Source organism: Papio anubis, chromosome 7 (genome assembly GCF_008728515.1).
Source record: "Papio anubis isolate 15944 chromosome 7, Panubis1.0, whole genome shotgun sequence".
NCBI classification, from domain to species: Eukaryota; Metazoa; Chordata; class Mammalia; order Primates; family Cercopithecidae; genus Papio; species Papio anubis.
The window spans coordinates 116,704,139-116,770,586 of NC_044982.1; the positions used below are offsets into that span (position 1 = coordinate 116,704,139).

At 44.4% G+C, this 66,448-nt stretch overlaps 2 protein-coding genes across 3 annotated transcripts in view; one reads left to right on the forward strand and one right to left on the reverse strand.

Moving 5' to 3' along the window:
• TMEM202 (transmembrane protein 202) overlaps positions 1-7,204 on the reverse strand; it is a 12,107-nt gene extending 4,903 nt beyond the window's left edge. The window contains exons 1-2 of one of the 2 annotated variants that reach the window (XM_009210550.4): positions 6,709-7,204; positions 6,203-6,458 (exon numbers count right to left, since the gene is read on the reverse strand). In XM_009210550.4, the coding sequence (XP_009208814.1) occupies positions 6,203-6,458; positions 6,709-6,849 (397 nt within the window). In that variant the 5' untranslated portion in view covers positions 6,850-7,204. The remainder of the gene's footprint in view (positions 1-6,202; positions 6,459-6,708) is intronic. The other variant, XM_003901156.4, reaches the window with a different exon arrangement.
• A 17,642-nt stretch (positions 7,205-24,846) lies between these two features.
• HEXA (hexosaminidase subunit alpha) lies at positions 24,847-59,396 on the forward strand. The gene is made up of 14 exons (XM_003901154.5): positions 24,847-25,582; positions 45,319-45,411; positions 46,312-46,377; positions 48,479-48,525; positions 49,052-49,162; positions 50,987-51,088; positions 51,571-51,703; positions 52,960-53,140; positions 54,403-54,489; positions 54,780-54,852; positions 56,126-56,309; positions 56,510-56,600; positions 57,284-57,388; positions 58,703-59,396. The coding sequence occupies exons 1-14, from the start codon at positions 25,330-25,332 to the stop codon at positions 58,764-58,766; spliced, it is 1,590 nt and encodes a 529-aa protein (XP_003901203.1). The 5' UTR covers positions 24,847-25,329; the 3' UTR covers positions 58,767-59,396.
• The last annotated feature ends 7,052 nt before the right edge of the window (positions 59,397-66,448 follow it).

Consider the following 66,448-nt stretch of genomic DNA (forward strand, 5'->3'; position numbering starts at 1 on the left):
CAACTCCCAGACTCAAGCAATCCTCCCACCTCAGCCTCCTGAATAGCTGGGACCACAGATGCACACCATCGCATCCGGCTAATTTTTTGTATTTTTGGTGGAAGTGGGGTTTCACCATGCTGCCCGGGCTGGTCTCGAACTCCTAAGCTCAAGCGATCTGCCCACCTCAGCCTCCCAAAGTGCCGAGATTACAGGCTTGAGCCACCACACCTGGCCGATTCTTCTGAATCTTTACAAATAAGTTCACTGTTTAGCTTACACTAATTCAAATTATTTTAATATTCAGAACACCAAGGAGCACTGTCGAGGATATTTCCTGTCCAACTCCAGCCTAACATATAAAGTCCAGTTCCTCTTCTACCATGAGGAGAAGACTGCAACTTTATGTATTTCTTACAAATCTCTCTGTGTTATCTTCTTATCTCCTGAAAACTACCTAAAGAAGATCCTCACAACTCCAAAGGAACAATTTAAAGATTTACAGCATAGAAGAGTCTAACCTTCCCAAAGTAACTAAGTCTATTAGGAATAATCATATACAACAAATTATATAAACAAACTAAACACTTAGATTCAGAGTCTAAGACATCTGCATTTGGTTAACTTTATAGTTTTTTAATTCATATTACTATAAATAAATAAATGTCCAAAAGCTGATTTCAAGCCTCTATCTCCTGTAACACCAAAGCTGATTTCAGCTTTTAAACAACAGTTTTTACAACAGCTTACTCATCAAAGTTTCAAAAATCTTAGGATCTTAATTACAAAAGGCCCTGCTTGTATGTTTCAGTAAGAAGCCTTGATCCAGAAAAAGGGGTGCCTGAGATAAAATGAACACCCCTGTGTCACCTGTCTGGGTCAACTGTATCCAAACATTTCTGAAGTTTTCCTTACTGATATACTTTGATGCGGTTAAACTTAAGTTACAAGAACACCAAGGCACCTCTCCCAGCTTACTGAAGCTAATACTTTGGGAAGAGAAAGGATGTCACTTTCAATTTGAGGAGGAAGTACAAATCATCTGAAAAACTTGGTAAGATTTTTGTAGATGTTCTCAGGATCAGCCCAGCATCAGTCAGCAATGCTACACTTCAGAGTACCATCAGGTAAGATGTAAAACCCCTACCAAGATTGGAGGGGGCACCACCCAACCAGAAAGCAGTAGTGTTCTGTGGCATCCCCTCAGATCTCAGTGAAATGAGAACGTTCACCATTTGGCAGTTTGTAAATAATGGGTGGGATCTCCTTCTACTGTTGTGGAAGTAAAACTTGGCCAGGGAGCTTTTGGAAAGTGGTGCTGCTGGAGACAAGCTGGGGAATCAGCTCACTTATTTAGCCAAATCTGAACTTCCACGCTGCTGCCACTGTGACCGCTTTCAAGGCACAGAAGGCAATACACAACTTCTCCAGGCTCAGATGAGGTGCCCCAAGTGGGTGGTTTTGGAATGGAAACGATCCTGGGTGGAGACTTAGGACCCTGAAGAGGTATCTATGAAATCTGCTTAGTATTTAGGTCCCCTTGTAACCCGGCTGGAGTGCCAGAATAAAGCATCCCTACACAGCCTGGCAACGTGTACTGTATGGTGGTTCCTAGGTTCCTAACTCTAGGGTGCCCAGTGACTTGACAAAAAGGCTTATCCTTTCTTTCCCACGCTCTGCAAAACAGTTCAAACTACTCTCTGTGCAATATATCCTTTACATTTCAGCCTGATCTCACCAGTGCTAGGGGAAAATAACAGAAGGGTCTGTTCTACACTTGAGACTTGCAGTAAAAGTGAAGGATACTGTCCTTTCCTCCCCATCCCTTCTTCATCCCATTAGCAATAGCCACAACAGAGAGGCTATCAGTCATCTAGATCCGGGTGAAGTCAGAGACAGAAAGAAGCACAACACAATGAAGTGAGCCCAGGGAATAGGAATATGAGCATGCACATTCTTTTTTTTTTTTTTTTTTGAGACGGAGTCTCGCTCTGTCGCCCAGGCTGGAGTGCAGTGGCCAGATCTCAGCTCATTGCAAGCTCCTCCTCCCGGGTTTACGCCATTCTCCTGCCTCAGCCTCCCGAGTAGCTGGGACTACAGGCGCCTGCCACCACGCCCGGCTAGTTTTTTGTATTTTTAGTAGAGACGGGGTTTCACCGTGTCAGCCAGGATGGTCTCGATCTCCTGACCTCGTGATCCGCCCGTCTCGGCCTCCCAAAGTGCTGGGATTACAGGCTTGAGCCACCGCGCCCGGCGCATGCACATTCTTAAACACACCTGAGATAGCCCCTGTGAAACTTACGACAATGACTAAAGAAACTGTCAGGGAGGGGAATGAAATTCTTGCAATCCAGTAGGTAAAAGTTTGAAGTCATTGAATTGGAAAGTAATTATTAAACAATAATGTATTCAGAGGCCAGGTGCAGTGGCTCATGCCTGTAATCCAAGCACTTTGGGAGGCCGAGGCAGGCAGATCACCTGAGGTCAGGAGTTCAAGACCAGCCTAGTAGGCCAGGTGAGGTGGCTCATGCCTGTGATCCCAGCACTTGAGGAGGCTGAGGGGGGCAGATCACGAGGTCAGGAGATCAAGACCATCCTGGCTACCATGGTGAAACCCCGTCTCTACTAAAAATACAAAAAAAATTAGCTGGGTGTGGTGGCGGGCGCCTGTAGTCCCAGCTACTCAGGAGGCTGAGGCAGGAGAATGGCGTGAACCTGGGAGGCAGAGCTTGCAGTGAGCCGAGATGACGCCACTGCACTCCAGCCTGGGCAACAGAGCAAGACTCCATCTCAAAAAAAAAAAAGATCAGCCTAGCTAACATGGTGAAACCCCATCTCTACTAAAAACACAAAAATTAGCTGGGCACACTGATGCACACCTGTAATCCCAGCTACTTGGGAGGCTGAGGCAGGAGAATTGCTTGAACCCAGGAGGCAGAGATTGCAGTGAGCCAAGATCACGCCACTGCACTCCAGCCTGGGTGACAGAATGAGATTCCATCTCAAAAATAAATAAATAAATAAATAAATAATAATGTATTTGGGCAATAATAACATTATATTGTTGTCACAGGGAGATAAGGCCTGGAAATTTTGATTACATTTTGGGGAATTTCTTATGAGATCTGTATTGCAGCCTAATTACTGACTCTTGAATTAGAACTAGTTATAATAAATAAATAAAAAAAAAAATAAAATAAAATATAATAAAATAAAAAATAAAAAAAAATAATAAAAAATAAAAAAACAAATAAAAAAATAAATAAATAAATAAAAAAAAATAAAATAAAAATAAAAAAAATAAAAAAAAAGAACTAGTTATAATAACATGGAAAATAGGGTGGATACTTGATTTATACTTGTGTACCTTAAGGATTCAGTTGACTTTAAATAATCACAGTCTGTAGAGATAAAACAAAGCATAAAAAAAGATGAGTGACAAAGCGACTCTATAAAATCTGAGTGATTGGCTGGCTTGATTTCCTTGATTTTCTTTATCTGCATAAAGGTGAATCCAGGGCTTCAAGAAATAAACTATTCACTGCTTAAGTGACATAATTTCGGGATTCTAATGCATTAATTTTTTTTTTTTTTTTTTGAGACAGGGTCTCACTCTGTCATCCAGGCTGGAGTACAGTAGCTCAATCTCAGCTCACGACAACCTCTGCCTCCCAGGCTCAAGCAATTCTCCCACTTCGGCCTCCCAAGTAGCTGGGATTGCAGGTGCCCACTACCATGCCCAGCTAATTTTTGTATTTTTTGTAGAGACAGGGTTTCGCCTTGTTGCTCAGGCTGGTCTCAAACTCCTAAACTCAAGCGATCCCCCACCTCAGCCTTCCAAAGTGCTGATGTCAGAGGTCTTTGAATCGGAGCAACTTTATCTTGAATAGGGGCTGGTTAAAGTAAGGCTGAAACCTACTGGGCTGCATTCCCGGGAGGTTAAGGCATTCTTAGTCACTGAATGATAGGAGGTCAGCGCAAAATACAGGTCATAAAGACCTTGCTGATAAAACAGGCTGTGGTAAAGAAGCCAGCCAAAACCCACTAAAACCAAGATGGCAACAAAAGTGACTTCTGATCGTCCTCATTGCTTATTATATGTGAATTATAATGCATTAGCATACTAAAAGACACTCCCACCAGTGCCATGACAGTTTACAAATGCCATGGCAATGTCAGGAATTTACGCTATACGGTCTAAAAAGAGGAGGAACCCTTAGTTCCAGGAATTGCCCACCTCTTTCCCCGAAAACTTACGAATATAACTCACCCCTTTTTTAGCATATAATAAAGAAATGGCCATAAAAATGGGCAACCAGCAGCCCTGGTGGCTCCTTTTCCTATGGAGTAGCCATTCTTTCATTTCTTTACTTTCTTAAATTTGCTTTCACTTTACTGTATGGACTCATCTCGAATTCTTTCTTGCCCAAGATCCAAGAACCCTCTCCTGGGGTCTGGATCAGGACCCCTTTCTGGTAACACTGGGATTACAGGCTTGAGCCACCACACCCAGCCCTAATTTATTAAAGATTTAAATAATAATCTTAAGGCCGAAATTTTAACGTGGGCACCCAGTTACATAAATATAACTGCAGTTTTATCTTTTTGCCTAAATCTTTTAATCCATTTCTAGTTATTTCCTTGGAATTAATTTCTAGAAATGGAATTACTCAAAGGAGATGAACCTTTTTAAGTCTCTGGATGCACGTAATCATATTGCTTTGATTATACCAATTTGCATGGTATGTACAGGAACGCGTATGGGAGTGTATAGCAGTTGCATCATCATTTAAAAATCTGTTAATATGGTGGTTGAAAAGTTACATCTTGTTATTCATTTACCTTTCTTTAATGATTGATTGAGGTTAAATTATTTTTCCTATGTTTATTAGATAGTTATAGTTCTTCTTCTGTGCATGTCGATTGAAAAAGAACTTATTTGAGTTTGTGTCTTTAATACTTTGTGTATCCTTTTACTATATTAAGGCCATTAACCTTTATCTTCCATAATTGTTGCAAATATTTTCTCTAGTTTTCATTTTATGCAGTTGAATTGTCTGCCTGCCTTTGATTTTAGTTTCTTCTCAAGATCATGCAGGAAACTGTCCCTTAATTTCAAATGTCGCAGCCCATGGCCAAATAACTGATGCTCTACCTCAGAGTTGGGCACAGGTGCTCCCCTCCTGCTTATGTGAGGAGAATAGATGGGATCCCTGCTTATGTGAGAATAGATGCTTTACTCACACATGTTTTCTTTCACAATACCCCTTTCATTGTGTAAATTTATGTCTTGTGGGTGATGGGAAAACTGTCAGTGTAATGATATCTTTCCTCTAAGTTTTTGGTTTGATTGAAAAACTCATGCATATGATATTTTTAGCCCCTAAAACTTATATTAAAATATTTTGTGTTGCGCTTTCAGATTTATTTAAATTCACATAAAATTTGACATAAATAATATTATCTTCAGAGCTGGCATTTGTTATACCACATATCTAACGTACATTTAAATTCTATTCCACTGCTAGGAGAAGAACAAGCTGACCTTGAAAGTTAAATCTAATAGAGGTTAAGATATTTGCTTTATCTTCCAGCTATGATCAATCACTTCTCTTCTAATTCTGCAAGCCACATTAGAATACCAATCACATTGCTTAGCAGTAACACCTTGTAAATGAGTTATTCCTAGGGCAGGTATGGTAGCTCACATCTATAGTCCCAGTACTTTGGGAGGAACACTTGAGGCCAGGACTTTGAGACCAGCCCGGGCAATATAATGAGAACTTTCTCTCCAAAAAAAATTAAAAATTAGCCAGGAGTGGTGGCACACGTCTGTAGTTTCACCTACTCAGGAGGTTGAGCGGGAAGATTGCTTGAGCCCTGGAGGTGGAGGCTGTAGTGAGCAATGATAGTGCTATTGCGCTTCGGCTAGGTGATAGAGCAAGAGCCTGTCTCTAAAAACAAACAAACAAAACAAAACAAAATAAAACAAAACAGTTCTTCCCATCAAGTAAAAAGAGTATAACGCATTATTTAGGACAGAAAACGACCTGGAATAGAAGGGAGAAAGGGCACACTGAGGATACCAAAGAAAGATCCATCCTGCACTTGGAGAGGTGAAAGCCAAAAGATCTTGGAGGAAGAAAGATGAAGGGCCAATCTGTGTGAGCAGAAATCTCTGCAATTGTGTGGGGCCTGTGGCATTTAATTCAGTGGCACTCACAGGGTGGCTTGGGTGTGTGGTTCCAGCACAGCTCATGGTTGCATAAGGTCCAGAGTCCTGCGTAGAGCTCAAGGCCATTCTTGATCACCAGGAACTGTACCCAGTTCAGTGGGGACATGGCGATCAGCATTAGGAGGCTAAAACTACAGAGGCTGCCACAGAGTATTCGGATGTAGATGTGTGCCTGATCCATAAGCTGCTGCTGCCTTTGGGATGACATCGAGGCACTTGGATGTTTCTTGGCAGGGAGGGTAGGCTATAAGGATGAGGGAAATATTGCCTACCCGAAAGGATAACCCCTGATCCCCAGGGTCACCTGCTTTTCTCTACCTCAAGCATTCCCATGTGTCTTTGATTTAAGGATATCTTGCCCTACTCCTAAAAAAAAAAAAAAAAAACCCACAATTTTCAGGGTGATCTTTTCTGTCTTTAGGATGCTCTGTGTAGCCCCGCCTTTAAGTAAGTCCTCTTTTTCTCATCTGACTTCCAATTAGATACCTCCTCACCCTTTGGTATTTCCGGTTCCCCTTTATCTTGGGAACCTCAGGACTGTGGAAAGTCAAGGTTAAATGTTCCCTTCGCTCCATCTTGGCAGTCGGTTCTCTTTCTAACTGCCACGGAATTTGTCTCTGCATCTCCTCACACATGCTGGCAGAAGCAAAAAAGGGCCAGGACCCATGGCACAGATCCTGTTTCTGTTTTATTTATATTTTTGGTCTGGTCAGCTCAGGAAGAAATCATCATATTTTAAGCATGTGCATGTATGTGTGATGCTCCCCACCCTCCATTCTCCACCTACTCCCAACTCTTTTATTAAATAAATCCACAAAGATTTTGTTAGCAGTGGCTGTGTGTCAGGCTTTGTGCTAGCTTCTGGGACACAAAAATAAGTAAGACACAGTTCCCTCACGGCGTATAAAAAAAGGGGAACTCATATGCTTGTTGGCCACATGTATTTCTTCTTTTGAGGAAGTGTCTGTTCATGTCCTTTGCCCACTTTTTAATGGGGTTATTTGTCTTTTTCTTGTACATTTATTTAAGTTCCTTACAGATGCTGGATATTAGACCTTTGTCAGATGCATAGTTTGCAAAACAATTTTCCCTTTCTGTAGGTTTTCTGTTTACGCTATTGATAGTTTCTTTTGCTATGCATAAGCTCTTTAGTTTAATTAGATCCCATTTGTCAATTTTTGCTTTTGTTGCAACTGCTTTTGGCATCTTCATAATGAAATCTTTACTGGTTCCTATGTTCAGATCATTAGAGAAATTAAAACCACAATGAGATACCATCTCACACCAGTCAGAATGGCTATTACAAAAAGTCAAAATAATAACAGATTGTGGCGAGGTTGTGGAGAAAAAGGAACACATACACTGTTGATGGGAGGGTAAATTATTAATTCAAACATTGTGGAAAGCAGTGTGATGATTCCTCAAAGATGTAAAGACAGAAAGAACTACCATTTGACCCAGAAATTCCATTTTTGGGTATATGCCCAAAGGGACAGAAATCATTCTATTATAGAGACACATGCACATGTATGTTCACTGAAGCACTATTTGCAATAGCAAAGACATGGAATCAACATAAATGCCCATCAATCGTAGACTGGATAAAGAAAATGTGGTACACATCCACCATGGAATACTATGCAGCTATAAAAAAGAACAAGATCATGTGCTTTGCAAGAAGATGGATGGAGCTGGAGGCCATTATCCTTAGCAAACTAATGCAGCAACAGAAAACCAAATACTGCATGTTCCTGCTTATAAGTGGGAACATGGACACATAGAGGGGAACAACAGACATTGGGGCCTATTGGAGGGTGGGGGGTGGGAGGAGAGAGAGAGTCAGGACAAATAACTATTGAGTACTAGGCTTAATACCTGGGTGATGAAATAATCTGTACAACAAACCCCCATGACATGGGTTTATCTATATAACAAATCTGCACATGTACCCCTGAACTTAAAATAAAAATTTTAAAAGCGGGCAACTCAGATGTCTCCAGAACTCTATTGGTTGTGGCTATAATTTAAAATTATATCCCTATCAGTAGCCAGTAGCCTGGAGTTCATGCCAGGGTTGTCTCAATAGGCTCATGAACCAGTCTGTCAGTCATGGTCCTTCATACAGCGTCCATCTTTTTCTTCCTTTTTTGCTCTGGTTCCCTCTTTTCAATGTCCTCTACTCATGAAGCCATTTAAGGGCGCTGCTATACCACTGCCACTGCTGATAGGGCCCACTATGAATATGCCAGTATCTATAGCCCAGAACACTATAAGCCAATGTGCTAAAAGCCACTGGTCTTCAAGATACCCTAGCAGTGCTGGGTTCAAAATGTTCCATACAGCCCCCAAAGGACATGTATCAGCGTGCTCACAGCAGCACTCCATAATAGCCCCAAGTTCAAAACTACCCAAATGCCCATCAACAGAAGAATGGAAGATTGTGGTCTATTTATACAATGAAATACTATACAGCAATACGAGTAATCTACAACCACCTGAGCAAAGAGGGATGAATATTATCTACATAATGCTGAGCAAAAGAATCCAAACACAAAAGAGTACATACGTATGATTCTATTCATATGAAATGCAAAACAGGCAAAACTAATCTGTGTTGTTAGAAGTCAGAAACACTCTGGGGAGGAAGATGGCTAGGCATTGGAAGGAGACATGCGAAGGGCTCTTGGGGTGCTGTAAAGGTTCTTTCTTGATCTGTGCACTGATGACCAGCTTTCTGTATGCACAGTTTTTCTATACGCATGGTTTTTGTTTTGTTTTTCTTTTTTGAGGCAGAGTCTTGCTCTGTCACCTAGGCTGGAGAGTTGTGGTATGATCTCGGCTCACTGCAACCTCTGCCTCCCAGGTTGAAGCAATTCTCCTGCCTCAGTCTCCCAAGTAGCTGGAACTACAGGTGCCCGCCACCATGCCCGGCTAATTTTTGTATTTTTAGTAGAGATGAGAATTCACTCTGTTGGCCAGGCTGGGCTTGAACTCCTGACCTCAAGTGATCTGCCTGCCTCAGCCTCCCAAAGTATCTATATGCATGTTACACTTCAACTAAAAGTTAAAAGAGGCCGGGTGTGGTGGCTCATGCCTGTAATCCCAGCACTCTGGGAGGCCAAGGCAGGCAGATCACTTGAGGTCAGGAATTTGAGACCGGCCTGATCAACATGGCAAAACCCCGTCTCTACTAAAAATACAAAAATTAGCTGGGCGTAGTGGCAGATGCCTGTAATTCCAGCTACTTGGGAGGCTGAGGCAGGAGAATTGCTGGATCCGGAGGTTGCAGTGAGGCGGAGGTTGCAGTGAGCTGAGATCACGCCATTGCACTCCAGTCTGGGCAACAAAAGCGAAACTCTGTCTCAAAAAAAAAAAAAAAAAAAAAAAAAAGAATAATTTGAGTATATGAATCAAGAAGCTTAAACATGGTTGTATATTTTGTCTCAGTAATTGCATCCCTAAAATCTATAAAATCAATAACTAAGATTATTACAGCTTATTTCTATAACCTCCCATCTACCAGGAACTGTGCTAGGTGCTTTATATACATTAACCTACTTGCTTTCTGAATCACATTTTTTCACTTTATTTTCTGATTTGTTATTGCTAATGAATAAATTATTTTTTCAATGTATTTACCTTTTACCTGGTCATTTGACTGAATTATTTAAATTCTAATCATTCTGTTGGCCAATTTCTCTTAGATTTTCTAGGTAAACATCCTATCATCTCCAAATGATGATCATTCTGTTTCTCTCTTTACAAAATATGTCATATTGCACTGGCCTGGCATGGTGGCTCACGCCTGTAATCCAACACTTTGGGAGGCCGAGGCGGGTGGATCACTTGAGGTCAGGCATTTGAGACCAGCCTGGCCAACGTGGTGAAACCCCATCTCTACTAAAAATACAAAAAAATTAGCTGGGTGTGGTGGCACACACCTGCAATCCCAGCTACTCGGGAGGCCGAAGCAGGAGAAATGCTTGAACCTGGGAGGCAGAGGTTGTAGTGAGCCAAGACTACACCACTGCACTCCAGCCCAGGCAACAAAGAGGGACTCCATCTCAAAAAAAATAGTCATATTGCATTGATTAGACCCTTTAGAATAGTCTTCATGAAGTATTAAGAGTGATGGGCATCATTATCTTACTCTTGACTTTAATGGAACTGGCTTTACTGGTCTTTGTTTATTTGTATATTCATTTTTGTGTTAAAGAAGTTCCATTCCATTTCTATTTTATCAAGATTTTAAAATTAGAATGGCTGTATCAAATTCCCTCTTAGCCTCTAGAATATGGCTTTTCTTCTTTAATCTATTTAGTGTAAAAATTGCATTGATACATTTCTTAACATTTATCTAATTTTACATTCCTGTAATAAAGTATTTATGAACATAGTACATTATTCTTTAATATAGTGCTAGGAGTATTTGTTTATATACTCAAACCAAGAATTATCTAGAATTTTAAAAATCTATCCACATGTTTAGATTTTTTTTTTTTTTTTTAGTTTTAATATATTATGGTCAAATAACATGTCCTACTCTTTTCCTTTTGGAATTTAGTAACATTTGTCACTTAGCCAGTTTTCCTAAATGTCCTTTAGGCATTTAAAAACAATGTGTAAAGTACAAAGTTTTAAATATATTTGTGTAGAATGTAAGATTCTAAATCTATCACATTAAAATTATCAATAATAATATGCGGGTTGTTTCTATTCTTGTTAGTTTTTTCTCCACTTGATAAAATAAAAAATAGGCTGGGCACCGTGGCTCACGCCTATAATTCCAGCACTTTGGGAGGCTGGAGGGGGGCAAGAATTCTGGGCTTAAGCCCAGAATTTCGAGACCAGCCTGGGCAACATGGTGAAACCCCATCTCTACAAAAAAACACAAAAATTAGTCAGGTGTGGTGGCACATGTCTGAGGTCCTAGCTACTCGGGGGACTGAGGTGGGAAGATTGTTTGGGCCAGGGAGGTTGAGGATTCAGTAAGCCGTGTTTATGCCACTACACTCCAGCCTGGGTGACAGAGTGAGATCCTGTCTCAAAGAGATAAATAATAAAAATGGAATAAAAATAGACTATTAGCTCTTTATAGGTGCACATGAAAAGATGCCCCTAATATATTATCAATTGAAAAATTTATAAAATAGTGGTTACATCATGCCCTGATTTTTTTGTTTTGAAGGATTATAAATGTGTGTATATAGAAAATAGTCGGGCTGGGCTGGGCGCGGTGGCTCATGTTTGTAATCCCAGCAATTTGGGAGGCCAAGGTGGGCGGATCACCTAAGGTCGGGAGTTTGAGACCAGCCTGACCAACATGGAGAAACCCTCTCTCTACTAAAAATACAAAATTAGCTGGACATGGTGGTGCATGCCTGTAATTCCAGCTACTCAGGAGGCTGAAGCAGGAGAATCACTTGAACCCGGGAGGCGGAGTTTGCAGTTAGCCAAGATTGCGCCACTGCACTCCAGCCTGGGCAACAAGAGGGAAACTCTGTCTCAAAACACACACACACACACACACACACACACACACACACACACACAAAGAGAGAGAGAAAATAGGCTGGGCGCCATGGCTCATGTCTATAAGCCCAACACTTTGTGGGGCCAAGGCAAGCAGATCTCTTGAACACAGAAATTCAAGACCAGCCTGTGCAACATAGCGAAATCCTGTCTCTGCTAAAAATACAAAAATTAGCCAGGTACAGTCTCAGCTACTTGGGAGGCTGAGGCGGGAGGATCACTTGAGCCTGGGATGTCGAGGCTGCAGTGAGCAGTGATTGCGCCACTGCACTCCAGCCTGGGCGACAGAGCAAGACCCTGTCTCAAATAAAAAGAAAGAAAAGAAAATGATGGTCATATATAGAAATAACCAGCCAGGCGCGGTGGCTCACGCCTGTAATCCTACCGCTTCAGGAGGCCAAGGTGGGTGGATCACAAGGTCAGGAGTTCAAGACTAGCTTGTCCAACACGGTGAAACCCCCATCTCTACTAAAAATACAAAAATTAACCAGGCGTGGTGGCAGGTGCCTGTAATCCCAGCTATTCGGGAGGCTGAGGCTTGAATCCAGGAGGCGGAGGTTGCAGTGAGCCAAGATTGCGCCACTGCATGGGGGCCTAGTAGACAGAGCGAGACTCCATCTCAAAAGAAAAGAAAAAAGAAGGAAAGAAAGAACCATACATACTATATCATACATACATAAACAGAAATATGTGCTAAAGGCCGGCGCAGTGGCTCACGCCTGTAATCCCAGCACTTTGGGAGGCCAAGACGGGCGGATCACGAGGTCAGGAGATCGAGACCATCCTGGCTGACACGGTGAAACCTGTCTCTACTAAAAATACAAAAATTAGCTGGGCACGGTGGCAGGCGCCTGTAGTCCCAGCTACACGGGAGGCTGAGGCAGAAGAATGGCGTGAACCCAGGAGGTGGAGCTTGCAGTGAGTGATCGCGCCACTGCACTCCAGCCTGGGTGACAGAGCGAGACTCTGTCTCAAAAAAAAAAAAAAAAAAAGAAAGAAGTATATGCTAAAGTTATGGTAGTCTTTATCTCTCAGGCTTCTATATGGCCTCTTGGCACCATATAGGGCTCAAGAGTGTGAAATAAGCCCCGGGAAAGGCGTAAACATCAGGAAAGACTGTGGTGACATTTCCCTGGAGCCCAGCAGATTGGGGAATTGGGTCATGAAGTTAGAAATTAATTTGTTGTAGAAAACACTTATAATTTCTATATAGCTGAGTTGGTGAACTGAGAGTCATACTTTCTACACATAATATTTGGTGTTTAAATTTTTCAAAATAAGTGTGTGTTGCTTTTACAATAAAGAAATGACAGTCACTGCCTCTCCCATATCCTTTTCTAAGTGAATCTGTTCCCCTCCCTAGCACCTGCTCAAAGACAGAGCTTTGATCATCTGTGGCTTAGATGAAACTACCATCCGTATCTGTAGTATGTGTCTTTACCTTTTTTTTTTTTTTTTTTTTTTTTTTTGAGACAGAGCCTTGCTCTGTTGCCCAGGTTGGAATGCAGTGGTGTGATCTGGGCTCACTGCAACCTCTGCCTTTCTGGTTCAAGCAATTCTCCTGCCTCAGCCTCCAGAGTAGCTACAGGGGCTACAGGCACACACTACCATATCTGGTTAATTTTTGTATTTTTTTTAAGTACAGATGGGGTTTCACCATGTTGGCCAAGCCGGTTTCAAACTCCTGACCTCAAGTGATCCACCCGCCTCGGCCTCCCAAAGTGCTGGGATTATAGGCGTGAGCCACCACACCCGGACTATAGTATGCATCTTTAATGTTTGGCTTAAGAATGACATCTCTTCCTAGCTGGGCCAATCACATTTTCTCTTTTGGAACACTGGAACACTAAGAGAATGAATTGGAAATAACAGGAGAATGAAGCAGATGCAGGAAAAGGGATGAGAGAAGGGTGGGTCCTGAGAGACCAAGGGGTAGCTTTGGTTCCTAATAAGGCATTCTCGCCCATTTGACCATGGCTATACTTAGTTTACTTCTAGATGCTTGTAAAGATGATAAAGTCCTCACTCTTGAGCTAGTTGGAGTTCTCTTCCTTGCAACTAAAAGATCTCTGACAAGAACATCAAGTATTTAACCTTTTGCACCTAGAATGCAAAGAATCTTTTTCATTTTTGGAACATTCTTATATTACGTAACATCGTTTATCATAATGGGAAGAATCACTATTTCTTTGACCTTTGTCTTCATTGTTAGAGGTATAATTACTTCATAGTTACTTGTATGTTCACTTATCGGCTCTGAACAATGCTTTGTCCTTCCCCTGGCCTCCTGCCACTGTCTGGCTAATGTAAACTCAAGGAAGGTTAATGGATTTTTAATACTCTCCTAAGCAAACTTTCTTTAGGAAAATAAGTCAGTCAGCTACTATCAGGTAGGAATAGCACTGGCCAAACACAGTGACTCTTGGATTATTCGCATCATTGCCTCTTTCTAGTTCTAGGGTTAATTGAAAGTTGGCCATGCACATTCAAATCCAATTATCATTCCTTTCTAGGATAAGGCAGTGGGCTAAGAAAAGGATGTAGGCACAGAAATCTCCATTATTAAACTGCATTCAACGTCAAGGGGGCCAGCCTGGGCAACATAGTGAGACCTCATCTCTACTAAAAATTAAAAAAAAAAAAAATTAACTGGGTGTGGTGGTGTGCACCTTTGGTCCCAGTTATTTGGGAGGCCTAGATGGGAGGATCACTTGAGCCCAGGAGGTTGAGGCTGCAGTGAGCTGTGATTGTGCCACTGCACTGCAGCCTGGGCAACATGGCATTGCAGTGAGCCAAGATCACGCCACTACACTCCAGCCTGGGCGACAGAGCAAGACTCCACCAAAAAAAAAAAAAAAACAAACCCAAACTGAAGGGGCTAGATGATTGTAGGCATTTCCAAAGGCACAGGCACAGTTCCAGTGTGATAATGAGAGCCCTTTTCAGGATGGCCACACATCTGTGGTCTGTTTCCAGCCTTGCCACCCTTTGGCTGCATTCGACCTTGGTCAAATAATTTCAATTTAAAATTGTATTGGCATGCAAAGCAGTACACTATGTACAATAAGGAATGAATTTTTACATTTGACAAATATTTATTGAGCACCCACTAGGCACCTGGCACTGTGCTAGGTGCTGGAAGTATCACAATGAATAGGATTCTATCCTTACTCTTGAGGAACAGCACTTCACCTCGCTAGTTCTCAGTTTCCTCACCTGAGGTTGGGAGTTCGAGACCAGTCTGACCAACATGGCGAAACCCCATCTCTACTAAAAATACAAAAACTAGCCAGGCTTGGTGGCATGTGCCTGTAATTCCAGCTACTCGGGAGGTTGAGGCACAGGAATCACTTGAACCCAGGATGCGGAGGCTGCAATGACTCAAGATCATGTGCTCTAGCCTGGACAACAGAGTAAGACTCCAACTCCAAAAAAAAAAAAAAAAAGGAATCTAAGAGAAAGATCCAAAGGGCACTCCAAACAGAGGTAAGACATTTAGACTGAGCTCTTACCACCGAAGAGTCCACTCCTAGCATCAGCAAATTGTGTGTTTTGGAAACCTGTATCACAGTAATATGTCACTAACATTTTATGAAGCCAAATGTTAGTGGACGGCCACAGGACAGAAATGTCACAGGGAACTGTGCTCTGGGGTTCCTGGAGGGTATAGCCTGGCTATTAGTCAAGGAAGGAAAATAAGATATAGAGGACTCAAGCAGGAAGAGAATGGGAAGAAGGCAAGGAGTGAGCAAAGCCCACTGGGAAATTCCAGTGCAGAGTAACATAAGACCTGAATCGCTTTCTGTAAAGGATTTATACACTCCATTTCATCATTGTTCCACCTCCCTTCAGGGGATTTCGGATTATTTTTGTGGATTTGGTCAACATGAGCAGCTGTGCCATAAAATGTATCACCATCAACTCTTTAGGAATGAGGCCTAAGGGGCCAGGTTAGACTCAAGATAATCCTAGTCCGATGCAGCTCTCAGGATGCCTGGGGCAGGCAGATGTAGTCTAGGCAGAAGGAGTCCCCACTGAACGGGCCTTAAACCACATATAGCTGTCATATCCCTATAAATTTGTCCAATTTTGATCTAAAAATCCCAATATCAGAGGCCCTGGACTATTGGTCTAACCCTGGATAGGACTTCTGATGTTTTTTCATGAGTTTAACCAACCTTGATATAAGCTTAAAGTGGGAAGAGCCCTAATCAAACAGCTCCCATGGTAAAGGAGATATTAACAATACATTCCTCGTGGCATTATTGTAAGAATTAAAGGAAATGACACAGACTTTTTTAAAAAACTAAAAAATGTTATAGGGGGAACATATTTACATGGTACAAAATACAAAACACCCAAAAGGATATAAAGGGAATCTCCCTGCCATCCTATGCCTTACCCACCCAATATCCCTCTCCAGAGGCACCGGTTTCATACATTTGCTCTGAGACACAGTCTATGCTAATACAGATGAAAACACATACCACATATTTTCCTTCTTTTAGTAGCATTTCCTTCTTTATAACACCAGATAGAAATCTTGTAATTCCTTATTGTTATTGTTAGTGCCTTGCTCAGCACTGTGCCCAACCGATGCCTACTCAGTGCATTTTCACAAAGACGCTGAGGACAGCCAGTTGCAGCGGCTCATGTCTGTAATCCCAGCACTTTGAGAGGCCGAGGAAGAGGGATCACTTGAGGCCAGGAGTCTGAGACCAGCCTGACCAACATAGTGAAAGACTGTCTCTGTTAAAAATACAAAAATTAGCTGGGCATGGTGCTACACACCTATAGTCCCAGCTACCGGCAGGGTGAGATGGCAGGATTGCTTGAGTCCAGGAGGTGGAGGTCTCAGTGAGCCAAGATTGTCCCACTGCACTCCAACCTGGGCAAAAGAGCAAGACTCTGCCTCAAAAAAAAATTGCTGAGGACATCACCCAGTGTGGCCTAGCACTAGCAAGGTTTCCAAGGTATATCTTGAGTCACTTTCTATCTTGAGTGGAACTTTGTGTCCCTAAAATGGGTCCAATCCTGTTGTCCCTTATTTGTAAAAGGTCTAAAACCCTCAAATGTTAGGAGTTACATACAAGTCGTTAGTTTTGTTCTTCCTGTTCTACCGGCCTGTAATGGAGAGATGGATACAAATATCCCTAAAGTTTCATTGGGGGAAAAATATATTGAAGACAGAATGAAGGGCAGTTGCTATTTCATTTTATATCTGTAGATCTGTAAGGCTCTCAGTCTAGTACACTATAGAAAAATAATAGTTTAAATGTTATTTTTAAAATGTGACTGCTTGCCGGGCGCGGTGGCTCAAGCCTGTAATCCCAGCACTTTGGGAGGCCGAGGCGGGCGGATCACGAGGTCAGGAGATTGAGGCCATCCTGGCTAACACGGTGAAACCCCGTCTCTACTAAAAAATACAAAAAACTAGCCGGGCGAGGTGGCAGCGCCTGTAGTCCCAGCTACTCAGGAGGCTAAGGCAGGAGAATGGCGTAAACCCGGGAGGCGGAGCTTGCAGTGAGCTGAGATCCGGCCACCGCACTCCAGCCTGGGCGACAGAGCCAAACTCCGTCTCAAAAAAAAAAAAAAAAAAAAAAAAATGTGACTGCTGAAGGTGTGTTAATTTTTTCTAACAAAATAAAATCATGGAGTTGGAAGTTTTATATACGTTTTAATCAACACCATCATCACACAAATTAAAAAACAGCCTTTTAAGAGATCTGATGTGTAAATTCATGGGAATAGTTTATAATTAGCATACAAACTGCATATATATACACACATACACACACATATATGTGTGTGTATATACCATTACAGTGATATGATAAAGTCAGTTAAAAGAGCTAAGATATGGCCAGGTGCGGTGGCTCATGCCTATAATCCCAGCACTTTGGGAGGCCTAGGCAGGTGGATCACCTGAGGTCAGGAGTTCGAGGCCCGCCTAACTAACATGGTGAAATCCTGTCTCTATTAAAAATACAAAAATTAGCCTGGTGTAGTAGCGGGCACCTGTAATCTGAGCTACTTGGGAGGCTGAGGCAGGAGAATCGCTTGAACCCAGGAGGTGGAGGTTGCAGTAAGCCGATATGGTGCCATTGCACTCCAGCCTGGGTGACAGAGCAAGACTTCATCTCAAAAAACAAAAACAAAAGAGCTAAGATATGGCATGTGCCTTCCAAGATACATGTGAGTGTTGAACATGCATAAATAATCATAACATGAGTTTGGATGTGGTAAGAGCTGTACTTGTGGAACCCAGACTATGGAATTACAATGGAGGGGTTAACTCTGACTGGGAGAATCAGAACAATCTTGATTTGCATAGAGCTTTGGAGGACAGTAGGATCACCACTGGCATAGACGGGAGAATGAGAGGGTCCTAGAGCTCAAACATTAGATGGAGTAGGGCTGAGGTGGCCATTATGTGTCTTGTGCAACACTCCAGTCAGGAGGAAACAGGTTATAAGGCAGCTGAAGTAGCTGACAAACAAAGAGGAAAACTGATCAGACATTCTGAGAGGAGTAGAAGAACACTGAGAAAGAGAGGGAGATGAGAGAGTAGCCAGGCCCTTGATTTCTGCTCTTTTTGAAATTTGGTTTTGTGCTTTTCTGGGTTTGCTCTGTATATCCCTTTCATAGACTTTTGTTTTTCTGAAATAACATAAGTCTCTATCCCTTGCAAGCAAAAGGCCCTGATCATAACAGTGGATTTAATCCTGATAGCATTCCATAGCCATTAAAAGTTCCGGAGAAGGAAGATGACTTGATCAGAAATACAATTTAGACAAATAAAACTCTGACAGTAGTATAGAGCAGCAGTCCCCAACTTTCTTGGTACCAGAAACTGGTTTTGTGGAAGACAGTTTTTCGTGGAATGGGTGGCGGGGGGGTGGGGAGGGGGAGAATGAGTTGGGATGGTTTCGGGATGAAACCGTTCCACCTCAGATCATCAGGCATTAGATTTTCATAAGGAGTGTGCAACCTAGATCCCTCACATATGCAGTTCACAATAGGATTCCTACTCCCATGAGAATCTAATGCTGCTTCTGATCTGACAGGAGGTGGAGTTCACAATAGGATTCCTATTCCCATGAGAATCTTTTTTTTTTTTTTTCCGAGACGGAGTCTCGCTTTGTCGCCCAGGCTGGAGTGCAGTGGCACCATCTTGGCTCACTGCAAGCTCCGCCTCCTGGGTTCACGCTATTCTCCTGCCTCAGCCTCCGAGTAGCTGGGACTACAGGCACGCACTACCACGCCCGGCTAATTTTTTGTATTTTTAGTAGAGACAGGGTTTCACCGTGTTAGCCAGGATGGTCTCGATCTCCTGACCTCGTGATCCGCCCGTCTCGGCCTCTCAAAGTGCTGGGATTACAGGCTTGAGCCACCGCGCCTGGCCTCCAATGAGAATCTAATGCTGCTTCTGATCTGACAGGAGGTGGAGCTCAAGCAGTAATGCCCGCTGGTCCTCTGATCACCTCCTGCTGTGAGGCTCAGTTCCTAACAGACCACAGACCAGTACCAGTCTCTGGCCTGGGGACTGGGGACCCCTGATGTAGAGGCTGAATTGAGGAGACCTTGAAAAGGTCCTTTCTTGCCTTTCCCCTCATCAACATCACCTCTGATCTGAGTCTACTCTACTAGCCACTAGCAAATCAAGATTGTTCTGATTCTCCCACTCAGAGTTAATCCCTCCATTGTAATTCCATAGTCTGGGTTCCACAAGTAAAGACGAGACAAACCTCTCTCGTCTTTACGTCTAATTTTTAGCTATCTTTCCCTTTTCCCGTTTTCCCTTGACTGTATCATGCATTTTCAGGATTTCAATTGTTATCTCTGGGCAGATGACTCTTAAAGCTCTCTGGTGAGCCACCAGTCTCAGCTCTGCTGGACACCCTAATTGTCTGTTAAAATCCCTCAGAACAGGTTGGGGGCAGTGGCTCACGCCTGCAAGCCCAGCACCTTGGGAGGCCAAGGCAGGTGGATCACCTGAGATCAGGAGTTCGAGACCAGCTCAGCCAATGTGGTGAAACCCCACCTCTACTAAAAATACAAAAATTAGCCAGGCGTGGTGGTATGCACCTGTAATCCCGGCTACTTGGGAGGCTGAGACAGGAGAATCGCTTGAACCTGAGAGGTGGAGGTTGCAGTGAGCCAAGGTTGTGCCACTGCACTCCAGCTTGGGTGACAGAGCAAGACTCCATCTCAAAAAAAAAAAAAAAAAAATCCCTCAAAACCGCATGTCGCGGAGCTCATCCTCTTTTCCCAATATCTGCTCTTCCATTTGTACTGAGCCAGTGTATCATCATTCCCTGGGGAAATGTAGTGAGCTGTGATGGTGCCACTGCACACTCCAGTCAGGGCAACAAAGATCCTGTCTCAAAAAAAAAAAAAAAAAAGAAAGAAAGAAAGGAAAGAAAAAAGAAATACTCGTTAAGTGAATAACTAAAGTCATGCTCTTTTCCTTTCCAAGCTGGTACACCCTCACATCTTTTCCTCTCCCCTTTCCTTTGTCCGCATTCCCACAGCACCCAGTTAGCTGCTGAGTTCCATTATTCCGTGTCTGAAATATTATTGCATTTGTCCCACAGCTTCCTTTCCACTGTCACTCCTTTAGCTCAGATCCGTCAAAAGTTCCCCTGGGGCTCTAGTTTTTCTAGTTTTATGACACACAAAAAAAACCTTTGTAAAAAATTCAGGCCATAAATAAAAGTCTGGCTGGGTGTGGTGGCTCACAACTGTCATCCCAGCACTTTGGGAGGCCAAGAGGGAGGATTGCTTGAGGCTAGGAGTTCAAGACCAGTCTGGGCAATATAGCAAGATTTTTAAAAAGTACAGCAAGTCTCTACAAACAAGAAAAGAAAAGAAATGTCTATTTATAGCCTCGGATTGGATGGATATAGGACAAAGTCAGTTATTGCAAGGGGTGTATGTCTAGTTTTAGGAAAGTCAGCTAAGACTTAGTGAGTAAACCTGAATAACTGGGATAATTATAAGACTAGAAGACAGGAGGGGATTGGGCTAAAAAAGAAACTGGACACATTTTCTTTTGGGTAGAGGTAGAGATGGGGTCTTCCTGTGTTGCCCAGGTTGGTCTCAAACTCCTGGGCTCAAGTAATCCCCCTGCCTCGGCCTCCCAAAGTGCTGGGATTACAGGCATAAGCCACCACACTGGGCCCCGGACACATTTTTAGAAACCCTACATAAAATTGTATATGTTCAGTACTGATAAATTGCATCGAGTTTTGTAAATTTAGAGATAGGACAGGAAGAGCTTGGAGGCAACAGGGTAAAGCAGAGGCAGAGGCATGTGAAATGGAATGGGTTTAAAAAGTGTCAGGATGGCTGGGCCAGTGGCGCACCTATAATCGCAGCACTTTGGAAGCCTGAGGCAGGAGGGTCGCTTGAGCCCAGGAGTTTGAGACCAGCCTGGGCAACATAGGGAGACCCATCTCTACAAAAACTTTAAAAATTAGCTTGGCATGGTAGCATGTGCCTGTAGTCCCACCTACTTGGGAGGCTGATATGGGAGGACCCTTGAGCCCAGGAGTTTGAGATTGCAGGAGCTTTTACTGTAGTGGAACAGACAGACAAATGGACAAACAATAACAATAAAGCCATACCCCAATATACTCAAGGGATTGGTTCCAGGACCCGCCTCCCCCATGCCCCCAACCTTCCAAGAATACCAAAATCCGCATATACTCTGCACATACTCAAGTCCTGCAGATGGTCCTCCATACCCATGGGGTTTGCATCGCAAGAACACTGTGTTTTCCATCTGCCTTTGGCTACATAGTATCTGTGTATAGATGGACCAGGGCAGTTCAAACCCATGTTGTTCAAGGGTCAACTGTACTTTGAGATACATGAGATTAACTCAGAGTTATGGGATCACGGAGGGGGATCTTACCCAGATTTGAGAAGTCAGAGATTTCCAGGATGGTAAAATATAAGTTTAGACCTTGAAGTAGGCAGAGGGATTGGGAAGTGGGAAAGGCATTGCAGAAAGAAGAGAGTATGGTAGAGGACCAGGAAGTGAGGTAATCGTGGCACATTTTATTTTGCTAGCCCCATAAACCCTTTGTTCAATATGTTATCCTCTTTCATACCTCTGTGCTTTGCCTATGCTCCCCCCTTCCCTGCCTGGCTAACTCATGCTTTGGGAGTCAATTCAAAGTTCACCTCCATTGTAAAAGACTTACTGAGGCAAATTATTTATTTCCTGCTTTCTGATCCCCTAATTTATAAGCCAAAAACCTGGGCACATTGTCTGACAGTCAATTATTTTTCTGATATGTAAATTAATTTTATTAGAAGATATAGATATGAAAATTAAATCATGTTTTTATTCATTTAACAAGCTGCCTTTAATAAAGAAAAAATAAACAATCAAATATTATATACTTTATTATGTTATTTTCGATATTCATTTACTGTCAAAATTGATGGCAATGTTGTATATATACTAATTTAAATAGTTCATATTGTTAAAAACTGTTTATTCATTTTTTAAATTTAAATTTAATTTTTTTTTTGAGATAGAACCTCCACCCAGGCTGGAGTGCAGTAGCGTGATCTTGGCTCACTGCAACCTCCACCTCCCGGGTTCAAGTGACCCTCCTGCCTCAGCCTCCCAAGTAGCTGGGATTACAGGTGCCTGCCACCACGCTAATTTTTGTATTTTTAGTAGAGATGGAGTTTGACCGTGTTGGCCAGGCTGGTCTCAAACTTCTGACCTCAAGTGATTCACCCGCCTCAGCCTCCCAAAGTGCTGGGATTATAGGCATGAGCTACCATGCCCAGTCTAATTTTAATTTTAAGTTTCTGTGGTACATAGTAGGTGCATATATTTATGGGGTACATGAGATGTTTTGATATAGGCGTCCAATGTGAAATAAGCACATCATGGAGAATGGGGTTATCCATACTCTCAATCATTTATCCTTTGAGTTGTAAACAATCCAGTTACACTCTTTTAAGTTCTTTTAAAATATACAACTATTATTGACTATAGTCACCCTGTTGTGCTCTCGAATAGTACGTCTTATTCAGTCTACTTTTTTTGTACCCATTAACCACCCCCATCTCAAAAAAAAAAAAAAAAAAGAGAGAAGTGAAGTTTCCTTGTATTATCCATGCTGGTCTTGAACTCCTGGGCTCAAGTGATCCTCCCATCTTGGCCTCCCACAGTGCTGGAATTGCAGGTGTGAGCCACCATCCCCAGCCTGTGATCCATTTTTAATTAAGTTTGTGTATGCTGTGAGGTAGGGGATCATAGTTCATTTTCCCCACATAGGGGTATCTATTTTATCACCTTTTATTGAAAATAACTTGCTTTCCCCACTAAATTAAATTGGTGTCTTTGTTGAGATCAAGTAATAATCAAATGGCTCTTTTCCTGGACCCTCTATTCCATTCCATCTATTTGTCTGCCATTATGCCAAAACCCCACTCTAGTGTATAGTAAGGGGGGATATTTTGGAAGATCAACAAATTTATCTTGTGTAACTTACTTTTATGTATGCATAAGAATATTTGATTTAAAAATTTGATTAAGTCTAAAAGAGCTCTTTCAGTAATAATTAAATAACTGAATCCCTGTAATCCACCATGCTCGGCCCCATTAGTAATTTTTATAATGTCTTTATTTGGATCTAGCTCTTTCATCTTGCGTAACTCTTTTAAATGACTCCTCCCTTCTGGTACAGGTTGACTATCACATAAAAGGGTGCCTTGGCATATGCTCAGTCCTGAAATTCTACTTCGATCTACTGCTGTCATCCTCGAAACTGCTCTAAACACTCCCCCAAATTATTGATCCTGTGGGTCTGATTATGAACTTGGCTCTTCTGACAATACTTTTCAAATCCTTTTCCTTTGTACCTTTGGTAATATCTTTCCTGACTGGCAGAGTACCCAGACACTTACTAATGCTGATGAAAATTAAGATTTGAGCAAAGAAGAAATTAGTGTAAGAATGCATGCCTTAGAATCTGAACCTGATGACTGTGGGATCTAATTTCTGCTTTTTTTGCTACAAGCTCTGTTCTTGAATAATCAACCATCAAAGACAAATTGCTTGATGAATTTCTGTATTGTCAGAATGTTTAATTTCCCATCAAAGCCATGTATGTATAACTAGCAATTAGGTACCTACGAGCTGCATATAAATTATCATGATTTCAATTTCAGTAGCCCTTGGTTTTTGACAAAGGGTTTCACTATATTGCCCAGGCTAAATTTGAACTCCTTGGTTCAAGTGATCCTCCCGCCTTAGCCTCCTGAATAGCTGGGAGTAGCTGGGACTACAGGGATGTGTTATCATGCCCAGTGAAAGCCCTTAATTTTAAAAGTTCATTTTCCTGATCTTTACATGTATTTTAATACTAAAATTAAATTTAAACATTTTAAAAAGTACCTACTAACTAAATAATGCCACCCAATAACAATAGCATTATTTGTATTATGTTCTGGTAACATAGTGGTGAACAAGGAAGACAGGGTCTCTGATAACTGTGGAATTCTCCTTGATCACTTCTCAAGCCTCTCTTCTGGATACCCACTATTTCTTGGCTCTACAGCGCTTTTCCTTCCCTACTTCTGTAGTTCAGTCTCTCCTTATTCTCTACCTCCAATAAAAAGGGGCCTCCTAACTGGTTTTTTATGCAACTATTCAACATGGTATTTCTAAAATGCAGATCTTTCCGGATGATTTTCAATTGCTCAGAGAATAAATTCCTCGACTTCCTATGTAAGGCCCTGCAGGACCAGGCCCCTGTCCTTATCTCTGAGCACTCTCCATCTTGCACCCAAAGGCCCACAATATCTTACTGCTTTCAGTAAATACACACCGGGGTATGTGGGGTTTTGTCTGGGGAAAGGGGATGTGAGTTGCTAACTAAGAGATTTATAGTCAATCTTGAAGGGAAGAGCTCATATCGGAGGCAATGGAATGCCTCGAGCTGGCTCTGAGAGTACACATTTTTTCCAGTCATAAGTAGATCACATTTTTGTGATCTTGTGATCCCCTCTCTAGCAGAGCCGTGCAGACTACCCACTTCCGACCCTTTCTTGCCCCACGAAATTTCACATCACAACGACTTGTGGTTTTAATCCTCCGTTTTTCTGCTGCTGAACTTACTTCAGCCTGGGAAGTCCTTTACCTCCCAGTAGGCCTGGCGAGCTCCATCACAACATTCAAGATTCACCCTGGAGCCATCTGGGAAACTTTCTTTTCCAGCTCGCCCTGCGTCCTCGCCTCCCCACCCCGTGCTTCTCGAGTCGGGTGAGCTGTCTAGTTCCATCAGAGACCGCACGGCCGCAGGGGTGGCCGGTTATTTACGGTTCTACTGGGCCCGACAGGCGTCTGGGGAGCCGAGCAGTTGCCGACGCCCAGCACTACCCGCTGCATGCACGTCCAGGCCGGAAGTGAAAGGGCAGGGAGTGGGTCCTCCCGGGGTCGCAGGCGCAGAGCGGCCTCTGGTCACGTGATTCGCCGATAGTCACGCGGGCGCCGCTCACCTGACCAGGGTCTCACGTGGCCAGGCCTCTCCGAGAGGGGAGACCGGGGGGCCATGGCAAGCTCCAGGCTTTGGTTTTCGCTGCTGCTGGCGGCAGCGTTCGCAGGACGGGCGACCGCCCTCTGGCCCTGGCCTCAGAACATCCAAACCTCCGACCAGCGCTACGTCCTTTATCCGAACAACTTTCAATTCCAGTACGATGTCAGCTCCGCCGCGCAGCCTGGCTGCTCAGTCCTCGACGAGGCCTTCCAGCGCTATCGTGACCTGCTTTTCGGTTCCGGGTCTTGGCCCCGTCCTTACGGCACAGGTCAGTCGAACTTGTCCCGCCCTGTTCCCGGGCCCTGAGAGAGCCTGCCTGGGGACAGCTCCCCCAGGGCTACAGAGACGCCCTCTGGGCTTTTGCCCAGCCCTCTGATCACAAGCAATCCACTTCCTCCTCGAGCTGTATTAGGTTTACATCCAAAGGTAACTACTATAGGACTACGGTTCAATCAGGAGATTAATTTATGGAAAATACTGTGCCAGCAAAAATCTTAGGTGATCCTTCTGACCGTGTTCAAGCTGTCCAGGGTCCTAGTGAGGCTGTGGCCAAGGGCTGGGTAGAGGAGACCAGAGAAAACACTCAAAATTGGGGAGACATAATACAAGAACTATGCAAGGTTACATACAAGTGTCTGGCACAGAGAATGTTTGGTGGGCGGATCACGAGGTCAGGAGTTCGAGACCAGCCTGACCAACACCGTGAAACCACGTCTCTACCAAAAATACAAAAAATTAGCCGGGCGTGGTGGTGCGCGCCTGTAGTCCCAGCTACTCAGGGTGCTAAGGCGGGAGAATCGCTTGAACCCAGGAGGTGGAGGTTGTCATGAGCCGAGATCGCGCCACTGCACTCCAGCCTGGGCAGCAGAGCGAGACTCCGTCTCAAAAAAACAACCCCTCCCCCCAAAACAAAACAAGTATAAACTGTGAAAGAAGTCATAGAACATAAGGAAGTGAGTTTCCAGCGGCTACTTGGAATGGGGTGGTGGATGTAATTAGCCGGGACTGAAAAGAGGGTATTCCAGGCAGGAAGAAGGGCTTGAGCAGAGACACAAAGAGTTATGATTGAGCTCAAATTTCAGGTCTAGTGGATGTGATGAGTGGGTTCTGGGGATTGAGGAGGGATGAGGGTGGGGAAAATGTGGGGTTAAAGAGGTCAAGAGCACTTTAGACATTGGTTTGATATAAAATGGAAGGGGCTAACAGTTTTCTTTTAGGCAGCTATGTAATCAGTACTGAAAATTGCATTTGAGGATAATTATTCCACAGCACATGTATAAGTCGAGTCAACAATGTAAAGGAATACAATTCTGCTGCATGGGTTCAAAATTTAGAAGTTTCTTGATAATCTCTTGGAATCTAGCTCTTTGGTTATATTGTATAGATGTTATGGGGGTGGGAGCCACATTTACAGTTGAGTCATATAGTAATATTTTATATGATGTTTCAAGTGTGTTTAAATTACTTCACAAAAGTTATCATTTGATATCTAGAATTAAAAGCATTTAATTAAACACATGACATTTGATTTAGGGAAAGAAGTACAATCTCAGCATCAGAGTAGTCCTTAACTGGTAAAATGCATTAAGCTGGAGAGGATAAGAGGCCTGCTCTTGAGTGTGGTAGATCACATTTTCCTCTGAATCCTGCATGACAAATAATAGAGAGCCTTACACAAGATTGGCACTCAGAATATGTTGATTTGGGTTATAGAAGAGTTTGAGCCTGGTTTATGGGGGAAAAAAAAGATCCTTCTAACTGCTATGTGTCAATCCCAGTGCTGGGCACTCTGAAGGTTACGAGAAAAGTCTTAAGACCTAGCCCTAGACTCTATAGTTCAATTGCGGAAACATGAAAATATGAAACAGTGGTACACAGTGAATTATAAGATGCTCAAAAGCTTTGTAGGTTGTTTACTAATACTATATACATGAGAATAATTCCTTTCCTTTTTTTTTTTTTTTTTTTTTTTTTGAGATGGAGTCTTGCTTTATCACTCAGCATACACTGAGGCTGAGTGCAGTGATATGATCTCAGCTCACTGCAACCTCCGCCTCCTGGGTTCAAGCGATTCTCCTGCGCCAGCCTCCCGCGTAGCTGGGACTACAGGTGTTCGCCACCATGCCCAGCTAATTTTTATATTTTTAGTAGAGATGGGGTTTCACCATGTTGGCCAGGCTGGTCTCGAACTCCTGGCCTCAAGTGATCCACCCGCCTTGGCCTCCCAAAGTGCTGGGATTATGGGCATGAGCCACCGCGCCTTGCCTAATTCCTATACTACTAAATTAGGCCTTCACCTCCATTGCTATAGTACCATAGTTTAATCAAGTAGATAGAAATGGAGAGATTGTGAGACAATGAAATACTATAAATTCCCTAACGAAAGAGATTTAGAGCCAGATAAATTCAATAAGATGTTTATTTCCATATATTACCTTCCTGTAAGTTCATTTGCTTTATTAGTTGAGGGTTCTTGTCCTTTGAGAGAAAAAGAAGACTGGGTTGGGTGAACATTACTAAAGACTTAAAAGTAACTTCTTTCTCTATTGTTCTTCCCATGGAGTCTTCCCTTTGGAACATAGTTTCCTGTGGAGGCTTTTAGGTGACTTTAAGCTAAAATCCTAGTTCTGCAGAAACAAGGATGAAGCAATAGCATGGGAAGCAAATAGAGGGAAAGCAGTACCAACAAGGCTGAAGCCAGAATACATTCCTTTATGAGTCTGATTTTAGTAAAGAAGGCAACATATGCAGGTTAAATCTTAACTAACAGATTTCTGTCCTCTTCCTCCAAACAGCTTAATTGTAGGTTCTGGGCCAGTGGGTTTTGTTTGTTTGTTTTTGTTTTTTTTTGAGACAGTCTTGCTTAGTCACCCAGGCTAGAGTGCAGTGACACAGTCTTGGCTCACTGCAACCTCTGCCTCCCGGTCTCAAGCGATCCTCCCACCTCAGCCCCTTGAGTAGCTGGGACCACAGGAGCATGCCACCACACCTGGCTAATTTTTGTATTTTTTGTAGACAGGGTTTCACCATGTTGCCCAAGCTGGTCTCCAATTCCTGAGCTCAAGTGATCCCCTTGCCTTGGCCTACCAAAGTCCTGGGATTACAGGGTGGAATGAGCCCCCCTGGCCGACCCAGTGTTTTTCATTAAGCAATGCAACTTCTGGTTTTGATCTAAACCTGAAACTAAGAATTCATACTCCCTTTTCTGGAAAACAAGTCTGGTATTGAGGTTCAGTTCTATTTTGAATTCACCTTCAAGGGTTAGTCCCACCAGTTGCTAAATGTTCTGTGAGGGTGTTTAGTATTTGCCACCTTTCTTTGTCATTGAAAGGTGTTTCTACCAGTTGGAGGGTGTGTGTTGCATGTTGTTGAACCTGTTAAATAGACTTGTTTTAGGAACTAGATACTTGAATGAATCTAGTTCCCTGTGTGATTATTAAGCCACATCCTGTTTGCAAAGCAAAGATGTGATCATTTGGAATTGGGAATGGCACCCATCTAATGTTGCTCCAGACACTTAATAAGCATGGTGTGGAGCATGGTGATTGATGGAGCTGATAAAGCCCAGATTTTTCCAAGTAAAGTGGCTAAGTCTGTTTCTGCCATTTGACTGCATTTTTTTTTTCTTTTTCTTTTTTTTTTTTTTTTTTTTTTTTGAGATGGAGTCTTGCTCTGTTGCCCAGGCTGGAATGCAGTGGCGTGATTTTGACTCACTGCAACCTCCACCTCCTGGGTTCAAGCGATTGTCTTGCCTCAGCCTCCCAAGTAGCTGGGATTACAAGCGCCCACCACCATGCCTGGCTAATTTTTTATTTTTTAGTAGAGACGGGCTTTAGTAGCGACGGGGTTTCACCACGTTGGCCAGGCTGCTTTCGAACTTCTGGCCTCATGTGATCTGCCCACTTCAGGATTACAGGTGTGAGCCACTGTGACTGGCCATTCTTCTTTGCTTTTCCTGAAACTGATTGATAGAAGCCATAGTATATCATAGATATTATAAGGTTCCCATCCTGGTCTGATGTTCACCTGCACATCTCTATGAGTTGCTGAGGATGCCATTGTCCTTGAACAGAATAATCCTCCTTCCCTTCTCCAGCCCTTTTATTCTGGAATGGAAGATGATTATATGAGAATCTGTATCCTTCTACAGCTTTTATCAATATTTGATTTGCTCATCTTCAGATATGAAAGAAGTGACTGGGTTAATAAGTGGCATAGTTCAGTATAATCTGGCTCTCCTAAAATACCTTCTTTGGCCTTTTCTTCTATATCTGGAACGTTGTAGATATGTAGTTATTATTTGTAGAATATATTAACGTTAAAGAGCTACTTTGTGTAAATATTTGCAAGAAGTCTTTATGGGTTTGGGTTTTGTTTTCTTTCTTTTCTTTTTTTCTTTTAGAGACAGGATCTTGTTTTGTCACCCAGGCTGGAGTGCAGTGGCACAAACACAGCCTACTGCAGCCTTGACCTCTGAGGCTCAAGCTGTTCTCCCATCTCAGTCTCCTGAGTAGCTTGGACTCCAGGTGCACAGCTAATTTTTGTAGAGATGGAGTCCCACCGTGTTGCCCCAGCTGATCTCAAACCCCTGGGCTCACCCAGTCTGCCTGCTTCAGCCACCCAAAGTGTTGGGATTACAGGTCTGAGAAGATCATCAGAAAGATATGATTTGCAGTTTTTCATTGAGGATTGCCTTCCTTTCAGGTTTCCAATTTGGAGTGTAAGTGTGTGATTCTGGGCAAAGGATAATCACACTGTGCTGCTTATTGTGTGATCCCAACTTGTGCTGCTCTTAACTCAGCACACAGTGGGAGATGCATTGGGATTGCGTGTAGGAGGGAAACAGACAAGGTCAGGCAGCTGGGCTGGGGAGAAAGAATAATGCTGATTAGTTCTCTCCACTTTAATTAGGCTAGTGGCTAAGTATACTTTAACCTTTCCCACGGCAAAGACAAGGCATATTCCTGCCAAAGGCATGGTTGCCACTAAGTTTATTGTTTTGAAAGCAAAGAGGAAGAAAACAACATGGGAAGAAGGTTTTGTAGTAGAATTACTTTTCTTGTGAAGGAGTATGTGGAGAACAGAGGGATACATAGGAGAAATACAGTGATGAATAAATTCTCTTTAGAAAGAAGGTGAGAGCAGAAGCACAGTTTTTAGTTGAAGGGCAAAATAAGTGTCGTATTTGATTTTGAATCCCAGGGCCTAGATTAGCTTGGCCCGCAGTCTTCTCACAGCCCTGTTTTTTTCTTTTCTTTTCTTTCTTTCTTTCTTTTTTTTTTTTTTTTTAAAGAAACAGGTCTTTCTCTGTCATTCAGACTGGAGTGCAGTGGCGTGATCGTGGCTTACTGCAACCTCGAACTCCAGGACTCAAGCAATCTTCCCGCCTCACTCATGAGTAGCTAGGACTACAGGCGCGTGCCACTGCACCCAGCTAATTTTTTTTATTTTTTACATTTTGTAGAGATGGGGGTCTTAGTATATCGCCCAGGCTGGTCTTGAACCCCGCTGGCTTCAAGCGATCCTCTTGCCTCGGCCTCCCAGAGTGCTGAGATTACAGGTGTGAGCCACCATTTATTACCTGAAGCATGATACTTTTCCAGTATCCCTGGATAGTACTGAGTCCAAGAAGCTAAACTTGATCAAGGTGTATGTGGGTAGCCTAGCCCTGGTTTATAAAAAATTCGAGTTTTATTTCCATGAGCTGTAGGTATTCCCCTGCCTTGGATATTCTGTTTGAACACAGTATACGTGTAGCAGGGTCTGGAACATGATTTATTGAGGAGTCAGCCAAGAAAGTGTTTATTAACCCCTTAAGTATGTGCCTTCAGACTAATTGCCTAATTTCCAAGCTGTTGCTGCTACTTCTTTCTTTTTTTTTTTTAAACTCTGCCTACCTTCCAGACATTTCTAAGGATAACAAGAAAATAGTTATGTTTTTTCAGTCTTTGAAGGAGGCTATAATAGTGGGAAGAACTTGGCGATTTTAAAAATAAAACAAAAAAAATTAAAAGTCCGAGCCCCAGAGATGCCCTTCCTTCCATTTCCTTCTACCCCAGTTCCTTACCTCCAAACAGAAGCAAGAAGCATAGCATTGGAAGGTTTTTGACAATGGATACCTGTTGTTTTGTTGTTGGTTGTTTGTTTTTAACAATCTCATGCTAGAGCATGTTGTCTGTTTCTTAGCCTGTTAAAGGCATAAGCCTCAATCCCTTTCCTGTTGATTATATAGAGGGAAAGGAGTTTTACTGCCTTACCAGTACTTCTTTTAAGAAATAAAACTGGGCATGGTGTCTCATGCCTGTAGTCCCAGCTACTCCGGAGGCTGAGGTAGAAGGATGGCTTGAGCTCAGGAGGTGGAGGTTGCAGTTAGCCAAGATCGTGTCATTGCACTCCAGCCTGGACAACAGAGCCAGACCTTGTCTCAAAAAAAGCAAACAAACAAATAAACAAACAAAAACCCAGAAACAAAAACAAAAGAAAGGTCACTCTTATGTTTCTGCAGTTTCCTAAATTTCTTCTCCTGGCCCTGAAAATAAGTGATAAAATAGAATCAATTTGCATCATCCTCAGGAGGTTCCACAACCTTTGTGGAGCCAGTGACAACAAAGTCAGTGGAAGAAAGGAGGTTGGGTCCGTAGGGGTCAGAGAGGTGTATGTTTGAAGAGTTTTCTGTGGTGTGAGCTGTCTCAAGGTTTACATGTTCACAGTCTATTGTAATACCAAAATGAATTCTATTTTCTTCTCTATTCCTGGTTGTAATGAACAAAACCCATTACTGGGTCAGGAACTTCAGTCTTCTCTCTTCTTGTCCTTTGTTCCTGTTTTAAGCTTTGGCATTTGCTTAAGCTTCCTGGCCACACACTCAGCCCTGATCCCCAGCCAACTTTGGTATGCTATTGTTGTGTCCGCATCTTGAAGCTGGTTAGGCTTGGGTGTGGTGTGGAGCTCCTTCCTGTGGAAGTGTATACTCAAATGCAGGACGTATGGGTGCTTGTCAGCTTGTCACCTGTTAAGCAGCCTTCCCCTTCTTTTGTAAAACTCTTCGGATTGAGGGGGTAAGGGGGATGACTTACCAGATACACTGTGTTATACATGAACAGTTTAACTACTGTACTGTTTGTTCAACCTTGTCCTTGTTGTAACTAGGATTCCACATTAGTGGCTTTGTTGTTTTGCCTGGAGCTGCAGTCCTAGGTTGGGGGAGATTCAGAGTTCTAAGGCTATGTCGCTTTTGTATGTTGAAGTGTCACCTGTTCACATACAGAATGGGATCTCACAAGAGTGAAGCCTTCAGTCTCCTATAAGAGGCTCATGAAAAACCCTTCAGGGAAGCTGCTCCTAGAGTGTGGCTTTGCCATAGGAGACCCTACCCCAGGACTCCTCTGGCCAAATGAGAGAATCGAGGTTTGCTGGGGCAAAACTGTCTTATTGGGAAAAGGGTAGTAGAACATGGAAGGAAACTAGCATTTATTGTCTGGCACTTGATGTATGTTATTGCCCTTTCATCTTCATAACAGCTCTGTGAGGTCAGTGTTATCCGAATCTTTGAGAATGGAGACATAGAAGCTAAGTAACATGCCCAGGGTTACACAGTTTGTAGGGGTGGAGCAGAAATTCCAGTATACATAAATTTTGCTCCTGTCACTGTACAGTCTTGTGGCATACTCATACACGCCTTTGTCAATCCAGTTAGCAATTTGGAAAACTACTGGCCTCTGGCAGGATTAAGCTCTAATCATATCTTAGCATTAATTACTTCAAATAGGTAATAACTTCTAACATCTAGTTACTCAATAGCACTCAGGTTATGAATATTTTGATCCCTGGCCCATTGGTACCAGATTCCAGTAGCATTTCTTCCTTCTTCGCATCTATTCTTAGTACAAGTAGTATTTATTAGGTAACTTTAATCGTCAATAGTACTAGGTCCAAGGAATATTAAGTTGAACTGCCCTGTCCTTAAAGTATTTACAGTTCCTGGAAGTGGGGATACAGACAGACAGGGTGTGATATTTTTCTATAATAACTGAAGCACAAAGTACTTTGGGAGTGGAGAAGAGGAACACCCGACCTAAGTGTGTGGAGGGGAAAGGAGAAGGTGCATATTGAAAAGACTTTCCTAGAGAGCTGTTGAAGGAGGTCTAAAAGTAGAAGTTGGTGGGGGTGAAGATAGTATTCCACATAGAAGGAACTGCACGTGGAAAAGGCCTACAGGCGAGAAGCCTTCATGCCATATTCAAGGAACTCAAGGTGTCTAGCTGAAATACACAACTCTAGGGTGGATCAGCAAGTTCTGAAGCTAAAGAGGAGATTGATGGAAAGGTCATGAAATGACCTAATAAGCCCTGGTAAGGAATGGAGCTTTATCCTAAGGTCAAAGAAGGCCAGTAAAGTGCAGTCAACAGGATAAGTGATGTGACTAAACTCTGGCTACATTGGGGCTTGCTGTAGAGTGGGATTAGAGGCAGGAAACCCAGTTAAAAGGCTGCCAATAGTGATCTAAATAAGAGAATAGTGGCTGAAGTTGGGTTGATGGCTGTAAGGACAGAGAAAACTAGAAAGACTGAAGAGAGATTTAGGAGATGGCTGCTTGGAAGTGGGAGTTAGGCTGGAGGGAAAGGGTGCTGAGGATGACTCCCAGATTTCTGACTTAGCGGTTTGAATGTTGGCTCTCGTTCACTTGTGCTGCCATTAACAAAGATAGGGAAAATAGTAGGAGAGGAAGGGAAGGAGTAAAAAGAGAGCTAAATTGGCCAGTCGTGGTGGCTCATGCCTGTAATTCCAGCACTTTGGGAGGCTGAGGCGGGCGGATCACCTGAGGTCGGGAGTTCAAGACCAGTCTGACCAACGTGGAGAAACCCCATCTCTACTAAAAATACAAAATTAGCTGGGCATGGTGGCGCATGCCTGTAATCCCAGCTACTCTGGAGGCTGAGGCAGGAGAATCGCTTGAATCCAGGAGGCAGAGGTTGTGGTGAGCCGAGATTGTGCCACTGCACTCCAGCCTGGGCAACAGGAGCAAAACTCCGTCTCAAAAAAAAAAAAAAAAAAAAAAAAAGCGAAATTGATGAAGAGGTTGAGAGGTAGAGTGAGAATCATGAAAAGTAAATTTGATTTTGACGTGTTGACTATGACGTATCTAGCAAGCAGTTAGCTATGTAGTACTAGAGCTTGGGAGGATGAGTTTGAACACTTCCCGAGGAGAAGAAGGTCCAAAAGGCAACCATAGGAGGGTGGTTGAGGAAGAGGAGGATGTTTTTGGATGACTGCTAAGCCAGAACATGGGTTAGTTCTTCCTCTTGGGTGTTAAAATCATCTAGGATAATAGCCAGCTTTGGGGTGGAGAGGAATACTGGGCACCAGGATCCAAAGTATTAAGTAAATAAGGTCAGGTGCAGTGGCTCATACCTGTAATCCCAGCACTTTGGGAGGCTGAGGCAGTTGGATCACTTGAGGTCAGGAGTTCGAGACCAGCTTGGCTAATGTGGTGAAACCACGTCTAATTTGTAAACATACAAAAATTAGCCAGGTGTGGTGGTGCACACCTGTAATCCCAGCTATTTAGGAGGCTGAGGTAGAAGGATCACTTGAGCCTGGGAGGTGGAGATTGCAGTGAGCCGAGATCGTGCCACTGCACCCCAGCCTGGGCAATGGAGTAGGACTCCATCTCAAAAAAAAAAAAAAAAAAAAAAAAAGTGAATAAAGAAGTGATCAGGAAGCTGCAGAGTGTTGTAACAAGGAGAGCTGGAAATTTAACAGCTTGGTGACATGAACCACAGAAGAAAGGTGTTTTATTACTTGGTGGCAGTGGAATGGATGACCCAGAAGCAGCCCTATATCTCAACCCTGTGATGTGGGAGGTGGCTGCCTCTCAGAGCATGTTGTAGGGGAAGTGGTGTGTGGTATTCCTGGGGAGAGCCAGGCTTCAGTTAGGGAGGAAGTAGAAGTTGTTGAGTAATTAAATAACTACACAATAAGATCTCAGAGGGTTTACAAGGTGAATGATATGTAGTACCGGTGGTCTGGTAGAGAAGAGGAAGCAACATGTATAAGAATAGAAGTACAGGACCAGACGTGAGCAAAGGGGGTTATATATTGGGCAAAGTGACAAAATATGGTAGAGATATGACATGGTGGATTTCCCTGGCAATAAGATTGCCAAGAAAATAGATTCCAGAGGCAAGCAAGCATGTGTATATATGTGGGAATTTAATATATGATCAAAGAAGTACTTCCAATCAAAAGTGAAAAAATGTATTAGTCAATAAATACGTGAGGATAACTGGTTATCCAATTGGGAAAAAAAAATTCTTTACCTCATATCAAACTCAAAAGTAAATTCCAGGTATTAAAGATCTAAAGATGAAAGACCAAGTGTTAGGCAGAAATGAAGGAAACGATTATTAAAATTTTAGGGGTAGAGGAGGCCTTTCTAAGTGAGCAAACAGAGAGACCATAAAGGAAAAGAGTCATAGCTTTGACTGCATAAAAATTAAAGCAAAAGAAAGCATAAGGTTAAAAAATAAAGGATAAAATGAGGCAGATATTTGTAACAAGTCAATAAAAGAAAAATAACCCCCCCCCCCCCCCCCCGCCGAGACAGATTCTCGCTCTGTCGCCCAGGCTGGAGTGCAATGGTGCAATCTCAGCTCACTGCAAGCTCCGCCTCCCAGGTTCACGCCATTCTCCTGCCTCAGCCTCCCGAGTAGCTGGAACTACAGTCACCGGCCACCACGCCTGGCTAATTTTTTTTTGTATTAGTAGAGACAGGGTTTCACCATGTTAGCCGGGATGGTCTCAATCTCATGACCTTGTGATCCGCCCACCTCGGCATCCCAAAGTGCTGGGATTACAGGTGTGAGCCACTGCGCCTGACCAAGAAAAATAACTTTAAAAAGTAAAGAATTTGGCTAGTAGGTACAAAGAAATACTTGAGGCCAGGAGTTCAAGACCAGCCTGGGCAGCATAGAGAGACCCTGTCTCTACAAAAAAATAAAAATAAAAATTAGCCTGACATGCTGGTACACGCCTGTAGTCTTAGCTGTCTGGGAGGCTGAGGCAGGAGGATCACTTGAGCCTAGGAGATTGAGGCTGCAGTGAGCTATAATGGTGCCACTGCACTCCAGCCTGGGTGACAGAGCAAGGCGCTGTCTCAAAAAAAAAAAAAAAAATTAAAACTTAAGATTAAAAAAATACAAATTGAAATTGAAACAATTTTTTTTTTGTTTTTTGTCTTTTTGTTTGTTTGTTTGTTTTTTTGAGACGGAGTCTTGCTCAGTCACCCAGGCTGGAGTGCAGTGGCGCGATCTCAGCTCACTGCAAGCTCTGCCTCCTGGGTTCATGCCATTCTCCTGCCTCAGCTTCCCAGGTAGCTGGGACTACAGGCACCCGCCACCAAGCCCAGGTAATTTTTTTGTGTATTTTTAGTAGAGACAGGGTTTCACCATGTTAGCCAGGATGGTCTTGATCTCTTGACCTCATGATCCGCCTGTCTTGGCCTCCCAAAGTGCTGGGATTACAGGCGTGAGCCACTGTGCCCGGCCTGTGTTTGTTTTTTCAAATCCAGCTGGCAACGGTGAAAAAGAATTGAGATGGTCTAGTGTTGGAAAGATGTGGAGCAATGGGCCCATATATGTCGATTTGGGTATAAGTCAGTACAGTAACTTGGAAGAGAAATTTGGCAGTATCAAAACCAAAACTTTCATATCTGTGGCCTAGCATTTCCACCTCCAAGAATTTATCCTACAGATATCTTTCACAATTGCTTATATACATATATATGAATATTTGTTTACTAGAGCATTGTTTATAATACTAAAAACTTAGAATAAATGTCCATAAACAGAAGAGAAGTTAGGTAAGTTAATGTATATCTCATCATTGGAATTCTATTCAACATTTATAAATAAGGATGTAGATCTATATGTATATTGACATTAACAGATCTACAGCTCATTTTGGTAAGGGGAAAAAAGTTACAAACTAATAGTATTAGGATCCCATTTTTGTTTTTGTTTTTTGTTTTTGGGTTTTTTTGAGACAGTCTCGCTCTATCACCCAGGCTGGAGTGCAGTGGCATGATCGCTCGGCTCACTGCAACTGCCACCTCCCAGGTTCAAGTAATTCTCCTGCCTCAGCCTCCCAAGTAACTGGAATTACAGGCACCTGCCACCATGCCTAGCTAATTTTTGTATTTTTAGTAGAGACAAGGTTTCGCCATGTTGACCAGGCTGGGCTCAAACGCTTGAACTCAAGTGATCCACCTGCCTCAGCTTCCCAAAGTGCTGGGGTTACAAGTGTGAACCACCGTGCCCAGGCCCATTTTTATTTTAAAAATTAATAAATTTATGTATTTACAAAAAATTGGAAAATTGTGCAAACTGTTATAACTAAAGTTATCTCTTGAGATCTAGAATTTTAGGGAGATGTTCTCTTTCCAGTGGGGATAGGATTGGGAGGGGCAGATCAGTTTTAAAAGTAGGGGGAAATAGAAAATTTTTAACTACAACTTTTCCCAAAAAAAAAAAAAAAAAAAAAAGAGGTGCAGCTTTTACCCAAAAAATATGTGATGGGAATGAGAGGAAGGAAGAACATTCAGGATTCACCTGTGGGCTGGAGAGAGTGATACTTCCAAGTAGGTATTAGTAGTCTGTGGAGGGTGAAGAATCTTGGGACTTGCAGGAGGAGGTACCATGATCTAGACTGAATTCAGCAGCACTAAGGAGAAGGCCCCAGCTCAGGGCAGCTGGCTTCACAGACTCCCACTTTGTTGGGATAAGAAGTTTGACAAGGTTGGCCTTGACTTCTCTCCTAGCCACACCAGTTCACTTCCCAGGCTTGGAATACCTTTTCTCCTCTTGGTAGCTTGGTGAATACCAATTCAGTGTTCAAGATCCCACTCAGAGGTCCCCTTCAATGTCAAGCCTTCCACCTTTGCTGGACATGGCTATTAAATCTACCATAGCCCTTATCACAATGTTTGTGATCATTGTTTGTGTTTATCTCTCCTGCTAGATTGTGATCTCCTCAAGGGCAGGGACCAGGGCTTATTTTTCTTTTTAACTGCCCCAGCACCTAGCACAGTTCCTAATGCACATTAAATGCTCAATATATCTTGGTTAGAATGAAGAAATGAGTGGGAAGTGAATGATATAATGGGCTTTTATTAGGCTGAATATGGGGGAGGTGAAACCTGGATATGATGTTTATAAAGGTGAGAGGGGGAAGAGAACAAAGTGGGCATGGGAACAAACTTTGGCACCAGCCTAGGAGGGTACCAGGGGATATGGGGGCAGAGTAGACATTAAAGAGTAGGACGGTGGCCAAGCCTGGGTTGCCTTTCTTAGTTTCCAATCCAGAAGCAAAATCAAGTACCACTTTATAACCGAAACCAATGTGTTTTTTTTTACATACTGCTAGGATTCTGTGAATCAAACACATTGATACGATAGAACTGTTTTGATTCAGGAGGGAACAGGGGTAGTGGAGGGAAAGGCTATTTTGCACTGAGGTAAAGATTGATAGTTTCCAGGTTACCCTAATAGTTATTAGTTACCCTAATACAGCAATGAGTTCTTCCTTTCAGAGAAGTGGAAAGACCTAAATCTTGGAATTTATGGATCCAGAGGTCTTCAGAGCAGTGTCTGAAAAGGCAGTTTGTGTAAGTCTGGGTGTCTTAGCATCGCCCACCCCAGTCTCAGGATTTCAGAAATACTAGGTTTGAGGATATAAAAGTAATCTCTACATTAACTACTTGCTATTTATGCCTGATTGTCACATAGCACAATCATAACATTAAATATGCATTTTGTAAATTCCAACATCATTCATTTTTTCAGCAAACATGTATTGAATGACTGCCGTGTGTCAGGCACTGGGAATACAGAGACACTGAGATTGGTCCCTCCTGTTGAGGAACTCACAACCTAGGTGAGGAGCTAGACAAATAAACAGCATATCTTAAGATAAGTGTTCTGAAAAGTGTGTGTATACCTTGCTGCATGATTACATAGGAGGGTCTCTTAGGAAAGGGCAGGGAAATAACAGAAAAATTTCCTAAAAGGAAAACAGAGCTGTTTCTTAATTGGGAGAGATGTGGAGGGAAGGCAAAGTTTGTTTCAATTGGAGGAAGCAATATGTGCAAAGAAAAATATGGAGAAAATATGGCATTTTCAGGACAGAGTTCATTGTTCATTGTGAGAGTTCCTGCACAGGAGCAGAAAAAGACAAGGCATTTTCTTATGATTACCCAGTGAATTCTGGACTTGATTCTGAAAGCTGTGGGAGCCATTGGAAGATTTTAAGCAGAGATTGTCATGCTCCTATCTTCATATTCTAATATCCCTGAGGATAGTAGATTGACATGGGTATTCCTGGAGGCAGGGGAAGATTGCCTGGGAGATTTTTTTATAGTCATCCAGGTGAGAAATTACAAGAGGCCGAATTAAGGCTTTGGCCCAGTGGGGTTGGGAAAATGGTGATGTGTTAAGAGATTGTAAGTATTGTGTAATTGTAAGACTTTTAAGAAGTCTTTTTACTGTTGTAATCTCAGTGCTTAACACAATGTTTGAGCTAGCAGACAGTCTGTGAATGTTATTTTGAGTTAATGAACTTGTGATCTACTCAGTGAGATGGAAGGTGTAGAAGAAGGAGATTTCTGGTGTAGGTAAATAGATGGGGCTGTTATCAAAGTGAGAGAGAGGATCAGCCAGGAGGAGGAATGAAGAGTTAGGTTAGTCTTGTGTTGAAGATTCAAGTGGCGTTTGAGACATTTGCGTGGAGGCATACAAGTCTAGAGCTCCAGAAGAAGAGCTGGCTTGGAAAGATAGATTTGGGAGTCATTGGCCTGCTGTGGGAGTGGATGGCATTGTCTAGGGAGAGTGTAAGGGAAGGGAAAAAGAGAAGTTTGGAGCCTTGGACACCCTGGGTAACACTAGCACATTGGGGTTGGTGAAGGAGAAGTAGAATGAAGAAGCATATTCAAGGAGTTAGAAGGAAAACCAGGAGAGCGCTGTCCCCTAAGCTAAGGGAGTTTAGTTTCAAGAAGGTCAGGGATGTCCGATGCTGTCAAGAGGTCCCAGAAGGAGTGAGTGGTTTCTATGAGCTCTCTGACAACAGGGATTTTTGTCTGTTTTGACCACTGCTGTATCCCCAGCACTTACTATGTGTCCCCTGGCACATAGTAAGCATTCAGTAAATTACTGTCGAATGAATGAATGAATTGAAAAGAGTCCCTTGAATTTGGTTACAGAACCACAGGACTTTGGTGAAGCCATTTTGAGAGAAGTGGTGGTGAAGGAAGCCAGATTATAGTGGATTGAGGAATAGATAGGTTGTAAGGAAGCAGCTACGAAGAGAATACTAAGCATAACCAACATCATGAGCACTTACCATGTGCCAGGCCGTGAGCTAAGCACTTTACATGTGTTAACTCATTTAACCTTACCAGCAGCCCAGTTATATAGGTATTATGGACCCCCATTTTACAGTTGAGGAAACTGCAGCTTAGAGAGGGTAAATAACTTGCCTAGGGAAGGCCTGCAGCTAGAAAGTGTTAGAACCAAGATTTGGATCCAGATCTGTCTTCCTTTGGAGTTCAGGTCCTTAGCTGCCTAGGCTACATTTCCTCTAGAGTGTCTTTGTGGCAGGAAGGCAAAAGAAACAGTGAGTGTTTGAAGTGACATGCAGTTGAGACCAGGAAGATTGCAAACATTTTAATGCTGATGAGAGCTGAAAGAAATAATCTGAAGGCTTTGGGAAAAGGGGAAATAATTTATACGAGAGGAGACTGAGAAGAGCTCCAGAGCACAGGGAAAAGGAAACCCCTTCCATCAAGGTGGAGGTCTGGGAAAGGATACAGGCGGGTGTGTGTGTTGCAGATATTTTTGTCAGCAGGGAGAGGGGAAGAGGGTAGGGATAGTTGAAAGTTCTCTTCTGATTGTCTGCTGAGCATAAGGGAGGTGGTGATCAAGTAGACTTGAGGAAGGTGTAGAAAATAGAATGAAGCAAAGGTGGAGATAGAAGATTTTCAGGGTAGCATCACAGGCCCAGCCAAGATAGAGACCATGATTTTGCAGTGGTCCAATCCTGTTCTTTTGTGACTTTTCTCCCTTCCCTCCAGTAGGGTACAGTAGCCAGGGTCAGGGGCACAGCAGGCAGATGTTAGATTGATCCAGGGTTGAAAGTTTTGCCCATTGGTTGTGACAGCAGAAAAGAGACAGATCGCTGAGAGTATTGGCTAGATTGTGTTTGAGGCGATGGATCGCTACACATAGGCCAGCAGGGAAGGAAGCAAGGATGAGAGAGAACTGAGAACAGAAGGGAAATAGAGGGGTCATAGTACTGGAGTCTGGAGAAGGTTCAACAGTAGGATTTTGGTGGTAGGAGTGTCCTTGTTCTGAGAATTCCATGTCCGGAGATGACCTGTCTGTGATGAATAAGGCTAAGGCAAAATTACACTACAAGGTACTACAGGGGTAGAAAACTACCAGTGATGTTTATCTCTTTACTGAGGGGACTAAGGAAGGGTGCCAAAGATACTTTTTTAAAAAAAATTGTAAACATTTTCTACTGTTTGGAAGTACTGTTTGATTTTTTTTTTTTTTTTTTTTTTTGAGACAGAGTCTCAGTCTGTTGCCCAGGCTGGAGTGCAGTGGTGCAGTCTCTGCTCACTGCAGCCTCCGGTCTCTTGGGTTCAAGTGATTCTCCTACCTCAGCCTCCTGAGTAGCCGGGATTACAGGGCACACCACCATGCCCAGCCAATTTGTTTGTATTTTTAGTAGAGACCAAGTTTCACTGTGTTGGCCAGGCTGGTCTCTTAACTTCTGACCTTAAGTGATCCGCTCTCCTCAGCCTTCCAAAGTGCTGAGATTATGGACCTGAGCCACTGCACCAGGCCTGTACTACTGTTTTGATTTTTTAAAAAGATACAAAGTTTTCAGTGTACCCAAAGAGAAGAGTAGGTCTACATGAAAGCAGGGAGATGAGTGAGCTGCAGAGGTAGGAGGCTGTGGTCCTGGAATGGGACCCTGGAGTGTATTATCTGTCTGTGGAATCACAAGGTCTTAGATCTGAAGAGAAATAGCTGGAATCTGGTCCCACCCTGCCATTGTTTACAGGGGAGGAAACGGGAGCCCTGAGACTTGCTCAGCTTGGCAGCAGCAAAACCAGAACCAGAAGCAGCCTGTCCTGATTTCCCAGCCCTCTGGTCTGTTTTTCATGCTGCCTCCTAAGCTCTGGAGGCTTCTCAATTTCCTGCTGTCCCAGCTGGACTCATAGCACATGTGCTCATGACATTGCTGGCTGACCGGGCTGTTTGCCATACCGTGCTTCCCACACATCGGTGCTTCTCAGTGTTCAGGTTGTGGGCGGGTGTGTGTAGAGGCAGCTGTACTACTGTCCCCTGCCTATTTCCTGCCCTCTTCATAGCCAGGCAGAGTAGCACCTTGGAGGCGGAAAACCACAGTGGTGATACCCTATTTACATCATTTTCAGTGACCTAGTGTCCCTGCTGTTTTGCCAGCTCTCGTGTTGCTGCCTCCCCCAAACATCCCTCTCATAATTTGTTTAAACAGCAGCCATGCCCCTGTATATACGTCTTTCAGCCCAAACCCAGATGAGTCACTGAGAGAACTTTGGACAGGGATTCTTCACCATGAGATTGATGGTGGGGACTGGAAGAATTGTAATTCTGGAGAAACAGCCCTTAAATTAGAGGCATTGTTCTGGGGGAAAAAAGTGCTTTCCTATTCAGCAGATCTGCGAGGGAGTCTGTGACTCTCCAAAAGACTACAGATTTAGGGAGTGCAGTACAGGTGTGTTTTAGAAAAATAAATTTTAAAAAAAGAAAGATTAGGTATTTTTCTGTCTTCCAAGTAATAGTTCAGATAAACCTGGTGTTTGTGCAGCCTCTCTTGTTTTGTCATGAGGGCGGCGAGCCATGGTAGTTGCATGTAGATTAGTTGTGATTTCTCCTTATGTGGCATGCTGAGCCCCAGTGGATTAGAACTAAAGCTCAGGACTTTGGCTGTCTTTTGGATGGCTGCCTGGGTAGATATGCAGATGAGCTCTCCACACAATGATATTGGGGCTCCATGATGTCGTGGGGTTGGGAGTGGGGACAAGAAGACAGAGGATGGGGTATAGTTTTTCCTCACCCTTGCTCCTAGGTTAAGTCCTCATTGGTCTCCCTGTAGAGTCTCCTGTGGAGATGGGTTTGTAGCCTGTCTGCTTGGATGGCCCTACAGACTGCCTTGAGTGTGGTCTTCGCCTTGAAGGTCTGCTTGTCCTTTGTGTTGTAACAGTGTAATTTTAGGGTTTGAGAATGGAGTTGTGAATTGACCTGGCCCAGAGGTGCTTCAGATTCCCTCCTCTTTGCAGAATGGAGGCAGGTATTGGTGTGGGGATCCATGGTATTTACTGATAAAGGAAAGAATGTATTTATTCATGATGGTAAGAAAGGACCCCTTATTGGCTTGCTTCTTGGCAGACCTAAGAGCTGAGATACAGCCATGTGGTAGTGCTCAAGAGGTCTGAGCAGGCTTTCTTGAGATGATCTGAGTGCTTGGATTCTCTCTGCCTGGAGATGGGTAACGTTTGAGATTCCAATTTGGTTCTGAATTCTCTCTTGTTGCCTTCTGCCAGGCCATCCTATCTCTGACATTGTAGTGCCATAGAAAGTCATGGATGTTGTGTTGCCAGTGGGATGAATGTTTCTCCAGGAAAGAATAGGATAGAGAGGGGTTCATTAAGTTAAGGCTTGGGGCTATAACATCAGAGCCATCCTGAAAATCACAGGGAAGAACCAATAGGAGGTGAGAAGAGACAGTGTATTCATATTTTGGCTTGGCATTTTTTCTGCATAGGCAAGGGTCTGTAAAGCTATATTAGGTACTACGTTGGCTCATACTGGATGACCCTTCACTGTTAGGGTAAAATCTACCTTGGACCGAGAACCTGTTTGAGAAGAGGAAGGAAGGAAGCAAGATGGACTGGTGACCCTGACCACCTCTGAGGTATCAGTTGCATCATTTCAGGCTTCCTCTGCATGGAAGATCCTTCTGTCATCTGCTTCATTAGCTCCTAGGCTTTTGCAAAACTGGAAACCCTTCATCTGGAGCCCTCAAGAGCAGTACTACTTAATATGCCAATCTGCAATGAGATAAGAAGCATATGTACCAGAATGTAAAACTGATCTCTTCTTCGAGAAAATCTTGGCTGGGTGCGGTGGCTCAAGCCTGTAATCCCAGCACTTTGGGAGGCGGAGACGGGCGGATCACAAGGTCAGGAGATCGAGACCATCCTGGCTAACACGGTGAAACCCCGTCTCTACTAAAAAATACAAAAAACTAGCTGGGCGAGGTGGTGGGCGCCTGTAGTCCAGCTACTTGGGAGGTTGAGGCAGGAGAATGGCGTAAACCCAGGAGGCGGAGCTTGTAGTAAACTGAAATCTGGCCACTGCACTCCAGCCTGGGCGACAGCGAGACTCCGTCTCACAAAAAAAAAAGAAGAAAATCTTGTATGAAAAAATGTTAGAACTAGACAGTGTGTTCACTCTGACATAATTGATTTACATTCAGGCTTCATGTAAGTTTTCTATATAGTGACCAACCAGTAACACAGTTTGCAAATTGGCAGCTAATCTGTAGACCACACTGAGAGTAGCATGCTCTAGAGCTGCCTCTCAGTCAGAAGCAGTTGTTGAGGTTGTGGAATTGTTTGTTTGGTACAGGCCAAGGGCAACCAGAAATATAGAGCCCTGGTTAAGAAGAGCTGTCACCCAGAGCATTCAGACATGGGTCAGGGCGGCTACTGAGGAGAAGAGGGGCACAACCAGAATGAAACAGCTGAACAGATGATCAGGCAGTACCTACACCAAGGGTAAATGCCATGTCCTCCCTTTACCACAAGCGTATGAGCTGGGGTACTAGAGCTAGGGCCTTGGTTTTGCTTGTTGCTTCTAATGGCAGGTTGGCCACACCAAGCTTACCCTGTCTTCCCAGGAAAACGGCATACACCTGAGAAGAATGTGTTGGTTGTCTCTGTAGTCACACCTGGATGTAACCAGCTTCCTACTTTGGAGTCGGTAGAGAATTGTAAGTATCATCCTGTTCCCTGTCTTAGAAGAGCAAGCACTTGTCTGAAGCTGTAACTCTGGATGGCCTGGCCTAAACTGCTGATGCTCGGCCTGGAGTCTCCCTTGACCATGGGGACCGAGGTTCACCAAGTGCTGAGAGCCATGGAAGATGAGTTTTTCCTATGCAGAAACCGAACCAGTGCTAAAGGTTGGCTGTGGAACATCGCACTGGCTCTTCACTGAGTCCCACAGGACACCTACCTGCTGGACAGAATACATTTCTATTTTAGGAAAGTGTATACTTTGCTAGTTTTCTCTAATAGACCGTTCATTGGGGAAACAAGGGGTTCTGGTCACTTATACTGAGATGAAGTTAAGTCATTAGTCCAGTGACTGCCTCTTGTCTTCCCTGAGCAGCATTTGGGGACTTCTCAGTCTCCAAAGTGAACATCTGAGTTTTGGCTTCTTCCTCACATGATTGGAGGAAGTAGCTGAAGCACAGAGGAAAGGGAAAGGAGGGTGATTACAAAGGCATTGGGAGCATTGCATGCTGCACTCCCCCCTGCAGGCATCCCTGTTCCCTTTGCCAGGAGAAGACTTCCTTCATCTTTCTGCTGTGGAAACTGACCCATGAGGGAGGTGGTGCTTTGTACAGAACTCCGCTCCAGCCTGACTCTTGCTGTACGTCATCATGCAGGGTCTACAGAATCACTGTGGTGACCACCCTGCCGCTCTGGCCCCAGACCAGCCCATCCTATAGCTATCTTGCTCTGGGGACATCTCCTCATTGAAAGATTTTTTAAAATATATGGTCTTACTGTTTTTTTTTTTTTAATCCAGTGATTTATAGAATATCTGGTCTGTAATCTGAGAATAGAAAACCTTAACCAACTAAATGAGTTCATTTCTGTCATTTCAGATACCCTGACCATAAATGATGACCAGTGTTTACTCCTCTCTGAGACTGTCTGGGGAGCTCTCCGAGGTAACAAATTAAAAGAGAGAGAGAAAGGATGATGTGGGAAGGTTGGTGTTGGTGGAGTTCAGTAGCCCAGTCCCTGCTCACTGCAACCTCTGCCTCCTAGGCTTAAGCAGTCTTCCCTCTTTAGCCTCCCAAGTAGTGGGATTATAAGTGCCTGCCACCACGCCCAGCTAATTCTTATATTTTTAGTAGAGATGGGATTTCACCATATTACCCAGGCCAGTTTTGAACTCCTGAGTTCAAGTGATCCACCCATCTCGGCCTCCCAAAGTTCTGGGATTACAGGTGTGTGCCACCTCGCCCAGCCAGGAAGCTTTCTTTATGGGAACAGTTGGCGTGTTTTCCCATCTCTGTGGAGCTGTCCCTGGAGGTTGACAGGTTTTACCCTGTGCAGCATCAGCAGCTGCTGCTGCTGCCCTAGTCAGGGGCTCTGGGAAGCAGTGTGAGAGTCTGCAGGCTGATGCTCTAGGTGCCAGCAGGGGACAGGTAGCTGGGGGACAGGGCGAATGATGCTACCACAGACATTGCCCGTCCAGCTCTTGCTAAAGACATGTAATTGGAAAGGTATTTTTTAAAAGGAAAACTATAACAAAAGAAATAGATACATGCAAGAGAAAAGATAAATAGTAGTGAAATATCTAGAACTACATTATTTCTGGAGAAAATGAGTTTACTGGCTAAACTGTCAGCCCTTGCCCTTCCTCTGGGTTTACTGAGAAGGTATTTGGTGCTTAGATACAGACTTAGCCAAGTACCTCTCCCACTTTTGGTAAACCCTCTGCTGGTGAATGATGAGGGAAATTCTCTCGGAATTCCACACCTTGCTTTGGTTTGTCTTCCTTCCCTTTCCCCACTTCTATGCTTGGAACAACAGCATGCTGCCTCCCCTTCCTGCCCTCTTGTACCTTTGGTGCAGGTGCCGATGGTAAGGGAGGACCTCGGACTCCAGAATGCTGGGTGTCAGAATCAGAGTGGGGAGAAGCCAAAACAGTACACTAGCAGTCTGCTCAAACCAGGTGCTGAGTGACTGCTGAAGTCTCATGGATTCTTTCACTTTGAAATTGGGGACTCTGATAATTTTTCATGGGGTTTCTGCAGTGTTTCCAGAAGAGGGTCCCCAGCTGTTGAGAACATACAATGCTCTGGATTCAACATACCTGTGTGTGGGCCTTGCTAGACTCTAGGAGACAGTGTCAGTGGACTAGGGGAGTCCTTCTGAGGCAGTTGCTGTCCACCACACCTCAGCTCCCTATAGCTGGGTCTCTTCTCAGTCTCTGAAGAGGAAGAGTGGATGATTTTTTATTTTCTAGGTCCAGCTATGAACCCAGGCTCCTTGGAAACCCAAGCTTATGATCACTTTCTCACAATTTATTCTGGGACCCCTTTTCTCAGCTCTGTCAGCTCCTGATAGGGGTTAACTATGGAAGGCCTTGCAGGCTGTCTTGTCCCTGTGTCTGTCCTCATGAGTATATGTCTTGGCCTCTCTTCTCAATATTCTTGTCAAGTCACAGGAAATATAGATGAGAGGTATGTGGGTTTTGAAAGTTAGTGTGTTGTAAGAAGGGGCACTAAAACCCTTACTCTGACATCTCCCAAAATGAAATACAGAGTAAAGATGGATACTGGCTTCCTAATATCCCCTTTTCATCGGTGTTAAAAATTGTCAAGCCGGCCGGGCGTGGTGGCTCAAGCCTGTAATCCCAGCACTTTGGGAGGCCGAGACGGGTGGATCACGAGGTCAGGAGATCGAGACCACCCTGGCTAACACGGTGAAACCCCGTCTCTACTAAAAAATACAAAAAACTAGCCGGGCGAGGTGGCGGGCGCCTGTAGTCCCAGCTACTCGGGAGGCTGAGACAGGAGAATGGCGGGAACCCGGGAGGCGGAGCTTGCAGTGAGCTGAGATCCGGCCACTGCACTCCAGCCTGGGCAACAGCGTGAGACTCCGTCTCAAAAAAAAAAAAAAAAAATTGTCAAGCCTACACTACATCCATTTTCACTGTGTACCCAAACCTTACGCTCTGCTACATTGAGAACCTTCCAAATAGATACACCTCTTTCTCCACTCCCTGAGTCTTTACTCTGCCTCTCTACTTCTTCCTAGGTCTGGAGACTTTTAGCCAGCTTGTTTGGAAATCTGCTGAGGGCACAGTAAGTGTGGACCCTCAAAAAGGGCTCCTTTTTCATCTCCGGGGTTTGATCCCAATGTTGAGAATCCTAGAAAAATCTTGTTTTGCCTTAGGATCCTGGTGACTTGAGATAGCCCCAGTAGAAATGGAAGAGGAGATGTGGGTGGAAAACTGGTTTGGTAGATTTGGTCTGTTTGGAATCACTGTAATTTGGTTCCCTTGAGTCATCATTTAGTCATTTAGTCATCATTTAGACCTTGAGGCCACACTGCTTTGAAGAAAATAAACTGTGTTAACAGGAAAATCCAGAATTTTTAGGCTGAGTGGTGTATGGGACAGTTGTATTAGGCCAGCGTTGGACAATTGCTCTATGGGAAAGTGGCTGCTCATGGTCATTTATAGAGGTGGGGGGCATTTGGGGAGACAGTGACCCTGAGAACAGTCAAAGATTGGCTTTTTAAGAATCCTGGGAGAGGTATCTTCATCTCCTTGTGCCCCTGTAGTAAGCTTCCTTTGAATCTGACATGTTCAATGTTTGTTCTGCACAGTTCTTTATCAACAAGACTGAGATCGAGGACTTTCCCCGCTTTCCTCACCGGGGCTTGCTGTTGGATACATCTCGCCATTACCTACCACTCTCTAGCATCCTGGACACTCTGGTACCCAGGCCTGAAGGCCTTCTTCACACTTAAGAGTTCTGGGGTGATGGAGCAATGGACAGACCAAGTTCCAAATTCTTAAAGAGTTAGAGAGAGAATGTATGGACTGGGCGTGGTGGCTCACGCCTGTAATCCCAACACTTTGGCAGGCCGAGGTGGGCGGATCAACTGAGGTCAGAAGTTCGAGGCCGGCCTGGCCAACATGGTGAAACTCCATCTCTACTAAAAATACAAAAATTAGCTGGACATGGTGGCGCATGCTTGTAATCCCAGCTACCTGAGAGACTGAGGCAGGAGAATCGCTTGAACCCGAGAGGTAGAGGTTGCAGTGTTGGAGATCACGCCACTGCACTCCAGCCTGGGTGAAAGAGTGAGACGCCGTCTCAAAAAAAAAAAAAGAGAGAATGTGTGTAACTCTATGAGCTCCTGGGAAAAATGTAGAAGATGAGCTGCTCCAAGACTCAAAAAATAAAGAGTGACTTAAATCTACCTTACAGGCTACCGTAGATCAATGCTCAGGCTGTTTCCAGGGATACAAATGTTTAGGGGAATTAGCTTCATTGGCAGAACTAACTTTATTTATTTGTTTTTGAGAAAGGGTCTCAATTTTTTTTTTTTTTTTTTTTTTTTTTTTTGTAGAGTTGGGGTTTTATCGTGTTGCCCAGGCTGGTCTTGAACTCCTGGGCTCAAGCAATCTGCCCACCTTGGCCTCCCAGAGTGGTAGGATTATAGGCATGAGTTACCACACCTGGCCAGCAGAGCTAACTTTAGTTAGGAGAAGGTCATAGGAGAGAGATGTTCAAAGCCTTACCTCTGGGCCGGGTGCAGTGGCTCACACCTGTAATCTTAGCACTCTGGGAGGCCAAGGCGGGTGGATTGCCTGAGCTCAGGAGTTCGAGACTGGCGTGACCAACACGGTGAAACCCCATCTCTACTGAAAATACAAAAAATTAGCCAGGCATGATGGCGCAAACCTGTAGTGCCAACTACTCAGGAGGCTGCAGTGGGAGGGTCACCTGAGCCTGGGGAGATCAAGGATGCATGAACTGTGATTGCACCACTGCCGTCCAGCCTGGACAACAGAGACCCTGTCCCAAAAATAAATAATAAAATGAATGAAGGAAGGAAGGAGGCTGAGGCACGAGAAGCCCTTGAACCTGGGAGGTGGAGGTTACAGTGAGCTGAGATTGCGCCACTGCACTCCAGTCTGGGTGACAGAGCAAGACTATGTCTCAAAAAAAAAAAAAAAGCCTTACCTAGGAGGTTCCTAACTCTCTTGAGTTTTAATATGCAGTCTTATCTGACAGTTCCCGATCCAGTTCCTGTGTCTGCCTTTTCCTTTGCTCCTGTGACGGAACCAAAGGAGGCAACACATCTGCCAGCCTTGGCCTCTGAGATTATGAGTTAAGAGACTACTAAGTTCCCAGGAGGTCTCACAGTTGGGATTAACATCAGTCACACAACACAAATGGCAAGAGAAAGTGTTGCTCTTCAGGCTTTTGGAAGATTCTAGGGTACCACAGTAGCTGCAGCCCTCCTCTTAATGTGGCCAGAATTTATTTCAAAAAGAGGAAAGACCACTTCTATCATCCATCTTTGGATGTGTTCTGGGAAGAGTAGAAGTGTGCGAGGCCTTCCCTCCATGCCATCCCTCCCTGATGGGAAGGTTTGATAGAGAGACCCCATAGACACTTAATTGAGAGCTGAGGCAGGTCAAGCCTGTAGGGGTGTATGGAGCGGCCTGAGAGCCTGCCCAACATTGCAAGTTTGAGGCTGAAACGGGAGAGACTGTGATGGGTTCACAGTGTGCACTTTAACCTACAGGATGTCATGGCGTACAATAAATTGAACGTGTTCCACTGGCATCTGGTAGATGATCCTTCCTTCCCATATGAGAGCTTCACTTTTCCAGAGCTCATGAGAAAGGTATGTCCCCATTTCACTCAGACCAAGTTTATGGGTCAGTGTCTGAATCTGGCTGTGGCCCTCCTGGCAAGAACAGGGTCTCTCATCCTAACCAGTCGGTTTTAGACCAATATAGGGGAAGGACACTGGATTTGGAGTCAGAAGACTTGAGTTCAAGTCCAAAACTTTGCCAATAATTTTCCTTGTGACCTTCAGGAGAGAATCTCTTCTGGTCTTATTCCCTTTCTATTTATTTATATTCTGTTAAATGGACATAATATTAATACCTACCATGATTATCTCACTGGCATTATGATACTCAGATAAAATAGATGTGATAACTTCTAGGAAATTATGATCAAGTTTTTTGAAGATAGTCCCTGATACCAAAAGGCTATGGGCAGGTTTTCTGATGTCTGGGGAGTCTTGTGGGCATTTTGAGTATCTTCTACTCTGCTAGCTTTCAGGAAATGTGAACCTGAAGGGTGTCTTGTGCCTTTCAGGGGTCCTACAACCCTGTCACCCACATTTACACAGCACAGGATGTGAAGGAGGTCATTGAATACGCACGGCTCCGGGGTATCCGTGTGCTTGCAGAGTTTGACACTCCTGGCCACACTTTGTCTTGGGGACCAGGTAAGAATGATGTCTGCGGCCAGAGGGACTCTGCTCATTATGCTCAGAGTGAAGCTTCAGGGCAATGGCTCATGGAAGTGGCATATTCCAGCCTTGGTCCTTGGAAGAATGTTTTCCATCGACTTCTTCCACCTGGGAATTTAGATAGGAAGAACTCACTTTGGGCAGTGGAAGCCACTTCTTACTATTAAAATATGTACTGTTAGACTATGTAAGGGCACATTTTTCTCAGATGCCATTACAGGTAGTTTTGCCTCGAGTAGATGCTGAGGAATCTGACCACCAGGGTAGAATCTGAAAGAAAGAAGCCCAAGGGCAGCCTGCAGAGGTCAGAGTCAGTCACTACCCCTGCTCCCTTTCTTCTGTATACCCTCCGCCCTCCAGTGTGAGTCCCCAACGCAGGTTAAATGACGGTTGAAAAGGGCTACTGGCCTGATAGAAAACTGAAGATACTGGCCGGGCGTGGTAGCTCATGCCTGTAATCCTATCACTTTGGGAGGCCAAGGCGGGTGGATCGCCTGAGGTGAGGAGTTCAAAACCAGCCTGGCCAACATGGTGAAACTCCATCTCTACCAAAATTACAAAAATTAGCCAGTTGTGGGGGCAGGTGCCTGTAATCCCAACTACTCAGGAGGCTGAGGCAGGAGAATCGCTTGAACCTAGGAGGCAGAGGTTGCGGTGAGCCAAGATCGTGCCACTGCACTTCAGCCTGGGTGACAGAGCAAGACTCTGTCTCAAAAACAAACAAACAACAACAACAAAACCCTGAAGACATCTTGTGACCTCAGCAGCAGGAAGTAGTCTCTGGGCCAAGGGAGATACTCCTTAGGAAATGTAAAAAGATTCTGGGTGATGGTTGACCCCACCTGCAGGAGGAGATAGAGAAGAAAGATTTTGCCAGTTTGGCTGGATTAGACTCTCCCTCAGCCTAAAGGCCTGTGAGGAGAGCAGCCTTGGGAGCAAGGGTGGTGCCTGCTAGAAGCAGTGTGTCAAGGCAAGAGTGTGTGCACTGACAGTTGTCTGGCTGAAACTCAGCCTCTGCCTGTCTATGATTGTGGATGTATTTGTATCTTTTTACTGCGACTAAATGGTGGTGACTACCAGTGTCTGTGAGTGCCTGAGTGTGCCTACCTAAATGTGTGTGATGTTTATGAATACACTTGTCTTACTTTGTGTGACTTGTGTCCTTACGTGTAGGACTGTGCTTGGGGGTTTATGTATTTGTGACACTCGTATGGGGTTTTCTGTTGGCTTAGGTATCCCTGGATTACTGACTCCTTGCTACTCTGGGTCTGAGCCCTCTGGCACCTTTGGACCAGTGAATCCCAGTCTCAACAATACCTATGAGTTCATGAGCACATTCTTCTTGGAGATCAGCTCTGTCTTCCCAGATTTTTATCTTCATCTTGGAGGAGATGAGGTTGATTTCACCTGCTGGTATGAGCCCTTTGATCTTCCCTTTGTGGCCTGATCAGTTGCTTACTCAGAATAGAGGTTAGCCCCCGAGGGGCCACGTAGCTCAGCTGCTGCTCTCAGTGGTCTATATGGACTCACATTGCTCAGGTCTTAGGCCTTCCTCTGCCCATCTACGTAGAGATCCTACCTGATTTGGGCAAGGCGTTCACTGTGAACCTCTTCCTTCCTACTCTCATATCCTTGAGGTATTGATAGAAAAACCAGCCCTGGACACAGAATTGTGTTAGAAAAGTTCAGGATAGAGAAAAATAATCCCTGTTTATGAAGGCTTAAAATTGTCTGGTTGAAGAGTCAAGACACAGAATTCAAGACTAATAGATGACAGTGTCTAATTAGTATTCAGTTGTAAAGTCCAAACCCTTGGTTCTGGTGAGCTCAAAAGAGGCTGAGGGGCTTCTTTGAGAAGAGGGCGCCAGAGCTGAATCTGGGGAAATGATTTGGCTTTTTGGAGATGTGAGCAAGGGAGAATATTCCAGAAGGAGAACAATGTGAGCAAAATGTGGACGTTGTAACGCAAGGGATCTGCAGCAGGTAATAGACAGCAAGACTTGTCATCCAATTGGAAGAGCAGGTGAGAAAGCCGGAATCCAGTGTGCTGGAGCTCTTAAGTTAAGACCTTGGATCCTCATGTTGCAGTCCGGAGAGGATTAACATGTTTTCTCTTTGGGAGTTTGAACTTAAAACTCTTCAGGTCCAGACTCAGCCTTTCTCAGCCTGTGTCAACAGCTCACCTACTTCACATAACTTTGCTTGGCCACACTTTCTACATGTAGGGCTTCTGAGATCCTTGCTTATTTGATTTTTCAGGTGAAAAAAGGAAGTTGGCCGGGCGCGGTGGCTCAAGCCTGTAATCCCAGCACTTTGGGAGGCCGAGACGGGCGGATCACAAGGTCAGGAGATCGAGACCATCCTGGCTAACACGGTGAAACCCCGTCTCTACTAAAAAATACAAAAAATTAGCCGGGCGAGGTGGCGGACGCCTGTAGTCCCAGCTACTCGGGAGGCTGAGGCAGGAGAATGGCGTGAACCCGGGAGGCAGAGCTTGTCAAGTGAGCTTGAGATCCGGCCACTAGCACTCCAGCCTCAGCCTCCCGAGTAGCTGGGACTCCGTCTCAAAAAAAAAAAAAAAAAAAAGGAAGTTATAGGGGGCCAGGTGACTAATCCCCAGGCATTAGGCTTTCAGGATGTTGAAATATTAATCTTCATTTTCTCTTGGGATTCAGGAAGTCCAACCCAGATATCCAAGACTTTATGAGGAAGAAAGGCTTCGGTGAGGACTTCAAGCAGTTGGAGTCCTTCTACATCCAGACGTGAGAAGGGAAGGAGGGCGGGTGGGGTCCCTTGGGGGTCCTCCTGTGGGGTCCTCCCTTTCCATACCGGAGTCAGGCCCTGCTTGGCCACTGTCTGGCCCCTGCAGGGTCCCCTTGTCCTTTTTCCCATCCTTTCAGGTTTGGAGTGGTCAGTTTCCCACCCTGGGGAAAGACACTGCTTAATGAGGAATAGGCCCCTGGCCAGGCTCAACCCCTAGAGCACTGGCACAAACAGTCTAGAGCCCGTCTGAGCTAAGCAGACACTTACGAGACACTCCTCTCCTCTCCAGGCTGCTGGACATCGTCTCTTCTTATGGCAAGGGCTATGTGGTGTGGCAGGAGGTGTTTGATAATAAAGTAAAGGTGAGCCGGGGCAGAGAAGAGAAGAAGCCACCAGCGGTGCCTCCCTCTGGTCTCCCCAGCTCCTCCCTGCCTCTACAGAGACTGAACCTCCTGGTTTGGATTGGGCTTTAATGGTCAGAGAACTCTCCTTTTCTCTCTAGAAAGGCCACAGAGTGCTGGGTGCAGTGGCTCACACCTGTAATCCAAGCACTTTGGTAGGCCAAGGCAGGTGGATTGCTTGAGCCTAGGAGTTCAAGAGCAGCCTGGCCGACATAACGAAACCCTCGTCTCTACAAAAAATACAAAAATCAGGAGGCTGAGGTGGGGGTACTGCTTGAGCCCAGGAGGCACAGGTTGCTGTGAACCCAGATGTGCCACTGCACTCCACTCCTGGGCAACAGAGTGAGACCCTGTCTCAAAAAAACCAAAGGCCGCTGTGGTATGAGCCCTGGGTTTATGTGTCAGAGTTTCTATCTTCCCTCACTACAAACCTGATTAAGAACTATTTCTGGGCCCGGTGCAGTGGCTCACGCCTATAATCCCACCACTTTGGGAGGCCGAGGTGGGCGGATCACGAGGTCAGGAGATCGAGACCATCCTGGCTAACATGGTGAAACCCCGTCTCTACTAAAAAAAATACAAAAAGTTAGCCGGGCGTGGTGGCGGGCGCCTGTAGTCCCAGCTACTCGGGAGGCTGAGGCAGGAGAATGGCGTGAACCCAGGAGGCGGAGCTTGCAGTGAGCGGAGATCGTGCCATTGCACTCCAGCTTGGGTGACAGAGCAAGACTCCATCCCCAAAAAAAAAACCTATTTCTGCTGCTAGGTTACTTGGATAGGCTGGATTTTTCTTCCTAAATCATAGATTAGGGTCTTCCGGGTCTGTGGGACCAAGGCTACCTTCTCCTTTATTGTTGATCAGTAAGATCCCACTCCTGTCACATGCAAGGACTCTTCAGGAGCCTTGTCCCATTCCCAGAATCATCTGGAGACTTTTGGACATGGCAGCTCCGGGGTCCCCCTGCTTGCCGCCCTCAGCTCACTGCTGGTATTACTGTGTGGACAGGGAGGTTGCAGAGGGACGGAGAGGGGAGCTGCAGGGAGGCCTTTTAGGGCCCTGGGTTCCTTGGCCTCTGTCCTGAGGTGTGAGCTCAATGGTCAGGAGTCACAGAGACATACTTTGCTGCTGGGGAACAGAGGGAGCACACACCTGTTGTCCCACGTTGCCTGTGTAAGAATAAGGCCCAGGAATCTCCTCAGCTTTGTGTCTTTACTGCCATTTGACCTTTTATAACAGATTCGACCAGACACAATCATACAGGTGTGGCGAGAAGAGATTCCAGTGAACTATATGAAGGAGCTGGAACTGGTCACCAAGGCCGGCTTCCGGGCCCTTCTCTCCGCCCCCTGGTACCTGAACCGTATATCCTACGGCCCTGACTGGAAGGATTTCTACATAGTGGAACCCCTGGCATTTGAAGGTGAAAGCAGAGAGCTCTCCTTGCTGACCAGAGGAGGCTGGGCTGGGGCACAGGATGGGAGGCAGGAAGGTCTGGGCCAGACATTTCCGATTAGTAAATGAAACAACTTAGCTGGGGTGAGGGCCACATTGTGAAGGTGGTTGAGAGGGACCCTAGAGTTACCCACCATCACCAGACTGTTGTTGCTTGTTTTCCCTCAGGTACCCCTGAGCAGAAGGCTCTCGTGATTGGTGGAGAGGCTTGTATGTGGGGAGAATATGTGGACAACACAAACCTGGTCCCCAGGCTCTGGTAAGGGTTTTCGGGGGAAGGTGGAAGGTTGGACCTGAGAGCAGGGGTTCTCCCTTACAGACCCAATCCCATCTAGCCACCTCTGGACTAGTACCCTCCTTTCAGGCCTGAGAGAGAGCAGGCCGTACAACGAGCCTTCTGAAGATTTGTGTGCAATATTCACTCTCCACATGACTTCCATCTATATCCCTCCAGCCACCCATTAGGTATGTGGGATAGGGATTGTTAACCTCACTTCCCAGAGAGATAATGAGGCCTGGAGAACATCGGTGACTTGCTCAGGATCCAGCAAAGGCATCCATGATTCCTGTAATAAGGCTTCCCTCTGCTCTTTTCACCGCAGCCTTACCAAGTGTGGTTGGTTGTGCAGAGTTTACATTTTAAGGACATCTGCTGCTGTCACTGTCATTGTGGTTAATGATGCCTTTAAGGTTTATTCTTATTCCCGTATCTTTGAGAGAGGAAGAGAGTGGGATTGCTACCGACATTTTAATGAAGGTGTAGCTGAGCCCTAGAACTTTCTGGGAGCCATCTAACCTGACTGTAGCTCATAACAAGGTATTGATCACTTCTTTGGCCTGAGCTAGTCCAGGGCACTTAGACAAGAGGTAGCAGCCTATGGATGTCCAGCACCTTTGCAGGGAATACAGAGCCCAATCTGGCACACGCCCCCTTTCCTCCAGGCCCAGAGCAGGGGCTGTTGCCGAAAGGCTGTGGAGCAACAAGTTGACATCTGACCTGACATTTGCCTATGAACGTTTGTCACACTTCCGCTGTGAGTTGCTGAGGTAAGCAAGCTGTGGGGCCTTCGCAAGGCAGGGTAGGGCAGATCCAGGGCTGGGGAACCCCTTAGAGAGAGGAAGAGAATAATAACAATAGCTAACACTTACAGAGGCTTATAGTCGGCCCTCATCCATGGATTCCACCAACTGCGATAAAAAGTATTCAGGAAAAAAAATACAACAACAAAAAAATACAAATAAAAAATACTGTATAACAACTATTTACATAGCATTTATATGTATTAGGCATATGTAATCCAAGATCATTTCAAGTATATGGGAAGTTGTACATTGGTTATATGCAAATACTATGTCATTTTTATATAAGGGACTTGAGCATCCTTGGATTTTGGTATCCACGGGGGTCCTGAAACAAATCCCCTGTGGATACTGAGGGACAACTGTATTTTGTGGCAAACACTGTGCTAAGTTTGTTACACATATTGTCTCATTTAGTCTTCACCACAACCCCATAAGATAGGTGCATTTTTGTCCCCAGTTTAGAGATAGACACTGAAGCACAGAAGTTCAGTACCTTGCCCAAAGTCACTAAGAAGCAGGATTTGAACCAGGCTGACTTACAGGATCTCATGACACCTTTGCCTCTGTCAGGGATGTGCCTGTGTAAGATAGTCATTTCCCTGATTCCTTCGTTGGCTAGGTCTTGAGAACTTGGGGGACATAGCCTAATGCAGAGCAGAGTCCTGGGCTGAGAGTCAAGCATGGTAACATCTAAGCCTTAACTATGTCATTCACTGGGTGACTTCCAGCTGGTTCTCTAAGCATGTTGCTTACTTGGATAATAAGGGAAGCATGCCTAGATGTCCCCTGAGGAGATTGGTCAGGTTATAGTCTGAGACCCAAGGACAGGATTTCACGTCCATATTCGTGGACAGGACAGCACCTAAGTCCCCCAATGCTACCACATTTACAGCGTTTTAGAATCAGGAACAGAGGGCTAAGTAGGCCAGGAGCATTGGCTGCCTTTCAGACATCTACCTGTTTTCCAAAGGGATTGAGTTATTTGGGGTTAGGGTACGAGATAGGCAGGATAGAAATAGATGTTGCCAACATTTCTGGATCTCCAAGACCTGTATCAAAATCACATGAGGCACCTGTTCAGCTTGCAGATTCTTGCCCATACTTTGCCCCACCCCAAGTGAGAATCTGTGGAATTGAGATCCCCAGGTACACCTGGTGTACAGTGACAGTTTGAGAGTCACCGAAATGGGGAAGGAGAGACTGTTGACGGGTGTGAAAAGTGTTGCTGGGGCCCCTTCTGAGGGGCTTATCTTGCCATTTCTTCATGTCCTCCTGCAGGCGAGGTGTCCAGGCCCAACCCCTCCATGTAGGCTACTGTGAGCAGGAGTTTGAACAGACCTGAGCCCCAGGCACCGCGGAGGGTGCTGGCTGTAGGAGAATGGTAGTGGAGCCAGGCTTCCACTGCATCCCGGCCGGGGGACGGAGCCCCTTGCCTGCGTGCCCCTGTGCTTGGAGAGAAAGGGGCTGGTGCTGGCGCTCACATCCAATAAAGAGTAATGTGGCATTTTTCTATAATAAACATGGATTACCTGTGTTTAAAAAAAAAAAAAAAAAGTGTGAATGGCCTTAGGGTAAGGGCACAGCCAGGCTGGAGTCAGTATCTGCCCCTGAGGTCTTTTAAGTTGAGGGCTGGGAATAAAACCTCTAGCCTTTGTGCTACTCTGCTTAGCCTGTGAGCTATGTCACTCCCCTCCCACTCCTGAACATATTCCAGACACCTGCCCTAATCCTCAGCCTGCTCACTTTATTTCTGCATTATATCTCCAAGGCGTTGGTATATGGAAAAATGTAGGGGCTTGGAGGCGTTCTGGACAGTGGGGAGGGCTCCAGACCCAACCTGGTCATAGAATAGCCTCTCCCCCATGCATACTTATCCACATCCCTCCCCTAGAGCTATTCTCCTTTGGGTTTCTTGCTGCTTCAATTTCATACAACCATTATTTAAATATTATTAAACACATATTGTTCTCTAGGCACTGTGGTCAGTGAGGTTTTTTATGTTTTTGTTTTTGAGACAGAGTCTCACTCTCTCACCTAGGCTGACAGTGCAGTGGCACAGTCTTGGCTCACTGCAGCCTCTGCCTCCTGGGTTCAAGTGATTCTCATCCATCAGCCTCCTGAGTAACTGGAATTACAGGCACGCACCACCACGTCCATCTAATTTATGTATTTTTAGTAGAGATGGGGGTTTCACTATATTGGTCAGGCTGGTCTTGAACTCATGACCTCAGATGATTGCTTGCCTTGGCCTCCCAAAGTGCTGGGATTAGAGGCGTGAGCCGCCGCACTCGGGCCTGTGGTAAATTGTTGAATTTGAAGGACTCAAGAGGCCCTGGTCAATGCCAAAATAATGCAGATGACTTCCATCGCCCTCCTCCCAACCATTTTCAGCCCAAAGCATATTCACAGGGAATGGATGGTGGCGTGGAGGGTGTGGAGGTGGGCTGTGGCTCTGGAGAGGGTCTTTGCAGGTGTGATTTTCTCTAGAAGGAAATGTCTCGTAGTGAACCCAGACTGCCCCCTGGTGGTTTCAAGTGCAGAAGTGACACTGTAGGCCAGAGGCGGGAGCAGTAATGCATCGCAGCCATTTTAGGTGAGGATTTCCTTGACTGTTATTTGTTAAGTTCTTTGGCTGGGCCCTGGCCTAGCGGTACAATGGACAGGTTTCAGGCATTTTTTTCAGAAAGCTTCCAGTGTAGTGGATACAGAAACTTGGGGAAGGCAGGACTGAGAAGGATCTGAGTAAAACTCGTCCTTCAACACCATCCTTCAGCCCCTGGGTCATGTTCCTTCGAGGTCCTGGTGGGAGGTAGACCAGCCTAGCCTTGTGCTGTTCCTGTAAGGATAGGGTGGGCATTTTCTACCAACAGAAGTCTTGGAATTTTCACACAGCCCAGCCTAGCCAAGTCCAGGGCTATAGCCCAGATATACATAAGTTAAGGTCCCAGCACTGGCACCCACCACAGGAGCCCCCTTACCTCTATTAACCAGAAGCTTGTAGGAGGGGTGGTCCCCAGACAAGGACCCTGCAGAGGTGCAACCCTGCTTCCATCCTGGTCCTAACTTTCACGTTACTATTGCTTGGGATAATGTTAAATAAAAATAGCAGACACTGAGTTTTAAGTCTCAAGTGGATGAAGGCAGAGATTGTGATACACTTGAGTTAAAGCAGTAAGGTTCTGTCATTTTTTATTCCTGTTGTAAACATTTTCTTTAATGTTATTATTTTTACCACTAAAATAACATGGCCTGGTCACGACCTTCATTGGTAGAGTGCTGTTCCTCACCTCCACCGTTGCTCCTTTGGTCCATTGATCATGAGAGCATTTACCTGAAGGTCATCAGACCTCGGATGCCAACAGGTCAGAGGTAGTGGCCTGCAGTTACCACCCAGACTGTTCCAATGCACAGAATCGCTGTTTGCCCAACTCATCTCCCTTCACCTGGGCTGCAAATTGAGAGTCCCACCCCTGAGCGGAACACAGGCGGCCTTGTGTGCTGTGCACCACCAGGGGGCGAGGAAGTTCCCAGACTGACTTCCTGGCTCCAGTCATCCTAGGAAAAAAGTTCTCCGGTCGCTCCCCACCCCCACCCCTTCCCTTTCCAGGAGTCTATTAAGGAGGCAAAGCAGGCCTAACGGGTGTCAAAGCAAAGGAGTGAATGGAGACTGGGAGAATTTTCAACCTCCCCTCTTGGTAGGAGCTGAGGCTGCATGCCAGGTACTGTTCCTTCTAGGAATCCGTTAAGTCATGTCACTGGTGTTTTCAGGTGCGTCTCAAAGGATTACCGTAGGGATAGGATATCAGGATGTGGGAGCACAGGTGCCATCACAGCACTAGTGATGGAGAGTCATTGCCCCTAGACTTCTGGGACTGTGAGGAAAGCTGAAAAATACTGGGAAAGGGTGAAAGAAAGGATGTAGGTGGAATTTATTTAGTATTAATGTAGGTACACATGCCTTATGGCAACTTTCCTAGCACTCTAAAATCTAGATTTGTATAGTTTTTGTCAATATCTTTTGTAAGCTTAATACAGGGCATGACAAGTATGTGTCACATACTTTTTTTCCACGAAGAAAAAAACATAAGTAGAAATTGGGTGCTTTGTTTATCAAAATTATTCTGTATTTCCTTTATAAATAAATAAACTTTGAAATAAAGGTTGAAAATTAGTATCTTTTCTAGCCCAGCCACCATTGTTTTTAAAAATCCTCTTTGAAGCAGGGGTGTGTGTGTGTGTGTGTGTGTGTGTGTGTGACTATGTTTTTCAACAAAATTTTTAAAAATCGCAATGTCAGGGCCAGGTGCAGTGGCTCATGCCTCTAATTCCAGCACTTTGGGAGGCCGATGTGGGAGGATTGCCTGAGCTCAGGAGTTAAAGACCATCCTGGGCAACATGGTGAGACCTCATTTCTACTAAAATTAAAAAGATTAGCTGAGAATGGTGGTATGTGGTTATAGTCCCAGCTACTCAGGAGGCTGAGAAAGAAGGATCACTTCAGCCTGGAAGATTGAGGCTGCAGTGAGTTATGATCGCACCACTGCACGCCAGCCTTGGCAACAGGGTGAGACAATGTTTCAAAAAAAAGAAAAAATTGTAAATGTCCAGGAACCTTGCTTTTTTTCACAGTAATTACTGTACTCTAACCACACCCATGTTTAGTCTAAACTACCCCAGTAAATACTCCTATTTTTTGCTGATTTCAAACGTTTCAAACAACAGAAAAGTCTGGAAACTAGTAAACAGTGTAACCACCCAGCTTTGTTGCATCTCAATAGTCATATTTGCTTCAGATTCGTTTTTTTAAAACAAAAAAGATGAAACATTAAATTATTAATATCGCCCTTCCCTATGCTATTCCCTTCTCCAAAAACAACTATTTTCCAGAATTTATTTTTAATCTCATTTCCTCTGGAGAATCTGATACTTAACTGTGATTTTTTTCATCATTGTTAATAAATTCTTTATGGCTCACTCTTTATAGCAAATTAGAGATGTTTTGGAAGCCACTCAAAAAAGGGAGTGTGTGTGGGAAAGGAGGAAGAGCAGGCAGGCAGACACGGGTAGGAAGGGGTGCCATGCTCGCTGGTGAGCTGCAGTGTGTGAGTGAGAGCGTGTGGCTGGGTGTCTGGATGATCTATTATGAAAGAGGATATTTGAACATAGGAACTCAGAGAACTGCTGGTGTTTATCTAGACTCACATGAGTCAGAAATCTGAATGAAGATAGATGTGGAGATCCAGCTAGGAGAACAAAAGTGCTTCGTCATTTTTATATGCTTGCTGTGTCAGGCACTTCTTTTTTTTTTCTTTTTTTTGTTTTTTGTTTTTTGAGACAGAGTCTTGCTCTTGTCACCCAGGCTGGAGTGCAGTGGCACAATCTGGGCTCACTGCAACCTCCACCTCCCTAGTTCAAGCAATTCTCCTGCCTCAGCGTCCCAAGTAGCTGGGACCACAGGCATGTGCCACCACACCTGACTAATTTTTGTATTTTTAGTGGAGACGGGGTTTTACCATATTAGCCAGGCTGATCTCAAACTCCTGACCTCAGGTGATCTGCCCACCTCAGCCTCCCAAAGTGCTGGGATTACAGGCATGAGCCACCACGCCCAACCTGTCAGGCACTATTATAAGCACTTTACTGGATGTTAATATATTTAATCCTCATCCCAACCAATGTAGTGTCAATATTATTCTCATTTGACAGATAAGGAAACAAACATAGGAAAGTTAAGTGACATCGTATGGTTACACAGCTACGCTGAGTCCCGATTTGCACTGGGGAGTTGCAGGGGATGATTCGTAGCTCATCTACCTAACTCTAGCCCCTACTGCCGTCAACCACTGTCCTGGGCTGCCCCACGTCAGACATCTTCCTCCTCTTGGACACCAAATACAGACATACAGATAAAGCTGGCAACTCAGCTATTTCTGGGCTCAAATCCATTTCTTCTCCTATGTTTAAACTAAATTGAAACCTCTCGGTCCTGCTTTTATTAGTGAAGTCGCGTGAAACAATTGCCAAGTTTGTCTATTTCACCACTTTCCATTCAGGCCTCATGATCCTGCAGTTGGGCTGTAATCCTCATAAGGGCCGCTTCCACTAAGGCCAACAATAACCTACATGTTGCCAAATCAAGGGACATTTCTCAATAATAAGGAAAACAATTACTTGACCTTTTCTCAGATTTTACCCCTCCCTCTTTGAAATTCTTTCTTCGCAGGCTTTTGTGACACCATTCTTTCCTGAGTTTCTCAATGTCTATCACTGACTCCTTCAGTAAACTCCCAGCCCATAACCAAGGTTTTGTCTCCTATTTTTTTTTTTTTTTTTTTCTTCTTTGAGACAGAGTCTCACTGTCTGGCTCTATTGCCCAGGCCGGAGTGCAGTGGTACAATTTCGGCTCACTACAACCTCCGCCTCCCAGGCTCAAGCGATTCTCCTGCCTCAGCCTCCCGAGTAACTGGAACTACAGGTGTGCACCACCACACTAGGCTAATTTTTTTTGTGTTTTTGTAGAGACAGAGTTTCGCCACGTTGGCCAGGCTGGTGTCGAACTCCTGAACTCAGGTGATCAGCTCACCTCAGCCTCCCAAAGTGCTGGGATTACAGGCGTGAGCCACTGCACCTGGCCTTTCCTCTTATGCTTTCTTCTTAGTTATCTCATTTACAGTTAGACAGTCTTAGTGTACAGTCTTACACCTGGACAGCCATAGGTAGGTAGGTAGGTAGGTAGATAGACAGATTAGATAGAATAGATAGATAGATAGGTAGGTAGGTAGGTAGGTAGATAGACAGATTAGATAGAATAGATAGATAGATAGATAGACAGACAGACATATACATAATATATGTATGTGTATTTACTCTGGGCTCCAAGCTGAGGTAGCCAACGTCTTCATATCATCTGAATGTCCATTACATACTTAAAGCTCATGTCCCAGGCAGAATTCATCTCTTCATAGCTCCCCACTCTATTCCTCCTGTACGACTATTCTGCTGGTCATTAGAGCCGACGTCTGGGAATCATCTTTTAACTCCTTACTTCCTGTCATAATTGTCACCACGACATCCCTACTCTGTATAAATAACTCTTAGATTCATGTATTCCTCTCTCTCTACACTGCCACCATCTTTATTTAGGATCCTAATGAATACATCTGCCTCAGTTCTTCCAGTCGTCTTTTTAAACTGCAAGTCAGTTTGTGTGTTTCCTGCTTTGCCCCATTGTCCAATTCACTCAGAAGTATACGCCAGTCTTCCTCTTCAAGATGATGCCTTTGACCACTCAATAATCATTTTCTGACACTCCACCTATATTAGTTACAAGGAAATAGCTCAAACTGGATTATGCAAAAAAAGATCTAACATTGTGTCATGTTATACATCTCCACATACACATTCAAAATTCTGACTTATGTCAGCCTAGATAAACATCAACAGAAGTACATAATTATATGACCCTAGGGATAAATCTATTAAAAGACATAAGGACTTTGCGGAGAAAATTACTAAATTTTGGAAAGACACAGAAGATAGAGATGTAGAGATAGAACATGTTCATGAAAGAAGACTCAATATTCATAAGGATTTTAAATTTATCTGCGGGTTCAATGTGGTTCCTATTAAAATGCAATTTTCTTTTTATTTTGGAACTTGAAGCTGATTTTAAAGTAAGTGCAAATCTTTTTTGGAGTAGGGGAAACTTGAAGCTGCTTTTAAAGTAAGTGCAAGAATACCTAAGAATAATGAAAAAGTCAATTTTTAAGAAGAGAAAAATAAGCTGGGTGCAGTGACTCACGCCTGTAATCCCAGCACTTTAGAAGGCCGAGGCGGGTGGATCACTTGAGGCCAGGAGTTCGAGACCAACCTGGCCAACATGGCGAAACCCTTTCTCTACTAAAAATACAAAAATTAGCCAGTCACGGTGGCACATGCCTGTGATCCCAGCTATTCAGGAGGCTGAGGCAGGAGAATTGCTTGAACCCGGGAGGCAGAGGTTGCAGTGAGTTGAGATTGCACCACTGCACTCTGGCTTGGGAGACAGAGCAAGACTCTGTCTCAAAATAATAATAATAATAATGATGAGAGAAAAATGTACAACATGGAATAGAGTTGATATCCAGCCAGTATACACTTTGAGTGATCTCATTTACACTCGGATGTATCTTCAGCTACCCTTATATGAAGTCACAGACTCATGCCTGTCAGCACTCTGGGAGGCCAGGGCAGTAGGATCACTACAGCCTGAGTTCAGGACTGCAGTGATCTATGATTGCAGCATTGCACTGGAGCCTGGCCAACAGAGTGAGACCCTATCTCTTAAAAATTAAAAAATAAGGCCGGGCGCGGTGGCTCAAGCCTGTAATCCCAGCACTTTGGGAGGCCGAGACGGGTGGATCACGAGGTCAGGAGATCGAGACCATCCTGGCTAACACAGTGAAACCCCGTCTCTACTAAAAAATACAAAAAAAATAGCCGGGCGAGGTGGCGGGCGCCTGTAGTCCCAGCTATAGGGAGGCTGAGGCAGGAGAATGGCGTAAACCTGGGAGGCGGAGCTTGCAGTGAGCTGAGATCCGGCCACTGCACTCCAGCCTGGGCGACAGTGCGAGACTCCCTCTCAAAAAAAAAAAAAAAATAAAATTAAAAAATAAAAATAAGTCATTATAAAAGTGTAATTATCAAAACAGTTGGTGTTGGTGCAGAAATAGACAAAAAGCCCCATAAAACAGAATGCGGAATCCAAAAAGAGGCTTATCCATATACAGAAACCTGAAAATGTGCAGAGGTTATGTAACAAATTGGGAGACTTCAGATTCTTGTAGGAACATGGTAGAAACCTGGTTTTTAATCTTCCAACTTCTGTAAAAACCATAAAGAGCAACAAGGTACATTTAAAAACAAAAAGGCCCAAACTAGTGAAACAAGAAGAAAGAGCCTAAAGACTCCAAACTACCTGAATTTAATGCTAATCACTTGTTCAGGAAAATTCATTTTATTCAAATTTTCTTACATTTATTCAAA

Excerpts from the sequence above, each read along its gene's own strand:
- HEXA (XM_003901154.5), top strand. The coding sequence starts at position 25,330 with ATGGCAAGCTCCAGGCTTTGGTTTTCGCTGCTGCTGGCGGCAGCGTTC. Across the intron at positions 25,583-45,318 it reads GCCCCGTCCTTACGGCACAG|GAAAACGGCATACACCTGAG; the intron begins GTCAGTCGAACT and ends CTGTCTTCCCAG. Across the intron at positions 56,310-56,509 it reads GGAACCCCTGGCATTTGAAG|GTACCCCTGAGCAGAAGGCT; the intron begins GTGAAAGCAGAG and ends GTTTTCCCTCAG.